The sequence below is a fragment of the Pyrus communis genome, chromosome 6 (genome assembly GCF_041283825.1).
Source record: "Pyrus communis isolate YQ-2024b chromosome 6, ASM4128382v1, whole genome shotgun sequence".
In the NCBI taxonomy this organism is placed as follows: domain Eukaryota; kingdom Viridiplantae; phylum Streptophyta; class Magnoliopsida; order Rosales; family Rosaceae; genus Pyrus; species Pyrus communis.
The window spans coordinates 14,795,694-14,867,782 of NC_142570.1; the positions used below are offsets into that span (position 1 = coordinate 14,795,694).

The following is a 72,089-nucleotide window of genomic DNA, read 5'->3' on the forward strand; positions in this document are numbered from 1 at the left end:
TATGGGAATCAAAACCAACCAAGGAACGATCCATATTCTAACACATATAATCCAGGTTGGAGAGACCATCCAAACTTCAAATGGAGGGAGCCACAACAAGCTGCCCAACAAGGAGGATTTAGGCCAAACCCCCCTGGTTTTTATTCCAAGCCGTATGCATCCCAACAATCCCAACAACCTTCGGCATCATCTCATTCAGGTACGTCTTTGGAAAGTAATCAAGCTATGCAATTACTAACCTCTATTTCGCAGGGGTTGCAAAATCAAAACAACCGGATAGAAAATAACGAGAAGGAGATGATGGATATGAAGAAACAAATAGGGCAGATTTCTGAGTTCCTTGGACAAATTAGAGAGCAAGGAAAGCTTCCTAGCTCAACCACAGTCAATCCAAAGGGAGGATTCGAATCCGCCAAGGCCATCACCCTAAGGGGTGGAAAAGAAGTTGGGACCGAGCCAAACAATCCCAAATCTGCCCAGAAAGTAGATGAAGATACGACACAACCTGAGGAAGTATCTAGCTCACCCACGGTAAGGGTGAAAAACCCAATGCCGCAAGCCCCCAATCACCCTAACTCGGCCAAATCAGGTAATTTAAGTTCAAATTCATGTACTTCAAGTTCTAATCTGCCCAATGTACCTTTTCCTCGCAGGTTCATGCAAGAAAAAAAGGAAGAAAGCGAGAAGGACATTCTTGAAACGTTCCGGAAGGTGCAAGTGAACATACCGCTTCTCGATGCAATCAAACAGATTCCAAAGTATGCTAAATTCCTCAAGGACCTATGCAATACAAGGAGAAGAAGGGCAAACAAAGAGGTAGTGAAGGTAAGCGAGAATGTGTCCGCTGTTTTGCAACGTAAACTGCCTACCAAGTGCAAAGACCCCGGTAGTTTCACGATTCCTTGTGTGATTGGACATAATCGTTTTGAACATGCCATGCTTGATTTAGGTGCATCCATAAATGTCATGCCTTATTCTATTTATGCATCTATGAATTTGGGTGAATTAAAACAAGATGGTGTAATTATACAATTGGCCGACCGTTCTAACGCGTATCCAAAAGGAGTTTTGGAAGATGTGCTTGTGCAGGTGAACCATTTAATTTTTCCGGCTGATTTCTACATCCTAGACATGGAGGATTCAGCCCATTCTACATCTTTGCCGATTCTCCTTGGTAGGCCATTCATGAAGACGGCCCGAACGAAGATTGATGTATACAAAGGCACCTTGACAATGGAATTCGATGGGGAAGTGATTGATTTTAATATTTCTGAAACTATGAGATATCCCGTGGATGACCATTCTTGTTTTTCCATTGATGTTATCGATTCTTTGGCGCAGGTATACCTTGAAGAATTGAACGAGGACGCCCTAGAAACAACCATCACTAAGGCCATAGAGCGCAAAAATGAAGGATTTGGGCCAATGCAAGGCCACGGCAAGGAGGAGGAAGTCTTTGCAATGGGTTCTAGAGAAGAAATAATTGAGGTTGTGGCAGCTCTTGAGTCATTGCCACAACAATATGGTAAGGTTCCACTCTCACTTTCAAATTCAGTTTCCACTAAGATGCTACCTTCTGTTGTTCAGGCACCTTCGCTTGAACTTAAGCCGTTGCCGGACCATTTGAAGTATGTGTTTTTGGGGGAAGGCGAAACATTGCCCGTCATCATTTCATCAAGTCTCACGGCAATGGAGGAGGAGAAGCTTGTGAGGGTCCTGCGAGAGCACAAAACGGCCATCGGGTGGACTTTGGCCGACATTAAAGGAATAAGCCCTACCACATGCATGCACCGTATACTTCTTGAGGAGGGGACTAAGCCATCCCGAGAGGCTCAACGCCGTCTCAACCCTCCGATGATGGAAGTGGTGAAGAAGGAAATAATCAAGCTTTTGGATTGCGGAGTGATCTACCCTATCTCCGATAGCCGTTGGGTCTCTCCAGTTCAAGTCGTTCCCAAGAAGTCCGGAGTAACTGTTATTAAGAATGATGAGAATGAGCTCGTGCCTACACGCATTCAGACTGGATGGCGAGTATGTATCGATTACCGGAAGCTAAATGCCATGACTAGGAAAGATCACTTTCCTTTGCCATTCATCGACCAGATGCTCGAAAGGTTAGCCGGTCATGCTTTTTACTGTTTTCTTGATGGATACTCTGGATATAACCAAATTGTGATAGCCCCGGATGATCAAGAGAAGACCACATTCACATGTCCCTTTGGAACATTTGCTTATCGTCGTATGTCATTTGGCTTATGCAACGCACCGGCCACTTTCCAAAGGTGTATGGTAAGTATATTTTCCGATTTTGTTGAAAAGATCATTGAGGTTTTCATGGATGATTTCAGTGTATTTGGGAGTTCATTTGATAATTGCTTGGATAATCTGATCTTAATTTTGAAACGATGTGTTGAAACTAACCTTGTCTTGAATTGGGAGAAATGTCACTTTATGGTGAAACAAGGTATAGTTTTAGGACATATTGTTTCAGAAAAAGGAATTGAAGTAGATAAATCAAAAATAGACCTTGTACGTCACTTACCCTCTCCTACTTCGGTTAGAGAGGTACGTTCGTTTCTTGGCCATGCAGGGTTCTATAGGCGTTTTATCAAGGACTTCTCCAAGATGTCCAACCCTCTTTGCCGATTGCTTCAAAAAGATGTGCCATTTAAGTTTGATGAAGAGTGTAATTCGGCATTTAACCAACTCAAGGAGAAGCTAGTCTCAGCCCCCATTATTGTACCTCCAGATTGGAGCCTTCCGTTCGAGCTCATGTGCGATGCATCCGACTATGCATTAGGAGCTGTTCTAGGACAAAGAAGAGACAAGCGGCCGCATGTCATATACTATGCCTCTCGGACTCTCAATGATGCCCAATTGAACTACTCCACGACGGAAAAAGAACTTCTAGCTGTGGTTTTTGCTTTAGATAAATTCCGTTCATATTTAATTGGTACTAAAGTAATCGTTTATTCTGATCATGCAGCTTTGAGGTACTTGCTCACGAAAAAGGAAGCAAAGCCGAGGCTTATCCGTTGGATTCTTCTTCTTCAAGAATTTGATATTGAAATCCGGGATAAGAAAGGAAGCGAGAATGTAGTGGCTGACCATTTAAGCCGAATGATCCACGAGGAGCATGAACATGCCGTACCTATCCCTGAAACTTTTCCCGATGAGCAGCTGCTTTCCATTGAGGTAAGTGAACCATGGTATGCAGATTTAGTGAATTACTTGGTGGCTAAACAAATTCCAAATGAACTAAACAAGCACCAACGTGATAAGCTTAAAAATGATGCACGTTTCTATGTTTGGGATGACCCTTATTTGTGGAAGTATTGCTCAGATCAAATTATACGTAGATGTGTGCATGATTCTGAATTTCACTCAATTCTAAGCTTTTGTCACACATATGCATGTGGTGGTCATTTTGGCACACAACGCACTGCCCTCAAGGTTTTAGAGTGTGGTTTTTATTGGCCGACTATATTTAGGGATGCTAGAACCTTTTGTATGTCTTGTGATCGTTGCCAACGAATGGGTAACATAGGTACCAAGGACCAAATGCCGCAAACCCCTGTCTTTAATATTGAAATTTTTGATGTTTGGGGCATTGATTTCATGGGCCCTTTCCCTCCATCTTATGGTTTCACTTATATCTTGCTAGCCGTTGATTATGTTTCTAAATGGGTGGAAGCAAAAGCCACCCGTACTAACGATTCTAAGGTGGTTGCAGATTTCGTGAAAACTAACATTTTTGCTAGGTTTGGAATGCCGAGGGTAATCATAAGTGATGGAGGGTCTCACTTTTGCAATCGGACCATTGAGGCGTTGCTAAGAAAGTACCATGTCAACCATAAGGTCTCCACACCTTACCATCCTCAAACAAATGGCCAAGCCGAGGTGTCTAACCGAGAAATCAAACAAATTTTGGAGAAGACCGTTGGACCAACAAGGAGGGATTGGAGCTTACGTTTAGATGATGCACTGTGGGCATATCGTACGGCATACAAAACACCCATTGGGATGTCACCTTTTCGGCTCGTCTATGGTAAGCCATGTCATTTGCCCGTAGAGTTAGAGCACAAGGCACATTGGGCCGTGAAGATTTTCAACATGGACATAGATGCAGCGGGAGTTCATAGGAAGCTCCAATTGAATGAACTTGAGGAGATTCGGAATGAAGCCTATGAGAATGCCCGGATGTACAAAGCCAAGACCAAAGCATTCCATGATAAAATGATTCGAACCAAGACCTTCACAGTTGGGCAGAAAGTGTTACTTTTCAACTCTCGCCTACGTTTGTTTCCTGGTAAGTTGCGTTCTAAATGGATTGGGCCGTTTGTTGTTACTAATGTTTTCCCTCATGGTGCAGTGCAAATCAAAAGTTCAAGGACGCAGCAAGAATTCAAAGTGAATGGGCATCGATTGAAGCCCTATTACGAGATGTTTGAGGAGCATGTCGTGGAAGAAGTACCCCTCCATGCCGTGGAACCTAGTCAAGCTTAAACGGAGGTACCGTCCGGCTGCAAGACGTAAAAGAAAGCGCTTCGTGGGAGGCAACCCATGCATCCGAATAGAGAAGAACTTGGAAACCCCTTTAAGAGACTTATTTTTATTCCTTTCTTTTTCTTTACTGCCTTTACTTTGCTTTCTTTCTCGTATTTGTTTATTTGCTTGCTCTGTTGTGACTTTCTGCTTAAAACATTGAGGACAAAGTTTGATTTAAGTGTGGGGGGGGGTAAACAATTTGTATTTGCATGAATTTCGTGGGATTTATTCACCTTTCACTTAGAATGTTGTTTCTTGCTGTTTTAAGCATTTTTAGAGTGTTTTAGTGTGTTTTATAGTGTCTTGGTATAAAACTCCGAAAATTAAAAAAAAAAAAAAAAAAAAAAAAAAAAAAAAAAAAATTCTTTTGAAAAAACCCAAAAATATGTGTTTTTAGAGTCATTTGAGTTATTTTGTTGCTATTTCATTTCTGCCTTGTTAGGTTGTTTAGTTGTTATTGTTTGTTTGTTTATTAATTGTGTGAGTTTATGATTGTAACATTGAGAAAATGTTTGATTTATTGATAGGCACTGCTAAACAAAGAAAGATGGTGCTTCACAAAGGTTGTTTGCTTGAGGCCCCACTACGTGGCTTTACTCTTGAAGCGGAAGGCGTAGGAACAGAAGGCGTCGGAGCGGAAGGCGTCGGAACAGAAGGCGTCGGAGCGGAAGGCGTCGGAGCGGAAGGCATCGGAGCGGGAGCATTCCAGGCCCCAATACTTGGCCAAACGCTGGACGAGCCAGGAAAAATGTGCCTCTGGAAGTAAGCCGAAAGCCTTTGACGGTCACTTTGACGGTCACTTTGCATTCGAACATTGGATTCTTGCAACTCATCAAGCTTCCTCTTCATGCCCGTCGAATAGTTGTTTGCAAGCACATGCAAACTTCTATTCTCATACTTCAGCTGCTTGATCTCTTGCTTGAGACTTTCCACCTCTGCCATCAATGATTCCACCTGACGGGAGCGGGCAAGCAGGCGTTGGCCCATATTGGACACAGAGCTCGCACACTGAACACTAAGTGCGAGGGACTCTTGAACGGCCAACTCATCGGACCGTCCTGACAGCAGCCTACTATCTTTTGGAGTGAGGAGGTTCTTAGCTACTATTGTAGCTGTTGTGGCGTCCTGCATCACGGAGTCTTCACCTGTGAGAGGACCGTTAGAAGAAAAAAAAGAAGGGCGCCATACGTTACCTTGACGCGGCGCGCCCGCATCACTGCTAAGGCTCAATTCCAAGCTAAGGTTCGATGAGTTTGCCATTTTTCAAAAGTGTTCAAGGGGTGGATGGAATTAATTCTCAAAGGGCCGGAGTCGATTTTTTCAAGAATGGGATTTCTTCAGAGTGTATTTGTTGGGGTGACCGATAGCTCCATAAAAAGCCATGGCGACGCGTCCACCGATTCAGAGATCCGGATTTTCCTCCGCAAATTTCGACGACGCATTCGCGGCTTTTCAGAAAACGCGCTCAGCTTTGTCAAAAGATATCTGACAAAGCTGATAACACGTGGAGGCCATCATCTCAATTACACGTCTTTAGCCGACAAGCGCAAAGTTCGGCGACGCTTTCTCTGCTTTTCAGAAAACGCGTGCAGCTTTGTCAAAAGAGCCGCACCCGTGACTACTTTTGCCATGCAGAAATCGAAGAGCCGTTCGTTCAGAAATCGAAGAGACGTCTGTCGACAAAGGGTAAAAGAGCAGTACCACCACTTTCTATTCAGAAAATCCCTATATTTGTCGACCTTCATCTCTTATGGCAAGGCAGACTTGAAGAAAATGCCCACCAACTCTCTCTCACCTCTGAGGGCGCACTCCCAGCAAAGCCTTTTGAATTACTCAAAATTTTCTTCTTCCCCAAAGATGATACCAGACGCCTGGAGTAAAGATGACCCAGGAGGAAATGCACGTGCTGATTCATGCACCGCTTCTTCAAAAGCAAAGGTATCTCATATCATAAAGGTCAAAAGCAAAAGTATCTCATATCATGCTCTTTCCCTGTCTTTTTCTTTGTCCTTGTTCTTACTCGCATGGCAAAGTGAAAGAAGCAATCAGCCGGCACTTGGAGTCAGTCTTCCGATCTGGAGCCAACTGCCTGGAACCTATTCCTGATTGCTTACCTAGCGTTGCTCTCGAGTAGTCATCTTCAACGGTTGATACACTTCCAGAGAAGGGACCACTCTTGCAAAGATTGAACAAAGAAACAGATAAAGGGGGAAAGCTCAGACCTTCGGGGAAGACCAAAAGAACCATCATGCTGCCCAGTTCAAGAAGTAGCACAAAGGAAAATCAACGATGGGCAGAAACCAGTTCAAGAGTAAGCATGTGGAATCACAAAGATCAAAAGCCTCAATGCAATTACCAAGGAGAAGATGGAATTTACACTCTATAACCAGATTTGCGTCTCTAAACTCTTCTCTTTGTTAATTACATTCTGCCATGTTTAGTATGTTTAAGTGTTTTTTTTGTGTATTTACTTATGTTTTGTGTGAATCTATGCTTAAAACATTGAGGACAATGTTTGATTTAAGTGTGGGGGGGTAACTAATGTTGTTAATGCAAATTCGTGGGATTTTATCACCCATAACTTCAAATATTGTTCCTTGCTGTTTTAAGGTGTTTTTAAGTTGTTTTAGAGTGTTTTAGTATGTTTTGTTTTTATAACTCCGAAAAGCACATAAAAATTTGAAAAATTGTTTTGAAAAACCTAAAAAGAGTGTTTTGAGTCGTTTTTGTTTGAGTTTGTGTCTTAGGGTACCTTCCAACACAATGATAAGGATTTGGTTTGTAATTGCATGACGGTTAAAAAGAGTTATTAACATAGAGAAAAGTTTGATTTACTCTTGGTATATGCTTGGTTATGGTTATAATGTATGACTTCACATGCAATCATAAAAGAAAAATTCGTTTTTGTAACATGCTTGAAGGAAGGAATTCAAACAAACGCTACAACCCTGTGAGACTCGAGCCATTACCTTCTTTGGAGAGTTATTTTCTGTGATTCTGTGTTTTCTTAAGTTGTTGCATGATCTCATTATTCCTTGCTTGGTTGCTACTTAGGATGCAATTGTATCATGATAGAACTAAATGCCAGAACTTATATCCGTTTCATTCAAAGCATGACATTGAATTGCATAACATATATCAAGATGAAGTTGTGTAGTTGCCACCATAACCAAATAGCCTTACTTCCCATATTTCATATTTGTTGTAAGTTTTAACCCCGTTGAGCCGCGTTTAGCCTATTTTCTTTGCTAACCACATCACCCCTTACCTAGCCTAGAGTAGGACCATCCGTACCCTTTGTTCTTGAAAGATAGTGAGCATGACTTAATTGAATTCCTTTTTATTAATATGTTGCAGAAAATAAGTGTGGGGGAAGGGATTTTTGTGTGTATGTATGTGCCTAAGTCTTAAAGGAGGCACGGAAAAAAAAAAAAAAAAAAAAAAAAAAAAAAAAAAAAAAAGAAAAAAAAAAAAAAAGTGAAAATAAGTGAGAATGGACTCACAAGTGTGATTGTTGATGAAAGGGCCCAAAAAGTTTGAATATGGCCCTAAGTTTTGTGACTTCCCCTTGGGTGTTCAAAGTTAACTTCTGCGTTCTAAAGGGAATTCTAAGTGCCTAATTCAATACTTTGCTCACTATTGCTTTAAGAACGTTTGTGTACTCTACCTTTCTTTGTTAAACCATTACCCTTAGCCCCGTTACATCCCTCAACTTCTATCTTGAGTGTTATGTGTTTCAATTTGCGGAGTTTGAAATTGATATGAGCTTATGGAATCACTGGTTCTCATTCTAAGTAGTAGCATTCCATTCATGAGATCATATTCATGTCATTATCGTAAATCCAGAAAATGCTTTCTTTGTTATAACATATGTGAGATACTAGTCTTTCATGTTTACATCAATCTTCTCACATATACCTAGTGTAGGGAGTGTAGTCAGAAAATCTGTGTGAAAAACGAGTGCATATCTTGTAAGGATTTGAGCAAATTCTCTAAGGCATGTTACTACATTCAAAACATGGTTTTAAATGCTTAATTGTGAAATAGTATGTGGTGACTATGATTAAGAATGTACTTAAGTGTGAAGATGACTAAAATCTGTGAGAATGATGATTTTTAACATGTCATGTGCATTGGAAATCCCTAAGACGGTTGTTGGAAGGTTTAGGTTGTGTTTTACGTGTTTAGTGTCGTTTTGTTTATTTGTTTTTATTCTATTTTGCTCGAGGACTAGCAAAAGCTAAGTGTGGGGGTATTTGATAGGAGCATATTCATGCGACTTAAATGGCTTGTTCTCGTGCATTTACGTTATGTTTCTCTCGTTATTTTAGTCCTTTATGTTTCTTTTGTGTGTTTTCAGGTTCTAAGGGCCTAGGGAGCAAGAAAGTGCATTTTGAGGCCATTTGGAGCATTTTTGGGCATGGATTGGATAGCTTATCCATGGAGCCAAGAAGATGGACGAATTTGAAGGCCTTGTATGCACTTGAAGACACAAAACAATGGCCCTAACCCAATTACATTCACCTTGCCTTGGGCTTAACACATTATGCCATACAAACCAACCTATTTTAGGCCCATTCTATGTACTTAAACCCTAGCCCTTTAAACTAGTTCATTTATCACTTATCAAACCATTCACTTATCACTCACCACATATCATTCACTTATCACTTAACATATCATTCATTTATCACTTAACATATCATTCATTTATTTCACTTCCATACTCCTCTTAATTCCACATGCATTCTCACACATGCACATCATTCACTCACATTTCCACCATTGATTCTTTATTCCTTTCCAAACATCTCACATGCATTTCTTCATTATTTCCTAACCCTACATGCATTATTTATTGCATCTTCACATGCATTCACACACCATCTTCCCTTTTATTTGATTTCATGCCGTGCCTTCCCTTCACAATTTCAGTTTTCCTCCTTTTAATTCCACATGCATTCACTTCATCATTACACCACCACTCATTCCTTAAATCCACATGCACATTCAATCATTCATTCAAGCCCCCTTGTGCCATGTTTCACCCTTTGTTCCCACCTATCACATGCATCATCATCAAACAAACTCCAATTGCCGTGGGTTCCCTTTGCTCCCCTTGTGCAATTCCAGTTTTCACATGTGTCCTAGCTGTTTTTCCATCATTCCTCCACACAAATGCTTAAACAAACAACCATATGTTCCCTCCACTACCCCTATAAATACCCTAGCATTCATTCATTCACTCCCCATTCAATTCATATCTCATATTTCCATTCACAACACTTCACACAACACAAATACCATTCCATTGCCGTGAGTCCCATTCCATTTTCTGTGCAGTTTTTCTCCTTCATTGCAGCCACTATCCAACCACTTCCCATCCCTCCAAAACACTTCACATAATCCCCAAAGCTCACTTAGACCTTGTGCTACAACAACGAGGAAGAAAAGAGTGCCTAAACGTTCATACAATTCAAGTTTGAGTTGTTGGAATTTTTAGGTGTTTCTTTGATTTCAAAGTTTAAATTTAATTCTCTTTGTTTTGTACGTATGAGAATGGAAGAGAAGAGTGCCTAAACGTTCATACAATTCAAGTTTGAGTTGTTGGAATGTTTAGGGGTTTCTTTGATTTCAAAGTTATGAGGAACTAAACCCCCTTTAGCTAGGGGGTGATTCGAAACTATGTTTATATTTGCAATATGAATTGATTACTTTTGGTTGGTATTTCATAAGTTGTGGATTCAATTCGTTTAACTGTTTGATTGATAAATTATTTATGTATGTTCATTAAGATTGCAAGCTTAATTTTCATGCATGAATATGACGCTAGAATATAAGTGAGTTTCACCTAATCGTTATGAACTTATATTCACAAGTAGTGGAGGTTGCTTATAAACAATCGCGTTAAACGAATTCTTGGCATAAGTTTCATGCGTATTCCATAGTAACGAATGCCTCGTCGATGTTTATGATTTCCGTTGAACTTAATGATCTTTGTTGAATGTCTCTATCATGCGTATTCCATAGTTAGGGACTTTGATTAAGAATAATTTGGTTGTAATGCGTATTCCATTCAATCCAATGAATCTAGGGAAATCTGAAAGTTAATTTAAGTGAACCTAATTAACTTGGAGCATTGAGTTTCATAATTTATCGAAAGACCAACCGAAAATCAATCTTGTATTGCAAGTGTAACATGTGTGGAGAAGAACCCCTTGGCTATTCCATCATCCATATTTTCATCACATTCATATTTACGTTTATTTGTTTTACAATTTGCTTAGTTTATTAACTTGTTTTGTTATTTCAATTTTCGTCAAATCAAACTTCCCCCCTATTTTGTTAAGTCTTAATCATTTGATTTGTCTTATTTTATGTTTTTAAAGTATTTGGAGTCTTTTGAACTTGTTTTGAGTCTTTTAAGTTTGTCTTAGTGTTTTAAAAGTTAGTTTTATTTATTTAAGTCAAGTGTTTAGCATCCCTAGTTAATCCCCGGTTAGAACGATCCCTACTTACATCATTACTACAATTGTCACAAATAGGGTTTAATTTGTATGCGTATAATGCTCGCATCAAAGATGACTACTCGAGAGCAACGCTAGGTAAGCAATCAGGAATAGGTTCCAGGCAGTTGGCTCCAGATCGGAAGACTGACTCCAAGTGCCGGCTGATTGCTTCTTTCACTTTGCCATGCGAGTAAGAACAAGGACAAAGAAAAAGACAGGGAAAGAGCATGATATGAGATACTTTTGCTTTTGACCTTTATGATATGAGATACCTTTGCTTTTGAAGAAGCGGTGCATGAATGAGCACATGCATTTCCTCCTGGGTCATCTTTACTCCAGGCGTCTGGTATCATCTTTGGGGAAGAAGAAAATTTTGAGTAATTCAAAAGGCTTTGCTGGGAGTGCGCCCTCAGAGGTGAGAGAGAGTTGGTGGGCATTTTCTTCAAGTCTGCCTTGCCATAAGAGATGAAGGTCGACAAATATAGGGATTTTCTGAATAGAAAGTGGTGGTACTGCTCTTTTACCCTTTGTCGACAGACGTCTCTTCGATTTCTGAACGAACGGCTCTTCGATTTCTGCATGGCAAAAGTAGTCACGGGTGCGGCTCTTTTGACAAAGCTGCACGCGTTTTCTGAAAAGCAGAGAAAGCGTCGCCGAACTTTGCGCTTGTCGGCTAAAGACGTGTAATTGAGATGATGGCCTCCACGTGTTATCAGCTTTGTCAGATATCTTTTGACAAAGCTGAGCGCGTTTTCTGAAAAGTCGCGAAAGCGTCGTCGAAATTTGCGGAGGAAAATCCGGATCTCTGAATCGGTGGACGCGTCGCCATGGCTTTTTATGGAGCTATCGATCACCCCAACAAATACACTCTGAAGAAATCCCATTCTTGAAAAATCGACTCCGGCCCTTTGAGAATCAATTCCATCCACCCCTTGAACACTTTTGAAAAATGGCAAACTCATCGAACCTTAGCTTGGAATTAAACCTTAGCAGTGATGCGGGCGCGCCGCGTCAAGGTAACGTATGGCGCCCTTCTTTCTTTTCTTCTAACGGTCCTCTCACAGGTGAAGACTCCGTGATGCAGGACGCCACAACAGCTACAATAGTAGCTAGGAACCTCCTCACTCCGAAAGATAGTAGGCTGCTGTCAGGACGGTCCGATGAGTTGGCCGTTCAAGAGTCCCTCGCACTTAGTGTTCAGTGTGCGAGTTCTGTGTCCAACATGGGCCAACGCCTGCTTGCCCGCTCCCGTCAGGTGGAATCATTGATGGCAGAGGTGGAAAGTCTCAAGCAGGAGATCCAGCAGCTGAAGTATGAGAATAGAAGTTTGCACGTGCTTGCAAACAACTATTCGACGGGCATGAAGAGGAAGCTTGATGAGCTGCAAGAGTCTGAAGGTCGGATTCACAGTGACCGTCAATTGGAGCCAAAATTTGATGCGTGATTTATACGCACACAAATTAAACCCTCTTTTTATCAATTGTAGTATATGTATAAGTAGGGATCGTTCTGGACCGGGGATTAGGAGGGATTGTTAATCACTTGGATTTGACTCAAAAACGTAAAATAAAGTTTAAAACACTATACTAGACTCAAAGAATGCAAAACTAAACTTTAAATCACTAAGACAAACCAAAGACTGAAAATGCTTTAAAACATAAACTAAATTGAACAATAAGGAAAAAGGGGGGAAGAGTTTTGATTTGACGAAAATTGAAATAACAAAACAAGTTAATAAACTAAGCAGAATGTAAATGTGAATATGGATGATGGAATAAATGGAATGAAGGCTAGCTAAGGGGTTCTTCTCCACACATGTTATACTTGCATACAAGATTGATTCTCAGTTGGTCTTTCGATAAATTATGAAACTCAATGCTCCAAGTTAATTAGGTCCGCTTAAATTAACTTTCAGATTTCCCTAAATTCATTGGTTGTAATGCGTATTCCATTCAATCCAATGAATCTAGGGAAATCTGAAAGTTAATTTAAGCGAACCTAATTAACTTGGAGCATTGAGTTTCATAATTTATCGAAAGACCAACCGAAAATCAATCTTGTATTGCAAGTGTAACATGTGTGGAGAAGAACCCCTTGGCTATTCCATCATCCATATTTTCATCACATTCATATTTACGTTTATTCGTTTTACAATTTGCTTAGTTTATTAACTTGTTTTGTTATTTCAATTTTCGTCAAATCAAACATCCCCCCCTATTTTGTTAAGTCTTAATCATTTGATTTGTCTTATTTTATGTTTTTAAAGTATTTGGAGTCTTTTGAACTTGTTTTGAGTCTTTTAAGTTTGTCTTAGTGTTTTAAAAGTTAGTTTTATTTATTTAAGTCAAGTGTTTAGCATCCCTAGTTAATCCCCGGTTAGAACGATCCCTACTTACATCATTACTACAATTGTCACAAATAGGGTTTAATTTGTATGCGTATAATGCTCGCATCAAATTTTGGCGCCGTTGCCGGGGATTAGCAACTTTGCTAATCCCTTGGTTCTTTTCTTTTTTTTTGGTTTAGTTGTTTTCGTTTTAGTTTCTAACTTAATGTTGTTTTCTTTGTTTGTTGTTACTTTTGATATTTGATTTAGTTCTCTTTCTTTGATTTTAGGTACTAGAGAAGTAAGATATGGATTTTGCTAGCATTCAAGCTCAATTGGCAAATCTTACTTCTAAATTGTCGCCGTATGCCGAAAGGACCACAATGCAGAGTGTCCCTACATTTGGTGCTTCATATAGGCAAGGATTTCAAGCCAATCAATGTCCACAAAGAGATTGGAGGGATCATTCAAACTCTATATGGTGGGAAGATCAACAAGTTCAACGTGAAGCATATTGGCAACCATATGAGGAGTTCTATTCAAGACCTATGCAGCCACCACAACTTCATATGCAATATGCTCAATTAAATTCAAGTTCGCCAATAGATTATAATCAAATTCTTAATGAAATAAATTCTTTGGCGCAGGGGTCACAAAATCAAGCCAAGGAGGCTCAACAAGAAGCATATTGGCAACCATATGAGGAGTTCAATACAACACCTATGCAGCCACCACAACCTCCCCCACAACAATTCCAATCAAGTTCAAGTATGTCCATGGATAATGATAAAAATTTTCAATTACTAACCTCTTTGGCGCAGGGGTCACAAAATCAAGCCAAGGAGTTGGGTAAATTGGACGAGCAATTTGGGCAGATTATGGAGTTCATGAAACAAATTCAAGAGCAAAGTGAACTCTCCAACTCAACTATTGAAAACTCGAAGGAAGATTTTGAAATCCATAATGCTATCACTTTGGGAAGTGCTATGGAGGTTGGAGCTGACCTAAAAATGTCCAAACATAGCCTAGAAGTGGATGAAGAGCTGCTAATTGAGGAGGAGGAAGAAGACATGCACACGGCAAGGGTAGAACAACCCTTGCCGCAGCCCCCTAAGCCCTCTAAACCACCCACCACCAGTAAGGACGTCCCAATTCCATGTTATTCTGATGTTATTCCACCCAATGTCCCTTTTCCTAGCAGGTTTTTGATTCCCAACCAAGAAGAGAGTAAAAAGGACATCGTGGAAGCCTTCCCAAAGGTGCAAAATGCTATTCAAATTCTTGGTGCAACACAGCAAGTTTTAGATGGTGTTGAATTCTTCAAAGGACTTTGTACACCAAGAAGAATGATTCAAGAGAAGGTAGTGGCTGGAGAAGATGTAGAAGGCATCAAAGAGGACATATTTGAAACCACAATTCCCAAGGAAGTTGGATTTTATGACACGGGACAAGTCATAACTTTCGAAGGGGTGTTTATTCTGGAGTTCATTTTGGAGCACACAGGTAAGCCGCCTCCCCGAATTTCAATTTTCTTTTATACTAACATGTGGTTAATGATCCAGGCACCCACTTTAGAATTTGAACCAATGCCGGTTCACTTCAAGTATCACCTTCCATTCAAGGACCAATTCCATGCCGTTTGATTTTATTTATAAAAAAAAAAAAAAAAAAAAAAAAAAAAAAAGCAAAACAGAATAAAAACAAATAAACAAAACGACACTAAATGCCAGAACACCTTCCATTCAAGGACCAATTCCATGCCGTTTGATTTTATTTATAAAAAAAAAAAAAAAAAAAAAAAAAAAAAAAAAAAAAAAAAAAAAAAAAAAAAAATCCTAAAACTAAAGAGAACAAGGTTCCAACACTTTGGCTCCAATTAGGTCTTCAATTTCGTCCAACACTTTGGCTTCAAGCATAAGCTATCCGTCCTTAGCCCAAAAGTGCTCCAAAAGTCTCCAAAATGCATCTTTTTGCTCCTTTAGCCCTTTGGACCTACAAACACACGAAAATAGCTTAAAGTACTAAAATAACTAAAGAAACATAACGTAAATGTACGAGAACAAGCCATTTAAGTCGCATAAATATGCTCCTATCAAATACCCCCACACTTAGCTTTTGCTAGTCCTCGAGCAAAACAGAAAAACAAAACAAAAAGAACAAAACACAACCTACACCTTCCAACAATCGTATCAGGGACTTCCAATGCACATGACAAGTTAAAAATCATTATTCTCACAGATTTGAGCCATCTTTACACTTAAGTACATTCTTAATCATAGTCACCACATACTAGTTCACAATTAAGCAATTAAAACACATTTCAAATGTAGTAACATGCCTTTAGAGAATTCCCTCAATTTCTTACTAGATGTACTCTCGTTTTTCACACAGATTTTCTGACTACACACCCTACACTAGGTATATGTGAGAAGATTGATGTAAACATGTAGACGAACACTCACATATGTTATAATAAGGAAAGCATTTTCTGGAGTTAATAAGCATGTTTAGATATGATCTCATGAATGGAATGCTACTACTTAGACGCGAGAACCAGTGACACCATAAGCTCATACCAAGTTCAAACTCCACAATTGAAATACATAACACTCAATATAGAAGTCAAAGGGTAGTAACGGGGCTAGGGTATTGGCTAACAATGAAAGGTGAAGGATAAACAAACATTCTTAAAGCAATAGTGAGCAAAGTATTGAATTAGACACTTAGAATTCCCTTAAGAACGCAGAAGTCAACTTTGAACACCCAAGGGAAAATCACACAAAACTTAGGGCCATATTCAACTTTTTGGACCCTTTCTTCAACCATCAACGCTCGTGAGTTCATTCTTACTTATTTTCACTCCTTTTTTTTTTTTTTTTTTTTTTCTTTTCTTCTTTTTCTTTTGAATCTCAAAACATACATATAAACGTAAGAACAAACTTTTACTCCCCCACACTCATTTTCTTGCATAATGTAACTCAAAAGGAATTCATTTAAGTCATGCTCACTAAACTTTAAGAACAAGGGTATAGGAAAGTCCTACTCTAAGCTAGGTAAGGGGTGATGTGGGTAAACAAGGAATAAAGGCAAAACGAGGCTCAACGGGGTTAAAACTTACAACATATACGAAGTATGGGAAGTAAGGCTATTTGGCTATGGTGGTGGTCACTACACAACTTCTTCTTGAATATGTGTTATGCAAATCAATAACATGCTTTGAATGAAATGGGCATGAGTTCTAGCATTTGGAACTATATGATGAAACGCCTTCTAAGTAGTAACCAAGCAAAGAATAATGAGATCATGCAACGACTTTAGAAAACAAGAAATCACAGATTATACTCTCCAAAGAACGTTATAGGCTCAAGTCTCTCAGGGTTGTAGCGTTTGTTTGAGTTCCTTCCTTCAAGCATGTTACAAAAACGAATTTTTTTCTTTTATGATTGCATGTGAAGTCATACATTATAACCATAACCAAGCATATACCAAGAGTAAATCAAACTTTTCTCTATGTTTATAACTCTTTCTAACCGTCATGCAATTATAAACCAAATCCTTATCATTGTGTTGGAAGGTACCCTAAGACACAAACACACAAAAACGACTCAAAACACTCTTTTTAGGTTTTTCAAAACAATTTTTCAAATTTTTATGTGCTTTTCGGAGTTATAAAAACAAAACATACTAAAACACTCTAAAACAACTTAAAAACACCTTAAAACAGCAAGGAACAATATTTGAAGTTATGGGTGATAAAATCCCACGAATTTGCATTAACAACATTAGTTACCCCCCCACACTTAAATCAAACATTGTCCTCAATGTTTTAAGCATAGATTCACACAAAACATAAGTAAATACACAAAAAAAAAAAAAAACATTTAAACATACTAAACATGGCAGAATGTAATTAACAAAGAGAAGAGATTAGAGACGCAAATCTGGTTATAGAGTGTAAATTCCATCTTCTCCTTGGTAATTGCATTGAGGCTTTTGATCTTTGTGATTCCACATGCTTACTCTTGAACTGGTTTCTGCCCATCGTTGATTTTCCTTTGTGCTACTTCTTGAACTGGGCAGCATGATGGTTCTTTTGGTCTTCCCCGAAGGTCTGAGCTTTCCCCCTTTATCTGTTTCTTTGTTCAATCTTTGCAGGAGTGGTCCCTTCTCTGGAAGTGTATCAACCGTTGAAGATGACTACTCGAGAGCAACGCTAGGTAAGCAATCAGGAATAGGTTCCAGGCAGTTGGCTCCAGATCGGAAGACTGACTCCAAGTGCCGGCTGATTGCTTCTTTCACTTTGCCATGCGAGTAAGAACAAGGACAAAGAAAAAGACAGGGAAAGAGCATGATATGAGATACTTTTGCTTTTGACCTTTATGATATGAGATACCTTTGCTTTTGAAGAAGCGGTGCATGAATCAGCACATGCATTTCCTCCTGGGTCATCTTTACTCCAGGCGTCTGGTATCATCTTTGGGGAAGAAGAAAATTTTGAGTAATTCAAAAGGCTTTGCTGGGAGTGCGCCCTCAGAGGTGAGAGAGAGTTGGTGGGCATTTTCTTCAAGTCTGCCTTGCCATAAGAGATGAAGGTCGACAAATATAGGGATTTTCTGAATAGAAAGTGGTGGTACTGCTCTTTTACCCTTTGTCGACAGACGTCTCTTCGATTTCTGAACGAACGGCTCTTCGATTTCTGCATGGCAAAAGTAGTCACGGGTGCGGCTCTTTTGACAAAGCTGCACGCGTTTTCTGAAAAGCAGAGAAAGCGTCGCCGAACATTGCGCTTGTCGGCTAAAGACGTGTAATTGAGATGATGGCCTCCACGTGTTATCAGCTTTGTCAGATATCTTTTGACAAAGCTGAGCGCGTTTTCTGAAAAGCCGCGAAAGCGTCGTCGAAATTTGCGGAGGAAAATCCGGATCTCTGAATCGGTGGACGCGTCGCCATGGCTTTTTATGGAGCTATCGATCACCCCAACAAATACACTCTGAAGAAATCCCATTCTTGAAAAATCGACTCCGGCCCTTTGAGAATCAATTCCATACACCCCTTGAACACTTTTGAAAAATGGCAAACTCATCGAACCTTAGCTTGGAATTAAACCTTAGCAGTGATGCGGGCGCGCCGCGTCAAGGTAACGTATGGCGCCCTTCTTTCTTTTCTTCTAACGGTCCTCTCACAGGTGAAGACTCCGTGATGCAGGACGCCACAACAGCTACAATAGTAGCTAGGAACCTCCTCACTCCGAAAGATAGTAGGCTGCTGTCAGGACGGTCCGATGAGTTGGCCGTTCAAGAGTCCCTCGCACTTAGTGTTCAGTGTGCGAGTTCTGTGTCCAACATGGGCCAACGCCTGCTTGCCCGCTCCCGTCAGGTGGAATCATTGATGGCAGAGGTGGAAAGTCTCAAGCAGGAGATCCAGCAGCTGAAGTATGAGAATAGAAGTTTGCACGTGCTTGCAAACAACTATTCGACGGGCATGAAGAGGAAGCTTGATGAGCTGCAAGAGTCTGAAGGTCGGATTCACAGTGACCGTCAAAGGTTCTCGTCTTTCCTCCAGAGGCACCTTTTTCCTGGCTCATCCAGCGCTTGGCCAAGTATTGAGGCCTGGAATGCTCTATCTTCGATGCCTCCCGCTCCGATGCCTTCTGTTCCTACGCCTTCCGCTCCGATGCCTTCTGTTCCTACGCCTTCCGCTTCAAGAGTAAAGCCACGTAGTGGGGCCTCAAGCAAACAACCTTTGTGAAGCACCATCTTTCTTTGTTTAGCAGTGCCTATCAATAAATCAAACATTTTCTCAATGTTACAATCATAAACTCACACAATTAATAAACAAACAAACAATAACAACTAAACAACCTAACAAGGCAGAAACGAAATAGCAACAAAATGACTCAAATGACTCTAAAAACACATATTTTTGGGTTTTTTCAAAAGAATTTTTTTTTTTTTTTTTTTTTTTTTTTTTTTTTTAAATTTTCGGAGTTTTATACCAAGACACTATAAAACACACTAAAACACTCTAAAAATGCTTAAAACAGCAAGAAACAACATTCTAAGTGAAAGGTGAATAAATCCCACGAAATTCATGCAAATACAAATTGTTTACCCCCCCACACTTAAATCAAACTTTGTCCTCAATGTTTTAAGCAGAAAGTCACAACAGAGCAAGCAAATAAACAAATACGAGAAAGAAAGCAAAGTAAAGGCAGTAAAGAAAAAGAAAGGAATAAAAATAAGTCTCTTAAAGGGGTTTCCAAGTTCTTCTCTATTCGGATGCATGGGTTGCCTCCCACGAAGCGCTTTCTTTTACGTCTTGCAGCCGGACGGTACCTCCGTTTAAGCTTGACTAGGTTCCACGGCATGGAAGGGTACCTCCTCCACGACATGCTCCTCAAACATCTCGTAGTAGGGCTTCAATCGATGCCCATTCACTTTGAATTCTTGCTGCGTCCTTGAACTTTTGATTTGCACTGCACCATGAGGGAAAATATTAGTAACAACAAACGGGCCAATCCATTTAGAACGCAACTTACCAGGAAACAAACGTAGGCGAGAGTTAAAAAGTAACACTTTCTGCCCAACTGTGAAGGTCTTGGTTCGAATCATTTTATCATGGAATGCTTTGGTCTTGGCTTTGTACATCCGGGCATTCTCATAGGCTTCATTCCGAATCTCCTCAAGTTCATTCAATTGGAGCTTCCTATGAACTCCCGCTGCATCTATGTCCATGTTGAAAATCTTCACGGCCCAATGTGCCTTGTGCTCTAACTCTACGGGCAAATGACATGGCTTACCATAGACGAGCCGAAAAGGTGACATCCCAATGGGTGTTTTGTATGCCGTACGATATGCCCACAGTGTTAGAGCACAAGGCACATTGGGCCGTGAAGATTTTCAACATGGACATAGATGCAGCGGGAGTTCATAGGAAGCTCCAATTGAATGAACTTGAGGAGATTCGGAATGAAGCCTATGAGAATGCCCGGATGTACAAAGCCAAGACCAAAGCATTCCATGATAAAATGATTCGAACCAAGACCTTCATAGTTGGGCAGAAAGTGTTACTTTTTAACTCTCGCCTACGTTTGTTTCCTGGTAAGTTGCGTTCTAAATGGATTGGCCCGTTTGTTGTTACTAATATTTTCCCTCATGGTGCAGTGCAAATCAAAAGTTCAAGGACGCAGCAAGAATTCAAAGTGAATGGGCATCGATTGAAGCCCTACTACGAGATGTTTGAGGAGCATGTCGTGGAGGAGGTACCCTTCCATGCCGTGGAACCTAGTCAAGCTTAAACGGAGGTACCGTCCGGCTGCAAGACGTAAAAGAAAGCGCTTCGTGGGAGGCAACCCATGCATCCGAATAGAGAAGAACTTGGAAACCCCTTTAAGAGACTTATTTTTATTCCTTTCTTTTTCTTTACTGCCTTTACTTTGCTTTCTTTCTCGTATTTGTTTATTTGCTTGCTCTGTTGTGACTTTCTGCTTAAAACATTGAGGACAAAGTTTGATTTAAGTGTGGGGGGGTAAACAATTTGTATTTGCATGAATTTCGTGGGATTTATTCACCTTTCACTTAGAATGTTGTTTCTTGCTGTTTTAAGCATTTTTAGAGTGTTTTAGTGTGTTTTATAGTGTCTTGGTATAAAACTCCGAAAATTTAAAAAAAAAAAAAATCCTAAAACTAAAGAGAACAAGGTTCCAACACTTTGGCTCCAATTAGGTCTTCAATTTCGTCCAACACTTTGGCTTCAAGCATAAGCTATCCGTCCTTAGCCCAAAAGTGCTCCAAAAGTCTCCAAAATGCATCTTTTTGCTCCTTTAGCCCTTTGGACCTACAAACACACGAAAATAGCTTAAAGTACTAAAATAACTAAAGAAACATAACGTAAATGTACGAGAACAAGCCATTTAAGTCGCATAAATATGCTCCTATCACATGCATGCACTGTATACTTCTTGAGGAGGGGACTAAGCCATCCCGAGAGGCTCAACGCCGTCTCAACCCTCCGATGATGGAAGTGGTGAAGAAGGAAATAATCAAGCTTTTGGATTGCGGAGTGATCTACCCTATCTCCGATAGCCGTTGGGTCTCTCCAGTTCAAGTCGTTCCCAAGAAGTCCGGAGTAACTGTTATCAAGAATGATGAGAATGAGCTCGTGCCTACACGCATTCAGACTGGATGGCGGGTATGTATCGATTACCGGAAGCTAAATGCCATGACTAGGAAAGATCACTTTCCTTTGCCATTCATCGACCAGATGCTCGAAAGGTTAGCCGGTCATGCTTTTTACTGTTTTCTTGATGGATACTCTGGATATAACCAAATTGTGATAGCCCCGGATGATCAAGAGAAGACCACATTCACATGTCCCTTTGGAACATTTGCTTATCGTCGCATGCCATTTGGCTTATGCAACGCACCGGCCACTTTCCAAAGGTGTATGGTAAGTATATTTTCCGATTTTGTTGAAAAGATCATTGAGGTTTTCATGGATGATTTCAGTGTATTTGGGAGTTCATTTGATAATTGCTTGGATAATCTGACCTTAATTTTGAAACGATGTGTTGAAACTAACCTTGTCTTGAATTGGGAGAAATGTCATTTTATGGTGAAACAAGGTATAGTTTTAGGACATATTGTTTCAGAAAAAGGAATTGAAGTAGATAAATCAAAAATAGACCTTGTACGTCACTTACCCTCTCCTACTTCGGTTAGAGAGGTACGTTCGTTTCTTGGCCATGCAGGGTTCTATAGGCGTTTTATCAAGGACTTCTCCAAGATGTCCAACCCTCTTTGCCGATTGCTTCAAAAAGATGTGCCATTCAAGTTTGATGAAGAGTGTAATTCGGCATTTAACCAACTCAAGGAGAAGCTAGTCTCGGCCCCCATTATTGTACCTCCAGATTGGAGCCTTCCGTTCGAGCTCATGTGCGATGCATCCGACTATGCATTAGGAGCTGTTCTAGGACAAAGAAGAGACAAGCGGCCGCATGTCATATACTATGCCTCTCGGACTCTCAATGATGCCCAATTGAACTACTCCACGACGGAAAAAGAACTTCTAGCTGTGGTTTTTGCTTTAGATAAATTCCGTTCATATTTAATTGGTACTAAAGTAATCGTTTATTCTGATCATGCAGCTTTGAGGTACTTGCTCACGAAAAAGGAAGCAAAGCCGAGGCTTATCCGTTGGATTCTTCTTCTTCAAGAATTTGATATTGAAATCCGGGATAAGAAAGGAAGCGAGAATGTAGTGGTTGACCATTTAAGCCGAATGGTCCACGAGGAGCATGAACATGCCGTACCTATCCCTGAAACTTTCCCCGATGAGCAGCTGCTATCCATTGAGGTAAGTGAACCATGGTATGCAGATTTAGTGAATTACTTGGTGGCTAAACAATTTCCAAATGAACTAAATAAGCACCAACGTGATAAGCTTAAAAATGATGCACGTTTCTATGTTTGGGATGACCCTTATTTGTGGAAGTATTGCTCAGATCAAATTGTACGTAGATGTGTGCATGATTCTGAATTTCACTCAATTCTAAGCTTTTGTCACACATATGCATGTGGTGGTCATTTTGGCACACAACGCACTGCCCTCAAGGTTCTAGAGTGTGGTTTTTATTGGCCGACTATATTTAAGGATGCTAGAACCTTTTGTATGTCTTGTGATCGTTGCCAACGAATGGGTAACATAGGTACCAAGGACCAAATGCCGCAAACCCCTGTCTTTAATGTTGAAATTTTTGATGTTTGGGGCATTGATTTCATGGGCCCTTTCCCTCCATCTTATGGTTTCACTTATATCTTGCTAGCCGTTGATTATGTTTCTAAACGGGTGGAAGCAAAAGCCACCCGTACTAACGATTCTAAGGTGGTTGCAGATTTCGTGAAAACTAACATTTTTGCTAGGTTTGGAGTGCCGAGGGTAATCATAAGTGATGGAGGGTCTCACTTTTGCAATCGGACCATTGAGGCGTTGCTAAGAAAGTACCATGTCAACCATAAGGTCTCCACACCTTACCATCCTCAAACAAATGGCCAAGCCGAGGTGTCTAACCGAGAAATCAAACAAATTTTGGAGAAGACTGTTGGACCAACAAGGAGGGATTGGAGCTTACGTTTAGATGATGCACTGTGGGCATATCGTACGGCATACAAAACACCCATTGGGATGTCACCTTTTCGGCTCGTCTATGGTAAGCCATGTCATTTGCCCGTAGAGTTAGAACACAAGGCACATTGGGCCGTGAAGACTTTCAACAGGGACATAGATGCAGCGGGAGTTCATAGGAAGCTCCAATTGAATGAACTTGAGGAGATTCGGAATGAAGCCTATGAGAATGCCCGGGTGTACAAAGCCAAGACCAAAGCATTCCATGATAAAATGATTCGAACCAAGACCTTCACAGTTGGGCAGAAAGTGTTACTTTTCAACTCTCGCCTACGTTTGTTTCCTGGTAAGTTGCGTTCTAAATGGATTGGCCCGTTTGTTGTTACTAACGTTTTACCTTATGGTGCAGTACAAATCAAAAGTTCAAGGACGCAGCAAGAATTCAAAGTGAATGGGCATCGATTGAAGCCCTATTACGAGACGTTTGAGGAGCATGTAGTGGAGGAGGTACCCCTCCATGCCGTGGAACCTAGTCAAGCTTAAACGGAGGTACCGTCCGGCTGCAAGACGTAAAAGAAAGCGCTACTTGGGAGGCAACCCATGCATTCAACAAAGGAAGACTTAGAAAGCACTCCAATTCCAGATTCCTAAAAACTCTTCTCTTTGTTGATATTTCGTTTCTGCCTTGTTAGGTTGTTTAGTTGTTATTGTTTGTTTGTTTATTAATTGTGTGAGTCTATGATTATAACATTAAGAAAATGTTTTGTTTATTGATAGGCACTGCTAAACAAAGAAAGATGGAGCCTTCACAAAGGGCGTTTACTTGAAGCCCCACTACTGGGAAAAACTCTCGGAGCGGAAGGCATCGGAGCGGAAGGCGTCGGAGCGGAAGGCATCGGAGCGGAAGGCATCGGAGCGGGAGCATTCCAGGCCCCAATACTTGGCCAAACGCTGGACGAGCCAGGAAAAATGTGCCTCTGGAAGTAAGCCGAAAGCCTTTGACGGTCACTTTGACGGTCACTTTGCATTCGAACATTGGATTCTTGCAGCTCATCAAGCTTCCTCTTCATGCCCGTCGAATAGTTGTTTGCAAGCACATGCAAACTTCTATTCTCATACTTCAGCTGCTTGATCTCTTGCTTGAGACTTTCCACCTCAGCCATCAATGATTCCACCTGACGGGAGCGGGCAAGCAGGCGTTGGCCCATATTGGACACAGAGCTCGCACACTGAACACTAAGTGCGAGGGACTCTTGAACGGCCAACTCATCGGACCGTCCTGACAGCAGTCTACTATCTTTTGGAGTGAGGAGGTTCTTAGCTACTATTGTAGCTGTTGTGGCGTCCTGCATCACGGAGTCTTCACCTGTGAGAGGACCGTTAGAAGAAAAGAAAGAAGGGCGCCATACGTTACCTTGACGCGGCGCGCCCGTATCACTGCTAAGGCTCAATTCCAAGCTAAGGTTCGATGAGTTTGCCATTTTTCAAAAGTGTTCAAAGAGAAGGGATGGAGTTAAATTTCAAAGGGTCGGAGTCGATTTTCAAGAATGGGAAGTCTTCAGAGTGTGTTTGTTGTGGTGATCGATAGCTCTATAAAAAGCCAAGGCGACGCGTCCATCGATTCAAGAAGCCGGAATTTCCGGCGTAATTTAGGCGTTGCTTTCTCGGCTTTTCAGAAGACGCACGTGGAGGCCATCATCGCAACTACACCTCTTTAGCCGACAAGCGCAAAGTTCGGCGACGCTTTCTCTGCTTTTCAGAAAACGCGTGCAGCTTTGTAAAAATGAGCCGCATCTGCACTACCACGTGTCTTTCAGAAAGCGAAGGGGCGTCGTTCAGAAATCGAAGGGGCGCCTGCTCAGAAATCGAAGAGGCGTATTCAAAGATCGAAGAGGCGCCACTATTTCAAAAAGACGGATTTGCGGGATCAAAACGTTTGTCGACAAGGGTAAAAAGTACCACCACTTGCTATTATCTCTATATATGTCGACCTTCATTTTGTTTTTGGCAAAGTAAAACCTGAAGAAAATGCCCAACTCTTCCTCACCTCTGAGGGAGCACTCCCAGCAAAGCCTTTCGAAATACTCAATTCTTTCTTCTTCCCCAAAGATGATACCAGATGCCTGGAGTACAGATGACCCAGGAGGAAACGGCGGATTGAAATACGCTGATTCATTCACCGCTTCTTCAAAAGCAAAGGTATCTCATATCATCAAGGTCAAAAGCAAAAGTATCTCATATCATGCTCTTTCCCTGTCCTTTTCTTTGTCCTTGTTCTTACTCGTATGGCAAAGTGAAAGAAGCAATCAGCCGGCACTTGGAGTCAGTCTTCCGATCTGGAGCCAACTGCCTGGAATCTATTCCTGATTGCTTACCTAGCGTTGCTCTCGAGTAGTCATCTTCAACGGTTGATACACTTCCAGAGAAGGGACCACTCCTGCACAGATTGAACAAAGAAACAGATAAAAGGGATAAGCTCAGACCTTCGGGGGAGACCAAAAGAACCATCCTGCTGCCCAGTTCAAGAAGTAGCACAAAGGAAAATCAACGATGGGCAGAAACCAGTTCAAGAGTAAGCCTGTGGAATCACCAAGATAAAGCCTCAATGCAATTATCAAGGAGAAGATGGAATTTACACTCTATAACCAGATTTGCGTCTCTAAACTTTTCTCTTTGTTAATTACATTCTGCCATGTTTAGTATGTTTAAGTGCTTTTTGTGTATTTACTTATGCTTTGTGTGAATCTATGCTTAAAACATTGAGGACAATGTTTGATTTAAGTGTGGGGGGGTAACTAAGTATGTTGATGCAAATTCGTTGAATTTTATCACCCATAACTTCAAGTGTTGTTCCTTGTTGTTTTAAATATTTTTAAGGTGTTTTTAAACTGTTTTAGCGTGTTTTGTTTTATAACTCCGAAAATCACATAAAAATTTGAAAAACTTTTTTTTGAAAAGCCTAAAAAGAGTGTTTTGAGTTGTTTTTGTGTCTTAGGGTACCTTCCAACACAATGATAAGGATTTGGTTTGTAATTGCATGACTGTTAAAGAGAGTTATTAACATGGAGAAAAGTTTGATTTACTCTTGGTATATGCTTGGTTATGGTTATAATGTATGACTTCACATGCAATCATAAAAGAAAAATTCGTTTTTGTAACATGCTTGAAGGAAGGAACTCAAATAAACGCTACAACCCTGAGAGACTTGAGCCTATAACGTTCTTTGGAGAGTATAATCTGTGATTTCTTGTTTTCTAAAGTCATTGCATGATCTCATTATTCTTTGCTTGGTTACTACTTAGAAGGCGTTTCATCATATAGTTCCAAATGCTAGAACTTATATCCGTTTCATTCAAAGCATGGCATTGAATTGCATAATATATATCAAGATGAAGTTGTGTAGTTGCCACCAGAACCAAATAGCCTTACTACCCATATTTCGTATATATTAGTTTTAACCCCATTGAGCCTCGTTTAGCCTATTTTCTTTGCTAACCACATCACCCCTTACCTAGCCTAGAGTAGGACTTTCCTATACCCTTGTTCTTGAAGTATAGGGAGCATGACTTAAATGAATTCCTTTTGATTAATATGTTGCAGAAAATAAGTGTGGGGGGAGGGATTTTTGTGTGTATGTATGTCCCTAAGTCTTAAAGGAGGCACGGGAAAAAGAAAAAAAAAAAAAAAAAAAAAATGTGAGAAAAAGAAGAAGAAAAGAAAGAAAAAGAGTGAAAATAAGTGAGAATGGACTCACAAGTGTGATTGTTGAAGAAAGGGCCCAAAAAGTTTGAATATGGCCCTATGTTTTGTGTGACTTCCCCTTGGGTGTTCAAAGTTGACTTCTGCGTTCTAAAGGGAATTCTAAGTGCCTAATTCAATACTTCGCTTCCTATTACTTTAAGAACCTTTGTTTTACTTTACCTTTCTTTGTTAAACCATTACCCTTAGCCCCGTTACAACCCTCAACTTCTATCTTGATGTTATGTGTTCAATTTGTGGAGTTTGAATTTGGTATGAGCTTATGGTGTCCCTGGTTCTCACATCTAATTAGTAGCATTCCTTTCATGAGATCATATTCATATACATTCCAGAAAATGCTTTCTTTGATATAACATATGTGAGTGTTAGAATTCATATTTACATCAATCTTCTCACATATAACTAGTGTAGGGTGTGTAGTCAGAAAATCTGTGTGAAAAACGAGTGCATATCTTGTAAGGATTTGAGCAAATTCTCTAAGGCATGTTACTACATTCAAATCATGGTTTTAAATGCTTAATTGTGAACTAGTATGTGGTTACTATGATTAAGAATGTACTCAAGTGTGAAGATGGCTAAAATCTGTGGGAATAATGAATTTTAACTTGTCATGTGCTTTGGAAATCCCTGAGACGTTTGTTGGAAGGTTTAGGTTGTGTTTTACGTGTTTAGTGTCGTTTTGTTTATTTGTTTTTATTCTGTTTTGCTCGAGGACTAGCAAAAGCTAAGTGTGGGGGTATTTGATAGGAGCATATTCATGCGACTTAAATGGCTTGTTCTCGTGCATTTACGTTATGTTTCTCTCGTTATTTTAGTCCTTTATGCTTCTTTTGTGTGTTTTCAGGTTCTAAGGGCCTAGGGAGCAAGAAAGTGCATTTTGAGGCCATTTGGAGCATTTTTGGGCATGGATTGGATAGCTTATCCATGGAGCCAAGAGGATGGACGAATTTGAAGGCCTTGTATGCACTTGAAGACACAAAACAATGGCCCTAGCCCAATCACATAACACATTATGCCATACAAACCAACCTATTTTAGGCCCATTCTATGTACTTAAACCCTAGCCCTTTAAACTAGTTCATTTATCACTTATCAAACCATTCACTTATCACTCACCACATATCATTCACTTATCACTTAACATATCATTCACTCACATTTCCACCATTCATTCTTTATTCCTTTCCAAACATCTCACATGCATTTCCACCTTCCTACTTCATCATTTCACCACATTCTCCCTCTTTAACTCACATGCATTCATCATAATTCACAACACAAAACAACTTCATTGCCGTGGGTTCCCATTTCCTATATGCCATTTTCAGATTTCCACCCACTAACCTAGTCATCAACACATGCACTTCCACCTTTCATCCACAATGATTCATGATTCATTCACTTTGCATCCTTTAATTCAAACACATACTTTCCCATTGTATAATACATCCACATGCATCTTTAACCAACAAACATTACAACCACATGCACAACCTCTCATTGCCGTGGCTTTCACATGCAAAAGCCATGCATTCACATGAATTTTCAGCAAGGAAACATCATTGCCGTGGCTTTCACATGCAAAAGCCATGCATTCACATGCATTTTTCAGCAAGGAAACATCATTGCCGTGGCTTTCACATGCAAAAGCCATGCATTCACATGCATTTTTCAGCAAGAAAGCATTCTTGCCGTGGCTTTCACATGCAATTCCATTTTCACATGCTTCCCTTGTTGTTTTTCATCATTAACCATCCACATGCATGCTTAAACAAATACTAATTCACACCTCCATTCCTCCTATAAAAACCCTTGCATTCTCATTCATAAACACACCTCAATTCATTCTCATTCACTCCCCATTACATATCTCTCCATTTCTCACACCACAACACAAACACACACCATCTTTACATCCTGAAATTCCAAGCCTTGCCGTGGGTTTCTTTCCATTTTCTATCTTTCCTCATCCATTTCCATAATTCCCCAATCCATTCAACACACCAACAACATCCCTTAGACCTTGTGCCATAATAACGAAGAAGAAGAGTGCCTAAACGTTCATACAATTCAAGTTTGAGTTGTTGGAATGTTTAGGTGTTTCTTTGATTTCAAAGTTTAAATTCAATTTTCTTTGTTTTGTAATGGAAGAGAAGAGTGCCTAAACGTTCATACAATTCAAGTTTGAGTTGTTGGAATGTTTAGTTGTCTCTTTGATTTCAAGGTTATGAGGAACTAAACCCCCTTTAGCTAGGGGGTGATTCGAAACTATGTTTATATTTGCAATATGAATTGATTACTTTTGGTTGGAATTTCATAAGTTGTGGATTCAATTCGTTTAACTGTTTGATTGATAACGTATTTATGTATGTTCATTGAGATTGCAAGCTTAATTTTCATGCATGAATATGACGCTTATAAACAATCGCGTTAAACGAATTCTTGGCATAAGTTTCATGCGTATTCCATAGTAACGAATGCCTCGTCAATGTTTATGATTTCCGTTGGACTTAATGATCTTTGTTGAATGTCTCTATCATGCGTATTCCATAGTTAGGGACTTTGATTAAGAATAATTTGGTTGTAATGCGTATTCCATTCAATCCAATGAATCTAGGGAAATCTGAAAGTTAATTTAAGCGAACCTAATTAACTTGGAGCATTGAGTTTCATAATTTATCGAAAGACCAACCGAAAATCAATCTTGTATTGCAAGTGTAACATGTGTGGAGAAGAACCCCTTGGCTATTCCATCATCCATATTTTCATCACATTCATATTTACGTTTATTCGTTTTACAATTTGCTTAGTTTATTAACTTGTTTTGTTATTTCAATTTTCGTCAAATCAAACTTCCCCCCCCTTATTTTGTTAAGTCTTAATCATTTGATTTGTCTTATTTTATGTTTTTAAAGTATTTGGAGTCTTTTGAACTTGTTTTGAGTCTTTTAAGTTTGTCTTAGTGTTTTAAAAGTTAGTTTTATTTATTTAAATCAAGTGTTTAGCATCCCTAGTTAATCCCCGGTTAGAACGATCCCTACTTACATCATTACTACAATTGTCACAAATAGGGTTTAATTTGTATGCGTATAATGCTCGTATCAGCTAGTCCTCGAGCAAAACAAAACAACAAAAGAACACGAAACTAGACAAAACGAACAAAACACAACCTACACCTTCCAACAATCGTCTCACGGATTTCCAATGCACATGACAAGTTAAAAATCATTATTCCCACAGATTTTAGCCATCTTTACACTTAAGTAAATTCTTAATCATAGTCACCACATACTAGTTCACAATTAAGCATTTAAAACACATTTCAAATGTAGTAACATGCCTTAGAGAATTTCCTCAATTCCTTACTAGAATGCACTCTATTTTCACACAGATTTTCTGACTACACACCCTACACTAGTTATATGTGAGAGATTGATGTAAACATGAAAGACTAGTATCTCACATATGTTATAACAAAGAAAGCATTTTCTGGATTTACGACAATGACATGAATATGATCTCATGAATGGAAAGCTACTACTTAGAACGAGAACCAGTGATTCCATATGCTCATACCAAATTCAAACTCCACATATTGAATACATAACATCAAGATAGAAGTTGAGGGTTGTAACGGGGCTAAGGGTAATGGCTAACAAGGAAAAGCAAAGGACAAACAAAGGTTCTTAAAGCAATAGGAAGCAAAGTAATGAAATTGACACTTAAACTCACTTTTAATGGCAGAAATCAACTTTTAAACACAAGGGAAGATTCATGCACAATTAGGATCAAATTCACTCTTTTGGACCCTTCCTTCAATAACCAATGCTTATGAGATCATTCTCACTTATTTTTCAACTTTTTTTTTTTTTTTCTTTATTTCATTCTTTGGCCGTGCCCTATTATCTTCCCCCACACTTATTTTCTGCAATATATTGATCAAAAGGAGTTCATTCTAAGTCATGCTTCACTATTCTTTCAACCAAGACCGCAGACACCATTTCAGCCTCAACAACAACAAGCTCCAAGTAAATCTCTTGAGGATTTAATTGCTTCTTTAGCTAACTCTACTCAATCTCATCAACAGAAAACAGACAAAGCAATTGAAAACCTTGAGCGCCAAATGAGTCAGTTAGCAAGTTTGATGGGGCAACAACACCAACCAAGAAGGTTGCCTAGCCAAACCGTGGTGAATCCAAATGCAGAGCAGATGAATGTTGTGACTTTAAGGAGTGGAAAAGAAGTTTTTGAGCAGCCAAGGATGCAAAAGAGGACTAGAAAAGATACAAATGAGCAAGGGGAGCAACAAACCAAAAATCTTGAGCAAGATGAAGCTTCAACAGAAACTAAAAAGTCTCCTAAAGATACAGAATTGAACAAAAAAGATTCTGATAAGGTAAGTAAAGAAGTTCAAAATTCATTTAACTCATTGATAGGAGCATTTTTATGCGACTTAATTGGCTTGTTCTCATGCATTTATGTTGTTTTTCCTTAGTTAGTTTAGTGTTTAAAGTCATTTTCGTGCAATTTCAGGTTTTAGTGTCAAACTATGCAAAAAGAAGCAATTTGGAGCATTCTAGAGCATTTTTGGGCCAAGATTGGATAGTGCAAGCATGGAGGCATGAGGATGGACGAATTTGAAGGCTTGAATTCAGTTAGGGAGCTGCAAGGGGGCCTAAAAACCTTATTTCTAGAAGGCTTTATCTATTCACACATGGTGCCTAATTTCTGTATTGGAAGAACTAGCCGTCCTAGCTTGTCACTAGCCGTCCTAGCTTGTCTCCTAGCCGTCCTAGCTTGTCACTAGCCGTCCTAGCTTCTCACTAGCCGTCCTAGCTTGTCACTAGCCGTCCTACCTTGTCTCCTAGCCGTCCTAGCTTGTCTCCTAGTCGTCCTACCTTGTCTCCGAGCCGTCCTATCTTGTCTCCTACCTTGTCCAAGCTACACACATATATCCTTTAAGTGTTTCATGTATAGAATTTCTGGTACAAAACCTTTTGGTTTCAACTAAGTTCTAAACCTTTCCTAGCCCTATAAATAAGGCTTTGCAGCAAGGCACTAAGGGGATCACTCATTCATTCAATTTTCGTCCATTCATCTATCCTCCATCCAATTCCATAATCCCTGATCCTAAAACACATCCCAACCATCCCATCCACATTTGTGCCGTAGCAAGGAGAAAGAAGGAAAGACTCTTGGATGCTCAAGCTTCGTCGTTGGTGCATTCTAGGTGTAATTCGTTTTATGATTTCAATGTTTAATTTATTTTCCTTTCATTTTGCTATGAACATGAGTGGCTAAACCCCTATTGGTTAGGGGTGATTTCGAAGCCATAACTATGTGTGCAAGTTGATTTGATAAATTCCAGTTATGAGTTCTTGAATCGTGAATGAAATTGGCTTAACTGTGTGAGTAATAACGTATTTGTGTTTGTTAATTAGGGGTCGACACTTAATTGGCTTGCATGAATATGATGCTAGAATATAAGTTTGTTTCACATAATTGTCACACACTTATATTCACAAGTAGTGAAGGTTGCTAGTCACAATCGCGTTAAGTTCAATTCCTAGCATAAGTGTCATGATGTCATAGTCACAAGTGCTTTGTCAATGCTTATAGTTTTCATTGAACGTAATGATCTTTGATTGTATCTTTATTATGATGTCATGTAAGGAACTTTTGAAGAATGCTTTGGGTTGTCGTATGATGTCATCCAATTCAATAACACAAGGAAAACTTGAGAATTAACTAGTGATGTCACGGTTAATTTGGGGCATTGTCATTCATAATTCTATGAAGGAATAACTGGAAATCAAGTCATTTGCATACTTGTCATGTGTGGAGAAAGAACCCCTAACTAGTCCATCATCCATTAAAAACCCCAAAAACGTTTCAAAATCAGTTTTACTTTGCAATCTGTTTTCTCAACTTTAATTTCGTCCAAATCAAATCCCCCTTTACTTTGAAGTCTCAATTTAGTTAGAAATTGTTTTGGTTCATGTTTTTAAGTGTTTTGAGTCAAGTTTTCAACCAATTTCGTCCAAATTAGTGTAGGTGCTCAAAACTGCCCAGAAAGTGGTTTTTAGGCAATTTTGAGTCTTCTAGTTGCTGTTTTGAGTTTTTGTTTTGTTTTAGTGTTTTAACTTTGGTTTTTCATTCTTTGAGTCCAAATTAGTGTTTTTAACTTTGTTTTGGAGTTCTTAGGTCAGTTTTCAAGAGTTTAGCAATCCCTCCTAATTCCCGGTTTTGAACGATCCCTACTTACATACTTTGCTACAATTGTCAGAAGAGGGTTTAATTTGTGTGCTTAATTTATTTCGCATCACTCATGTGTCCCTATTCCTTTTCCTCGTAGGTTTATGAAGTATAAGAAAGAGCAAACTGATAAGGAAAGCTTGGATACTTTCCGAAAAGTCCAACTGAACTTACCTCTTTTAGATGCCATAAAACAAGTGCTCAAGTATGCAAAGTTCCTTAAAGAGCTTTGTACAAACAAGAGAAGATTCAATGATCAAGAAACTATGGCATTAAGCGAGGAAGTATCAGTTGTTTTGTAGAGAAAGCTACCACCGAAATTGAAGGACGCTGGTAGCTTTACCATTCCATGTGTAATTGGAGGGAAAGAGTTTGCGAGAGCATTGTGTGATCTGGGGGCATCCATCAATTTGATGCCATATTCAGTGTATGAATCACTAAACCTTGGAGACTTGAAGGAAACAAAGGTAGTAATCCAGTTGGTAGATGGTTCAAATAGATATCCCAAAGGCCTATTGGAGGATGTACTTGTGCAAGTGAATGAACTTATTTTTCCCGCTAATTTTTTTGTTCTTGAGATGGAACATGACCCTATGCCTACTGCACTTCCTCTTAATTGGGAAGACCATTCCTTAGAACGGTGCGTACGAAGATTGATGTCTACGATGGTACTTTAACCATGGAAATTGATGGAGAAAGCGTCAAGTTCAAAATCTTCGATGCTATGAGGTACCCTAGTGATTTTGAATCTTGTTTGTCTATTGATGCGTTTGACTATTTTGTGCAGGATTGTTTTAATGAAGGTGTGGGACAAAACTATTTAGAGAAAGCGTTAGTGCATAGCATTACACATGGAAAACTTAATTATTCTGAGCACATTGAAGAAGAATTAATCCAGACAGTGGCAGCCCTTGAGTCTCTTTCACCAATTCGTGGTAAGTCTTCTTCCTATTTTATTTCTCTTCCTACTTCTAACGAAAAAAATCTTCCTTCTGTGATTCAGGCACCCAAACGGGGCTAAGGTATTGGCTAACAAGGAAAGGTAGAGGAAACAAACGTTCTTAAAGCAATAGTAAGCAAAGTAATGAATTAGGCACTTAGAATTCCCTTTAGACTGCAAAAATCAACTTTGAACACCCAAGGGGAATTCACACAAAACTTAGGGCCATATTCAACATTTTGGACCCTTTCTTCAACAATCAACTCTTGTGAGTTCGTTCTCTCTTATTTTCAACTCCTTTTCTTTCTTTCTTCTTCTTTTCTTCTTTTTCACAATTTTTCTTTTCTTTTCTTTTTCTTTTTCTCTTTTTTTTTTTTTTTTCCCGTGCCTCCTTTAAGACTTTGGCACACACATACACACAAAATCCCTTCCCCCACACTTGTTTTCTACAATAATGTCACTCCAAAGGAATTCCTTCTAAGTCATGCTCCACTATACTTCAAGAACAAGGGTATGGAAAGTCCTATTCTAGGCTAGGTGAGGGGGATATGGTTAACAAAGAAAATAGGCTAAATAATGTTGGAAATGTGCCCTAAAACCAATCATATGATGATACTTTATGGACATTTCACATGTTAAACTAATCTAGTTTAATATTAAGGGCAAACATTATTGTTTGAGCCGTCTCATATAAATGTTATATGCTTAAACGATAAGTCCAAGGAATATGTGATTGGAAGAATGCGATCTAAAGAAGTTAGATTCATGAGACCATTCTTTCGTTGACACATCCTAAACGTTCCTGATCATAGGATTGTCAATTGGGCATTGACAGTCCGTTAAGATCAGTACGTGCTATGTCTTCTCTCAGGGAGAGTGACTAGTCTCGAGTCATTGGTGTGTGTGACATCAAGACAAGTACGTAGGTGCTCAATAGAGAATGAGTTCACTGAACACGATCAACGAAGAGTTCTCATATTCATGTCACATGAGAACTCATGGTTGGGATAATGCAAATTAGTCTTTTAACCTGAGGCATCACAGTTGTCTTGTGGTTAGGTCCTTAATCTTTGATTATGTCAAAGTCACTCCATCAGGAGGGTGTCCACGGCATCGTTGGGGTTAAGCCACTTAGCCATGGAGGCAAGTGAATGCGCAACAAGGGATCTCTAACCTTCAAACTGTTTGAGGGAGAATACTATATGATATGATTAAGAATCTTTGGCCAAAGTATGAATGAGATTTAGGAATGTGTTCCAAATCACATTCAAGGTAATCATATAAGCACAAGACTCACATTGGATAGTAGACATGAATAAACTATCAAACCAAACAACGTGGTCAAGAGTATTGTAATCCTAAAACTGAATAGGTTCTCCACCTCTTCTGATTAGCTTGGGTAACTGATGCGTGATTTAAATGCACACAAATTAAACCCTCTTTTTGTCAAATTGTAGTAAGTATGTAAGTAGGGATCGTTCTGGACCGGGGATTAGGAGGGATTGTTAATCTCTTAGAAACTGACTTAAAAACGTAAAAACAATATAAAACACAAAACTAGACTCAAAGAATGTAAAACTAAACACTTAAAACACTAAAACAAACCAAAAGACTCAAAACAGCACCAAAACACTCAAAACTGCCTTAAAAACACAATCTGGGCAGTTTTGAGCACTTTGACTACTTTGGACGAAATTGGGTAATAAATTGATTCAAAACACTTAAAAGCATAAACTAAATTGATTTCTAACTAAATTGAACAATAAAGTAAAGGGGGATTGAGTTTTGGACGAGATTAAACTAAATGCAAAGATTCTAATTAAAACAGAATGTAAATATGAAATTGATGAAATGGAATGAAATGCTAGCTAGAAGGGTTCATCTCCACATATGTTACACTTGCATAATAAAATGATTTCCAATTGCATTTCAATAAACCATGAATTCTCAACACCCCAAGTTAACCGTGATGCACTAATTAACCTTCAAGTCTTCCTAACGTTATTGAATTGGATGGGTTAGCGCATACACAATTCAAAACATTCCCCACAAGTCCTCAACATGAATGCATAGAAGAGATACAAGCAAGAATCATTACGCTCTATGAAAATTATAAGTGTTGACGAGGCATTCGTTACTATGGATTGCATGAAACTTATGCCAATAATTTGTTTAACGCGATTGTTTATAAGCAACCTCCACTACTTGTGAATGTAAGTTCGTAACTATTAGGTGAAACTCACTTATATTCTAGCGTCATATTCATGCATGAAAATTAAGCGTGCACTCTCAATAAACATACATAAATAAGTTATCAATCAAACAGTTAAACAAATTGAATCCACAACTTATGAAACGCAATTAGAAGTAATCAAATCAAAATTCAAGCATAAACATATATTTCGAATCACCCCCTAGCTAAAGGGGGTTTAGTTCCTCATGACTACAAAACAAAGAGAATCAAAGAAACACCTAAACATTCCAACAACTCAAACTTGAATTGTATGAACGTTTAGGCCCTCTTCTCTTCCATTCCTCATTCGTACAAAACAAAGAGTATTGAAATTAAACATTGAAATCAAAGAAACACCTAAACATTCCAACAACTCAAACTTGAATTGTATGAACGTTTAGGCCCTCTTATCTTCCTCTTTGTTGTAGCACAAGGTCTAAGGATAGTTTGATGGTGTGAATGGTTTGGGGAGTGGTGAAAATGGAAGGATGGTGTTTGGATTGTAAGGGAGAGGCACGACAAGGGTGGTTTGATGGTCTACATTCTGAATATGGAAGAATGAATTTCTGGAATGGATTGGGAGGGCACGGCCCCAAGGGAATGGTTGGTGTTTGTGACTGAAATGTGTATGGAAGAGTGTGTTGTGTATGAAAAATGAGATGATTATGGAGTGGGGATGCAAGGGTTTTTATAGGAGGAATGAAGGTGTATATGGCTGTTTTTTTAAGCATGCATGTGGCTGGAATGTGGTGGAAAAACAGCTAGGAAAGCTGGTGGAAAGCTGGAAAGCATGTGAAGGTCACGGCAAGGCTTCTTTGGTGCTGAAATGGGTGATGTTTTGCATGCCAAGGGATGTGTGATGAATGATGAAGTTTTGCATGTGCTTAATGATTAAAGGGTGAGGGGATGCAACTGCAATATGTAAAAGAATGACTAAATAATGTATGTAGGGTGCAGCTAGGTTGCTTGGTGATGAATGCATGTGAGTTAAGGAGTGAAATGTGGCTGCAATGATGAAAAGGGAATGCTGGAAATGCATGTGAAGGTGCTGGAAATGGGAATGAAGGCCACGACAAAGGTGTTTTCTTGCTGGAAATGCATGTGAATGCATGGCATTTGAAGTGATTGTTGTTTGGAAATGAATGTGAAGGCATGTGAAAGCTGGAAATGCATGTGAAGATGCTGGAAATGGGAATGAAGGCCACGGCAAAGGGGGAATGTTGGTGTTTTTGTGTTGGTTTGAGGTTTTGCATGGCTTTAATGGATTGTTTGATTGGGCTAGGCCCTTTGTTTTATGTCCCAAAGAGCATACAAGGCTTCAATTTCATCCATCCTCTTTGCTTCATGATTAAGCTATCTAATCCATGCCCAAAAATGCTCCAAATAGCCTCAAAATGCACTTTCTTGCTCCCTTTGCCATATGAACCTAAAAACACACGAAAATGGCTTAAACTACTAAAACAACTAGGAATTAACAATATAAATGCACGAAAACAAGCTAAGTAAGTCGCCTAAATATGCTCCTATCAAATTCCCCCACACTTATCTTTTGCTAGTCCTCGAGCAAAACAAAACAAAAGAAACCAAAAACAAAATAAAACGAACAAGTAAAACACAACCTAAACCTTCCAACAATCGTCTCAGGAATTTCCAATGCACATGACAAGTTAAAAATCATTATTCCCACAGATTTTAGCCATCTTTATACTTAAATACATTCTTAATCATAGTCACCACATACTAGTTCACAATTAAGCATTTAAAACACATGATTTGAATGTAGTAACATGCCTTAGAGATTTCCCTCAATTCCTTACTAGATGTACTCTCGTTTTTCACATAGATTTTCTGACTACACTCCCTACACTAGGTATATGTGAGAAGATTGATGTAAAGAGAAACACTCACATATGTTATAACAAGGAAAGCATTTTCTGGATTTACGATAATGACTTGAATATGATCTCATGAATGGAATGCTACTACTTAGCATGAGAACCAGTGATTCCATAAGCTCATATCAATTCCAAACTCCACAAATTGAAACACATAACACTCAAGATAGAAGCATAAGGGTTGAAACGGAGCTAAAGGTGTTTGGCTAACAAAGAAAGGTGAAGGATAAACAAACATTCTTAAAGCAATAGTGAGCAAAGTATTGAATTAGGCACTTAGAATTCCCTTAAGAACACAGAAGTCACTTTTGAACACCCAAGGGAAAGTCACACAAAACTTAGGGCCATATTCAACTTTTTGGACCCTTTCTTCAACCATCAACGCTCGTGAGTTCATTCTTACTTATTTTCACTCCTTTTTTTTTTTTTTTTTTTTTTCTTTTCTTCTTCTTTTTCTTTGGAATCTCAAAACATACATATAAACGTAAGAACAAACTTTTACTCCCCCACACTCATTTTCTTGCATAATGTAACTCAAAAGGAATTCATTTAAGTCATGCTCACTATACTTTAAGAACAAGGGTATAGGAAAGTCCTACTCTAGGCTAGGTAAGGGGTGATGTGGTTAGCAAAGAAAATAGGCTAAACGAGGCTCAACGGGGTTAAAACTAATATATACGAAATATGGGAAGTAAGGCTATTTGGCTATGGTGGCAACTACACAACTTCATCTTGATATATGTTATGCAATTCAATATCATGCTTTGAATGAAACGGATATAAGTTCTAGCATTTAGTTCTATCATGATACAATTGCATTCTAAGTAGCAACCAAGCAAGGAATAAAAAATGAGAACATGCAACAACTTTAGAAAACAAAGAATCACAGAAAATAACTCTCCAAAGAAAGTAATGGCTCGAGTCTCACAGGGATGTAGCGTTATTATGAGTTTCTTCCTTCAAGCATGTTACAAAAACGAATTTTTCTTTTATGATTGCATGTGAAGTCATACATTATAACCATAACCAAGCATATACCAAGAGTAAATCAAACTTTTCTCTATGTTTATAACTCTTTTTAACCGTCATGCAATTACAAACCAAATCCTTATCATTATGTTTGGAAGGTACCCTAAGACACAAACACACAAAAACGACTCAAAACACTCTTTTTAGGCTTTTTAAAACATGTTTTTCAAATTTTTATGTGATTTTCGGAGTTATAAAAACAAAACAAACTAACACACTCTAAAACAACTTAAAAACACCTTAAAACAGCAAGGAACAACATTTTAAGTAATGGGTGATAAAATCCCACGAATTTGCATTAAATATACTTAGTTACCCCCCCCCCCACAGAGAAGGGATGGAGTAAAATGCCAAAATTTGATGCGAGATTTATACGCGCACAAATTAAACCCTCTTTTTGTCGATTGTAGTAAGTATGTAAGTAGGGATCGTTCTGGACCGGGGATTAGGAGGGATTGTTAATCACTTGGATTTGACTCAAAAACGTAAAAACAAAGTTAAAAATGTTCACAAAGACTCAAAGGACTCAAAACAAGTTCAAAAGACTCAAAACTGCCTAAAAACACTAACTAGGCAGTTTCTGACCTTAAACCCAATGTTGGACGAATTTAAGATTATGGCTTGATTCAAACGTAAAAACACAATATAAAACACAAAACTAGACTCAAAGAATGTAAAACTAAACACTTAAAACACTAAAACAAACCAAAAGACTCAAAACAGCACCAAAACACTCAAAACTGCCTTAAAAACACAATCTGGGCAGTTTTGAGCACTTTGACTACTTTGGACGAAATTGGGTAATAAATTGATTCAAAACACTTAAAAGCACAAACTAAATTGATTTCTAACTAAATTGAACAATAAAGTAAAGGGGGATTGAGTTTTGGACGAGATTAAACTAAATGCAAAGATTCTAATTAAAACAGAATGTAAATATGAAATTGATGAAATGGAATGAAATGCTAGCTAGAAGGGTTCATCTCCACATATGTTACACTTGCATAATAAAATGATTTCCAATTGCATTTCAATAAACCATGAATTCTCAACACCCCAAGTTAACCGTGATGCACTAATTAACCTTCAAGTCTTCCTAACGTTATTGAATTGGATGGGTTAGCGCATACACAATTCAAAACATTCCCCACAAGTCCTCAACATGAATGCATAGAAGAGATACAAGCAAGAATCATTACGCTCTATGAAAATTATAAGTGTTGACGAGGCATTCGTTACTATGGATTGCATGAAACTTATGCCAATAATTTGTTTAACGCGATTGTTTATAAGCAACCTCCACTACTTGTGAATGTAAGTTCGTAACTATTAGGTGAAACTCACTTATATTCTAGCGTCATATTCATGCATGAAAATTAAGCGTGCACTCTCAATAAACATACATAAATAAGTTATCAATCAAACAGTTAAACAAATTGAATCCACAACTTATGAAACGCAATTAGAAGTAATCCAATCAAAATTCAAGCATAAACATATATTTCGAATCACCCCCTAGCTAAAGGGGGTTTAGTTCCTCATGACTACAAAACAAAGAGAATCAAAGAAACACCTAAACATTCCAACAACTCAAACTTGAATTGTATGAACGTTTAGGCCCTCTTCTCTTCCATTCCTCATTCGTACAAAACAAAGAGTATTGAAATTAAACATTGAAATCAAAGAAACACCTAAACATTCCAACAACTCAAACTTGAATTATATGAACGTTTAGGCCCTCTTATCTTCCTCTTTGTTGTAGCACAAGGTCTAAGGATAGTTTGATGGTGTGAATGGTTTGGGGAGTGGTGAAAATGGAAGGATGGTGTTTGGATTGTAAGGGAGAGGCACGACAAGGGTGGTTTGATGGTCTACATTCTGAATATGGAAGAATGAATTTCTGGAATGGATTGGGAGGGCACGGCCCCAAGGGAATGGTTGGTGTTTGTGACTGAAATGTGTATGGAAGAGTGTGTTGTGTATGAAAAATGAGATGATTATGGAGTGGGGATGCAAGGGTTTTTATAGGAGGAATGAAGGTGTATATGGCTGTTTTTTTAAGCATGCATGTGGCTGGAATGTGGTGGAAAAACAGCTAGGAAAGCTGGTGGAAAGCTGGAAAGCATGTGAAGGTCACGGCAAGGCTTCTTTGGTGCTGAAATGGGTGATGTTTTGCATGCCAAGGGATGTGTGATGAATGATGAAGTTTTGCATGTGCTTAATGATTAAAGGGTGAGGGGATGCAACTGCAATATGTAAAAGAATGACTAAATAATGTATGTAGGGTGCAGCTAGGTTGCTTGGTGATGAATGCATGTGAGTTAAGGAGTGAAATGTGGCTGCAATGATGAAAAGGGAATGCTGGAAATGCATGTGAAGGTGCTGGAAATGGGAATGAAGGCCACGACAAAGGTGTTTTCTTGCTGGAAATGCATGTGAATGCATGGCATTTGAAGTGATTGTTGTTTGGAAATGAATGTGAAGGCATGTGAAAGCTGGAAATGCATGTGAAGATGCTGGAAATGGGAATGAAGGCCACGGCAAAGGGGGAATGTTGGTGTTTTTGTGTTGGTTTGAGGTTTTGCATGGCTTTAATGGATTGTTTGATTGGGCTAGGCCCTTTGTTTTATGTCCCAAAGAGCATACAAGGCTTCAATTTCATCCATCCTCTTTGCTTCATGATTAAGCTATCCAATCCATGCCCAAAAATGCTCCAAATAGCCTCAAAATGAACTTTCTTGCTCCCTTTGCCATATGAACCTAAAAACACACGAAAATGGCTTAATAGTCTAAAACAACTAGGAATTAACAATATAAATGCACGAAAACAAGCTAAGTAAGTCGCCTAAATATGCTCCTATCAGTAACCATGACATGCTGCTAGGTATCAACCATGGTTTGTGGAAGCCCTAAAAGTGTATTATCACTAACGGGAGAATTGAAAGTAAGTTTCAATTCACAATCGATTTGAAAGAGTTTGAATCGCCCACTGCCTCGCTAAAAGGAACCTAATGGATCGTACACCGTGTAAGGTAGAGATTGAAGATTCAACGAAGATGAGTAAGAATAATTAAATGGTTTAATTATTTATGGCAAGGATTAATTAATATGATTATTAATCAAACGAATAAGTTCGTTAAAAGACCTCGGGATAGTTTTGGACCTTAAGGCCCAATGGGCTTCGAACGTCAAGTCCATTGACTTAAGTTGTGTGACAACTTAATGAATAATGATTCACAAAGGCCCAAATAGCCCAATGAATACCCTAAGGCCGGCCATTTAGAGAAAGAGTGGGTTTTGGACTTATTTACAAGTTTGCCACTCAAATGAATTAAGGTATAAGTGTGACTTTATTGCAAAAATTCATTGAGGGTTGTTTTTGGGGAAATTGGAAAAACACAAACTCTCCTTTCTCTCTAGAAATGGCCGGCCACCCTTGAGGAAAATATCTAGCAATCTTACTTCCTCTAGGTCACTCATTTCTTCTACAATATGCCTTGGTGTGGAGACTTAGAGGTTCTCAATTTTGGGAACTTGGAGAAACCTTTTCATCCATCCAAATCCATGGATCTAAGATGCAAGGAATGAAGGCCCTCTCTTTGGGTGATTAGCCTTTGCTTATGCAAAGAGGAATCTACAAAGGTATTGATTTCTCAACTCACTTTGTTTTGAGTTGAGTCTTGGTTCACCTATCTACTCGGCTTTGAAGTTCATGGGTTAAGTTTTGTTTTTGAGTGCATATAAACATGATTCCGCCTTTTAATTGTTAATTGCATGTTGTTGATGTTGCTCAAATGAACTTGTTTTTCACAAATCTTCCTTCAAGTGGTATCAAGAGCCTAAGTCTAGTAGTTGGTGAATCCTTTTAGGTTTTGTAGTTCATAGTTTGTGATTTGAATGTTGTAATTGTTACAAGCTTTATTCTTGCTTCTTTGAATGTAAATTTTGTTAGAAAATTTGCCATCTCAAATGTTGTAGATGTAGTTCATTTGAGCATGAATTTTGGAGCTAAATTTTGGTGCCATGTTTTTGGGGAAATTCGGCCAAAACCAAAGGGTGGATTTTTGGGTTCTTGTTTGACTTGTTAAAAATGTTTTAAAGTGATTTTTGGAACCCCTATATACCCTAGTATGGTTGTATGTTATTTCCCTTAAGTTTGAGTGGTTTTGGGATGTTTTTGGGTGAAGAATGTTCATGGAGCTCTTATGGGTTTTTCATGAATGTTCTTCATTGTTCTTGATATGTTCTTGCCAAGAACAAAAGGTTTGGTGTTTTGATTCAAAGTTTTGATTTATTTCATAAAGTTTTGTTTTGAAATATTTCTTATGTTTAAATATATTAGATATTTATTTTGAAAAATTAAAGAAATTTTAGTGGGTAGGTGTGTAATGATTTATTCCATTTCACACACCCCACTTACAAAACTTCGAAATTTTTTTATATACTTTGCTTCAATGGCCGGCCACCCTACTCAATTAGGGTCCTTGTGGGGCTTTTATGCAATTACATAAAGTTTTGATACTTTTGTGTATTTGTACTTTGACCCAAAAGTTTACGTTTTCACGTAAAGGTCCAAAATCACTAAAAGGACAAATTGTTTTTCTCCTTTAATGAAGTTTTAGCTTTTGTGGAAATTTTTGGGTTCTAGTTGTAATTACATGAAGTAGTGGACTTTTGTGTTTTTACAAAGTGACCCCAAAAGTTTAAGTTTTTGCAAAATGGCCCAAATTAGGTAGAGAATAAAATTGTTTTGTCTCTTTAAATGAGAATTGGATTTTCATTTCATTTAGCTCCATTTAAATCAATTCTATGGATACAAAAACCAAATGAAAATGTTGCATTCAAGTTTAATTAGTTAAAGCGTTAATTAATTAAAGAAAGGGTGATTATGAACCTAAGCCTACTATAATTGAGCTATGTGAAAGGCCGTTTCAAATTTGTTTGAACCATGGGAATGTGTAGATTAAATTTTGGTTGTAATTTGATATGATCAATTGTTGTAAAAGAGCATAAGCTCTTCTTTACTTTAAAGTAATTTGATTTGATCAATTGTTGTAAAAGAGCATAAGCTCTTATTTACTTTGAAGTACTCCTTTCTTGTTTTATTCGACATGCATGAAATTGGAGTAGTTGGGTCCAACGCCCAATAAGACAACACGCCTAACGCGTAACTAAAATCAATCACCATCCCTAGACCGAGATTCAACACTAGGCTCGTGTTGAATCGAATCAAAGGTTCATAGTCATCCTAAGGCCCTAAGGCAACTATATAGTCCATCAATGAATGCAAACCTTATGTTAGTAGTACCATATAGTCTTGCTTTAAAAACCGTTTTAAAAGCATAGTGGGAGTATTATATACTACTAAATCAATCATATGGACCAATAGTTGTAATAGGACCAAAATGTTTTAATTGGATTAAAATGTATATTTATGTGATGAGACCTAAAACCCTCAACCAAACCATTATTAAGTTGATAAGCGAGAGATACTTTGAACATTTCTTCGTAGGCCTTCCACCGTGGTGGGCTCCAATCGTTTGTGACTTGTACACCGGCTTCACCCTATAATGGGGAAGTTCAAAGTATGTGCTTACATCCAGGAGGAGTCCATAAACATATGATGAGGTGAGTGTAGACAACGAGTATGACCAACATGATATAATTCTGAGGTTATGCTTGAACCTCTACATAAACTAAGCATGGTGGGAATAACTTAACTAAGTGCAATGGTGCCAACATGATATAATTCTGAGGCATTCATTCTCTAGAGGCCAAACTAGATGGGTAATTACAAGAGTTGTAAATGACTAAAGTGTTATTCTCTCATCATTATTTTTGCTAACCAACATGATATAATTCTGAGGTGGGCTTGGTAATGGTGAGTCTCCCATGCCCCGCTAAGAGTTCAATATAACTCTCGAATTCCGATGAGGGATATGGAATTTGCCAAAAATAGTCGGTGGTGCTATTTGATTTAAAGACCCGAATCAAATGGCTTAAAATCAATCAATTTATATTCGTTATGTATTTGTTTACCAATATATTTGCAAACGCTATCCAAAACTTGACAAAGAAAAGCCGAATGCTTTAATTTCCGGACTTAGTTCTACAATCCCATAGATTGTCTTTAATGGCTTGTAGATGTAACTAAGTAGTCTCATCCTCACAATCTTCCTATTGATAATGTATCATTGGAAGAATATGTTAGATAAATCTAACATGAGAAGGACAACACTTTTAATGTCATAATTCTTCAAATACAAATTGTTGTATGAAGAAATGAGAGTTGCCTTGAACAACTCTTGAAAGTTTGTAATTATGTTTAGAACATAATGGTTGGTTGACAAAAATAGTCCATCAACATGGACTTATGATGATTTTGAATCATTGAGTGTTGAAGTGTTAAACCACTTAACGAGACGGAAATTAGGCAAGGACTTCACTTTTGTGTCCCTATCCTAATGGTTCACTAAGTTTATTGTAAACTATATAGTGAACAATAACCACACACTCTCCAAATTGTTTGATGTGTATAACACAATTGAAATAAGTTTCAAGAGAGATAGTGGGAGTTTAGGGACCATGACTATTGTAGTCAAAGGAGAAGTCAAATGAAGAAGGCAAAATAACTCCAAGGGAACAAACTTTCTTTATGAAAGGATGGACATTGGAAGGGGTATTTGCAAGAAATGTCTTGCAAGTGTCAAGAACACACCTTTCGAAGGTGTTGTAATATGTTCTTGAAATAGTTCAAAACAGTTGGTTCTTCTACTTGAATGCTTGATTCCGTATTAGTAACTATGTTTTACAATTGTTGTAAAAATGTGCTAATAAAAAGTAGAAGATTAATGAGAGAAGAGAAAGTACTTCACATTCGGAAAGTGAATAAAATATAGATCTCTGCGAAAGCGGATTGTACTTACTTCCTCATATGAACTACCAAAGAAATTGGAAAATACTAAAGATTGTCTTTACATTCCAATTTTAAGGAACTTAAATCCGTCACTATAGTAGAGATGGATAAATGTTTTGTTTGACAAAACATTGTTCTTTATTAATCAATAATTAGATTATTGTAATTTAAATTGGTTGTCTCTATAGTAGAGATGATGTGGTAGTTTAACTGTTTAGAATACGATGATGCTTAAAACCCAAAAGGTTGCAAGGTAGTGACTAATCCCAACTGAGTTGTGATACCTCTAAAACATAAGTTACGAGTTGGTCATAGATGGATGCTTTGGATCGTTAGATCCGGATCCAATACCTTCTTGTTAAAATTGTATAGAGGCGAAATGTTCGAATCTTTATTCTTTTGTAAAGAAGAAAGAATCACAAAGTTGTTGAGGTTAATTCACTTAGATGTTAGTGGCACTTGTCCACAACATAATACTACTCATGTTGTATGACATTCACCAAAGATCACTCTCGGTTGAACTATAGTTTATTTTGAATAAACACAAGTCCGAATACTTTGCAAAAGGTTTCAAAGAATTCAAGAAATGTAAGTAGATGAGTAAGACGTCTAAAGTATTTACCTCCTTAGATTTGATCCAAGGAAAAAGTAACACTTTAGATTAATTTCCTTGAAAAATATCAAGGAAAGTAGCATCGTAAGATAATGAATTTCTCCATTAGGAGAAGAATGAACATGAATAAGATTTAGTTCGTTGGACATTATCAATTACCCATATATATATGATATATACTTCTAAGACAACCTAGTTCCTATACCACAAGCTCCAAGGTAGTCCAGAAGGATTTATAAACCGTCTCAGTTGAATGGTTTGAACTTTATGACTATGTCATAGAGTTGCACCTCTTAATTCGAAAGAAATAAGAATGAAAATCCTTATGACTACATTGAGTGTATATACGATATATACTCAAGGAAATGGTAAAGTACCATTTGACCCGAAATAATGAAACCTTCACAGCTAATTGGTAACTTAAGGTGACTACACTCAAAGAGAATGGTTGACTTTGAAGAAGTCATCTTTGACGTAGTCTTGGTTTCAATTAATTCGAAGATTGCTAGCTACAACTAAATGGTGATTTAATGTTTGGACATAATATGGGTTTCCGAAACCATTATTAAGATAGTCTTGATAATATATGTCTAAAACTATAAATCACAAGACAGGTTAGTTGTAGAGATCCATCCATCATGGATCTTAGCAAGCTAGTGGGAGCTATAAGCGTCTTATGAGAAAAGATCAATTGTTTGATTTCTCATAAAGATGTAAATGAATCTTTTGTTTACTAGGTTTACAAAAGATTAGTGGGAGTTAATCATATTCCTAAATTTAAATATATATATATATATGATATATTAATTTTTGGAAATGAAAAGAGTACTTCTTCGTTAAAGTTATTCTATAACGATAGAATGTATATGGGAGATATAGTCTATATAATGGAATGGAAATCTATAATGATATATTTCAAGATATAATTGGATTATATCAATTCCTAAAATAGACAAGAGATGCTAGGAAGTTTCTCATTTGATGATAAACTTCAATTAGAATGACAATTCTAGTGAGACTAGGAAGTTGTTCTTCTCAAAGGGAATGTACCCTTTGACTCCCAAAGAAATAATGCGTAAATAGAATCCTTTATGCATAAGCAGAAAGGTGATTTATGTATTTCATATTGTATGAAAACATTGATATAAGTTGTACCTAGAACGGTACAAGATGATATCAGTGCAAGCCCAGGATCAGAACCATGACAACTGTCAAGTGAATCCTTAGGTATTTAAGAAATACTAAGGATGGATTCCTTAAGAATGAGGAAGAATTAGAGTAACGTAATGGAAGCGTAAATGTATTAGATTATGAATCTAATCCATCATAGAATATCTCTTCATTATGAATGAAGTGATAATGAGATATCTCTTTATTATGACTAAAGAGATATTTGGGTGGAAATGTTAAAAGTAATGACTTTAATGTGTTCCATCATGTATGCAAAATACATTGCCATATAGAAGCTTACAACATTGTTGTTTGGATGGGAAAGTTCATTTATGAACTCTCCATTCGGTTCCAACCAGAAAGTGTATGACACTAATGGGGCGATAGCTCAAGCCAGGGAATCAAGGTCTCATCAAGGTCCGAACTCAAATGAGAGATTGAACCACATGATTGAGAATCATGTATAATGGTGACGTCGTTATTCTCAAGGTTGCTTCTATGGATAACATATAGATATCCATTGTCTAGGCCTACTACTCAGCCATTTATGAAATGACTACAGAAGAGGTATCATCACTGATGACTAAGCTGATTGGCTCTAGTGCAAGTGGGAGATTGTTGGAAATGTGCCCTAAAACCAATCATATGATGATACTTTATGGACATTTCACATGTTAAACTAATCTAGTTTAATATTAAGGGCAAACATTATTGTTTGAGTCGTCTCATATAAATGTTATATGCTTAAACGATAAGTCCAAGGAATATGTGATTGGAAGAATGCGATCTAAAGAAGTTAGATTCATGAGACCATTCTTTCGTTGACACATCCTAAACGTTCCTGATCATAGGATTGTCAATTGGGCATTGACAGTCCGTTAAGATCAGTACGTGCTATGTCTTCTCTCAGGGAGAGTGACTAGTCTCGAGTCATTGGTGTGTGTGACATCAAGACAAGTACATAGGTGCTCATTAGAGAATGAGTTCACTGAACACGATCAACGAAGAGTTCTCATATTCATGTCACATGAGAACTCATGGTTGGGATAATGCAAATTAGTCTTTTGACCTGAGGCATCACAGTTGTCTTGTGGTTAGGCCCTTAATCTTTGATTATGTCAAAGTCACTCCATCAGGAGGGTGTCCACGGCATCGTTGGGGTTAAGCCACTTAGCCATGGAGGCAAGTGAATGCGCAACAAGGGATCTCTAACCTTCAAACTGTTTGAGGGAGAATACTCTATGATATGATTAAGAATCTTTGGCCAAAGTATGAATGAGATTTAGGAATGTGTTCCAAATCACATTCAAGGTAATCATATAAGCACAAGACTCACATTGGATAGTAGACATGAATAAACTATCAAACCAAACAATGTGGTCAAGAGTATTGTATTAGAGAAAGACCGTATTGCATTTGTAATCCTAAAACTGAATAGGTTCTCCACCTCTTCTGATTAGCTTGGGTAACCATGACATGCTGCTAGGCGTCAACCATGGTTTGTGGAAGCCCTAAAAGTGTATTATCACTAATGGGAGAATTGAAAGTAAGTTTCAATTCACAATCGATTTGAAAGAGTTTGAATCGCCCACTGCCTCGCTAAAAGGAACCTAATTGATCGTACACCGTGTAAGGTAGAGATTGAAGATTCAACGGAGATGAGTAAGAATAATTAAATGGTTTAATTATTTATGGCAAGGATTAATTAATATGATTATTAATCAAACGAATAAGTTCGTTAAAAGACCTCGGGATAGTTTTGGACCTTAAGGCCCAATGGGCTTCGAACGTCAAGTCCATTGACTTAAGTTGTGTGACAACTTAATGAATAATGATTCACAAAGGCCCAAATAGCCCAATGAATACCCTAAGGCCGGCCATTTAGAGAAAGAGTGGGTTTTGGACTTATTTACAAGTTTGCCACTCAAATGAATTAAGGTATAAGTGTGACTTTATAGCCAAAATTCATTGAGGGTTGTTTTTGGGGAAATTGGAAAGACACAAACTCTCCTTTCTCTCTAGAAATGGCCGGCCACCCTTGAGGAAAATATCTAGCAATCTTACTTCCTCTAGGTCACTCATTTCTTCTACAATATGCCTTGGTGTGGAGACTTAGAGGTTCTCAATTTTGGGAACTTGGAGAAACCTTTTCATCCATCCAAATCCATGGATCTAAGATGCAAGGAATGAAGGCCCTCTCTTTGGGTGATTAGCCTTTGCTTATGCAAAGAGGAATCTACAAAGGTATTGATTTCTCAACTCACTTTGTTTTGAGTTGAGTCTTGGTTCACCTATCTACTAGCTTTGAAGTTCATGGGTTAAGTTTTGTTTTTGAGTGCATATAAACATGATTCCGCCTTTTAATTGTTAATTGCATGTTGTTGATGTTGCTCAAATTAACTTGTTTTTCACAAATCTTCCTTCAAATAAGGCTCAAAGGGGTTTAATCCTACAATACAAATGACAAGGGTGGATTCGGCTATTTGGCTATGGTGGTGACTACAAAACAACTTCATCGTGTTATTTGTTATGCTAATCAATTTCATGCTTTGAATGAAACGGGTATGAGTTCTAGTATTTGGAACTATAGTGATGAAACGCATTCTAAGTAGCAACCAAGCAAAGAATGATGAGATCATGCAACAACTTTAGAAAACAAGAAATCAAGATTAATAACTCTCCAAAGAACGTTTAAGCACAAGTCTCTTAGGGTTGTAGTGTTTGTTTGAGTTTCTTCCTTCAAGCATGTTACAAACATTGATTTTTTCTTTTGTGATTACATGTGAATTCATAAATGTCAACTACAACTAAGCATAAACCAAAGAGTAAATCAAACTTCCATCCATGTTTGTAACTTTCTTTAATAGTCATGCAATTAAAAACCAAATCCTCATCATTGTGTTGGAAGGTACCCTAAGACACAAACAACATAAAAAACAAAAACGACTCTAAAATCAACTCTTTTTGGGTTTTTCAAACACTTTTTTGATTTTTTTTTTTTTTTCGAATTTTCGGATTTTCTGATTAAGACACATAAAAACACTTCAAAACACACTAAAAACACTTAAAAACAGTGAAAAACAACTTTAGAAGTATAGGTGATAAAATCCAACGAATTTTCATGCAAAAACAACTTGTTTACCCCCCCCCCCCCCCACACTTAAACCAAACATTGTCCTCAATGTTTTAAGCATAGACTCACAAGCAAACAAACCAAACATTGTCCTCAATGTTTTAAGCATAGACTCACAAGCAAACAAACAAATAACGCAACTAACAACATGACAAGCATGGCAAAGTAAAAGCAATAAAGAGTAGGGTTTAGGAACGCAAATCTGGTTATGGAGCTAGAGTTCCATCATCTCCTCGTTTGAACACAGGGGTTGCCTCCCACGAAGCGCTTATTTAACGTCTTCCAGCCGAACCATACCTCCTTTTAATCTTCACTAGGGCTCATGGCATGGAGGGGTATGTCCTCCACGGTATGCTCCTTGAAATAGTCGTAGTGGGGCTTCAAATGGTGTCCATTCACTTTAAATTCATGTCCCATCTTCAAACTTTGAATTTGGACTGCACCATGAGGAAAGACATTAGTAATAACAAAAGGACCTATCCATTTAGAACGTAACTTACCGGGAAACACGCGAAGGCGAGAATTGAAGAGTAACACTTTCTGCCCTATTGAGAATGCCTTGCTCCGAATCATCCTATCATGGTAAGCCTTTGTTTTCTCTTTGTAAATGTGCGCGTTCTCATAAGCCTCATTCCTTATCTCCTCAAGCTCATTCAATTGAAGCTTCCTATGAACTCCAGCGACATCTATGTCCATATTGAATGTCTTTACGGCCCAATGTGCTTTATGCTCCAATTCAACGGGAAGATGGCATGGTTTCCCATAAATGAGTGGAAATGGAGACATCCCAATTGGTGTTTTGTAGGCGGTACGATATGCCCACAATGCGTCATTCAAACGAAAGCTCCAATCCTTCCGAGTTGGCCTAACGGTCTTCTCTAAAATCTACTTGATTTCTCAATTAGAAACCTCGGCTTGCCCACTTGTTTGAGGATGATAAAGTGTTGCCACCTTATGTGTGACATTGTACTTCTTGAGCAACGCCTCTATGGTCCGATTATAAAAGTGAGAGCCTCCATCACTTATAAGAACCCTTGGCATTCCAAATCTTGCAAATATGTTAGTTTTCACAAATTCTTCAACCACTTTGAAATCATTAGTCCGGGTGGGTTTTGCTTCCACCCATTTCGAAACATAATCAACCGCAAGTAAAATATAAACACAACCATAAGATGAAGGAAAATGACCCATAAAATCAATCCCCCAAACATCAAAGATTTCGACAGAAAAGATGGGATGTTGCGGCATTTGGTCTTTGGCACCTATATTGCCCGTTCTTTGGCAACGATCACAAGTCACACAAAAAGTTCTAGCATCCTTAAATATAGTAGGCCAATAAAATCCACATTCTAAAACTTTATGTGTTGTTCTTTGAGTGCCAAAATGACCCCCACATACATAAGGGTGACAGAAAGTTAAAATTGAATTAAACTCCGTTTCATGCACACACCTACGTAAAATCTGATCAGGGCAATATTTCCACAAATATGAGTCATCCCACACATAAAAACGTGCATCCTTTTTAAGTTTATCACTTTGGTGCTTGTTTAGGGTGCTTGGAACTTGTTTAGACACTAAATAGTTCACTAAATCGGCATACCATGGTGCACTTACCTCGATGGACATCAACTGCTCATCTGGGAATGTCTCTGGGATAGGCACGACATCCTCCTCATGCACCATACGGCTTAAGTGGTCAGCCACCACGTTTTCACTTCCTTTCTTGTCCCGGATTTCGATATCGAACTCTTGAAGTAGGAGCATCCAACGAATAAGCCTTGGTTTGGCCTCTTTCTTCGTAAGTAAGTACTTCAACGCTACATGATCAGAATAGATTATAACTTTAGTACCATGTAAATAAGAACAAAACTTATCTAAAGCAAAAACAACAGCAAGAAGTTCTTTTTCCGTTGTGGAGTAGTTCAATTGAGCATCATTTAGGGTCCGGGATGCATAGTATATGACATGCGGCTGCTTGTTCTTCCTTTAGCCTAAAACAGCTCCTAATGCATAATATGAGGCATCACACATAAGCTTAAAAGGAAGGCTCCAATCTGGTGGAACTATGATAGGGGCCGAAGTAAACATCTCCTTTAGGTGCTTGAAGGCCTTCTCACATTCCTCTTCGAACTTGAATGGTACATCATTTTGGAGAAGTTGGCAGAGGCGTTGGGAAATCTTAGAAAAGTCTTTGATGAATCGCCTATAGAATCCTGCATGTCCAAGAAAAGAACGAACCTCTCTAACAGAAGTAGGAGAGGGTAAGTAGTGTACAAGATCTATTTTTGATTTATCCACTTCAATACCCTTGGTCGAAACTATATGTCCTAGAACTATTCCTTGTTTTACCATAAAATGACATTGTTCCCAATTTAAAACAAGGTTAGTTTCAATGCATCGTTTCAAGATTAATGTGAGATTATCTAAACAATCATCAAACGAATCACCAAACACGCTAAAATCATCCATGAAAATTTCAATAATCTTTTCTACAAAATCTGAAAAGATACTTACCATGCATGTTTCGAATGTGGCTGGTGCATTACATAAACCAAATGGCATTCGACGATAAGCAAAAGTACCAAATGGACAAGTAAAAGTAGTATTTTCTTGATTATCTGGAGCTATAACAATTTGATTGTATCCCGAATAACCATCAAGAAAACAATAAAAAGAATGACCGGCTAACCTTTCAAGCATTTGATCAATGAATGGCAAAGGGAAGTGATATTTCCTTGTGGTGGCGTTGAGCTTCCTATAGTCAATGCACACTCTCCAACCTGTTTGGATACGGGTTGGCATAAGCTCATTCTCGGCATTCTTCACCACAGTTACTCTGGATTTCTTTGGCACAACTTGAACCGGTGAAACCCAACGGCTATCCAAGATAGGATAGATCACTCCACAATCAAGAAGCTTGATAATCTCCTTTTTCACAACTTCCATCATTGGAGGGTTGAGTCGGCGTTGAGCCTCTCTAGTTGGTTTAGCCCCCTCCTCTAGAAGTATGCGATGCATGCAAGTTGTAGGACTAATACCCTTGATGTCGACCAAGGTCCATCCTATGGCCGTTTTGTGATCTTTCAACACCCGAATCAATTTATCCTCCTCCATTGCCTTGAGGGATGAGGAAACTATAATGGGCAACGTCTCATTTTCTCCCAAATAGACATACTTCAAATGATCTGGCAATGGTTTAAGCTCAAGAATGGGTGCATGAATCACTGAAGGTAACAACTTGTTAGTAGAAACAGGAATTGGAATTGTGTTTGGAGGCTTACCAAAGTGTTGTGGCAATGACTCAAGGGCAGCAACCATCTCGGCCTCATCTTCACATATAGGCACGGCATGGAATTCCACATGCATGTTGTGGGTTTTATCCTCTTCTGCCCCTTCGTTTTTAAGTCTCATTCCTTTAGTAATGGTCGTTTCAAGGGGGTCCCTCTCCAAGGAGTCAAGATAATCCTGCGCCAATGAATCAAATATATCAACAGAAAAACAAGAATGATCATCTTTAGGATATTTTATAGTTTCAGAAAGATTGAAATTAATAACTTCCCCATCAAATTCCATTGTTAATGTCCCCTTGAACACGTCTATCTTGGTGCGGGCCGTTTTCATGAAATGTCTCCCAAGGAGGATCGACATTGGGGTAGAATGGGCTGAATCTTCCATGTCAAGCACATAAAAGTCTGCTGGGAAAATCAAATTGTTAACCTGCACCAAAACATCCTCCAAAACTCCTTTTGGATATGCATTAGAACGATCGGCGAATTGAATAATCACACCATCATTTTTAAGCTCTCCTAAGTTCATAGATGCGTAAATTGAGTAAGGCATGACATTAATTGAAGCTCCTAAGTCTAACATAGCATGTTCAAACTTAGTATTTCCAATAACATAAGGAATTGTAAAACTACCCGGATCTTTGCATTTAGGTAGTAGTTTTCTTTGTAGCACTGCAGACACATTCTCACTTACCTGGACCACCTCCTTGTTTGAAATCCTTTTCCTCGTTGTGCAAAACTCTTTTAAGAACTTGGCATACTTAGCAACTTGCTTGATTGCATCAAGGAGCGGAATGTTGACTTGAACTTTCCTAAAGGTTTCCAAAATGTCATTTTCACTTTCCTTCTTCTTTGATTGCCTAAACCTGCTAGGAAAGGGCACGTTTAGTGGAATAGAACTTGGCAAAGTCAAATTTGGACTTACCTTAGTGGTGTGGGACGGTTTTCGGACAATAGGGGGCTGCGGCAAGGTTTGTTCCACCCTTGCGGTGGCTTTGTCCAATGCCTCCTCTTTAAGCAGCAGCTATTCGTCCTCTTTGTGGCTTGATTTGGTTGGTTCGGGGTTAGTTCCAACTTCCTTTCCACTTCTCAAGGTGTTAGCCTTAGCGGTTTCAAAACCTCCTTTTGGATTGACGATGGTTGAGCTATGTAGTTTGCCTTGGTCTCGGAATTGTCCTACAAACTCTACTATCTGCCCAATTTGTTTCTCCAACTAGTCCACCTTTTTGTCTTGATTTTGCATCGCTTTGTTTTGATTCTCTTGCCCGTGAGACAAATTGGTAAGTAACTTAATAATTGTATCATTGTCTAAAGACGAACCTTGGTTGTTTTGGGTAGGTTGGGATTGGTTTGGATTGGAGCCGTGTGGCTTGGTGTAGAACCCCGGGGGTTGTTGCCTAAAGCCTCCTTGTTGTTGAGGTTGTTGAGGCTCCCTCCACTTGAAGTTTGGATGGTCTCTCCAACCCAGATTGTATGTGTTGGAATATGGATCATTCCTTGGCTGATTGTGGCTTGGAAATCCAATGGCATTTGCACTCTCCCATCCCCCATTCTCAATCAATTGAGGGCACCTTTCCGAAGGGTGTCCTTAGATAAAACATACACCACATACAATTGGTCCTTGTATCTTCATTCCTTCGGCCATCTGAGACACAATAGAAGTAAGATTAGCTAATTGAGATTGAACATCGGATTGAGAACTTACCTCATGCAATTGTTGCCGTGGGGGGGTCCCTTTGCCCAAGTCCTTCATATTGTTGAGCATTTAGAGCACGGTTTGCAATGAAGGTCTTGGCTGCCATAGGAGTTTTGTCCACCAATGCACCTCCCGCCGAAGCATCGAGCATTTGCCTTTCAATGGGAAAAAGGCCTTCATAGAAGTATTGAAGTAGAAGCTCCTCCTTCATTTGATGTTGAGGGCATGATGCAACAAGGGCTTTAAAACGCTCATAGTACGCCGGAAAAGATTCTCCTTGACTTTGTTGGATTCCGCTAATTTTCTTCCTCAAGAGAATGACTCTTAAAGTAGGGAATAACTCCTCCAAGAACGCTATCTTCATGCTTTCCCAAGAAGTAACGGTCCCGAGTGCCAATTCATAAAGCCAATCCTTAGCCTTTTCCACAAAAGAGAATGGAAAAGCTTTCATCTTCAAAATATTCCCATCAACGTTAATGGGTGTCATGCTTATGCATCCAACTTCAAACTCCTTCAAATGCTTGTTTGGATCTTCCATGGACAGCCCATGGTACTTGGGAATATGATGCAGCAAGCTTGACTTCAATTTGAACTCATCGGTCTTGCCTTGGGCCTGATGTGATAAATAATAGCACTCAAATTAAACCCTCTTTTTGACAATTGTAGTATAGATATAAGTAGGGATCGTTTTTGGCCGGGGATTAGGAGGGATTGCTAATCTAATGAAAATCGACTCAAAGATGTAAGAATATGCTTTAAAACACTTAAATAACTCAAAGGACTCTTAACTAAACTTGTATGACTCAAAACAAAGTTCAAAGACTCAAAACTACTCAAAACAATCAAAAAGACTCAATTTAGACTCTAGGACTCAATTTGGACGAAAATACAATTAGTTTTGACTCAAAAGACTCAAAAAGACACTTTTGGACAGATTTGGAACAAGTAAGTAAAGGGGATTTGATTTTGGACGAATTTAAAAGAAAAACAAGTAAATTAAAACTTTAAAACAGATTTTGACGAAATTAAGAAAAACCAATGGATGATGGGATAGCCAAGGGATACTTCTCCACACATGATACATTCAAACATAAATTGATTTCCAGTTGCTTGTCCGATAAACCATGAACCTCAACACCCTAGATTAACCGTGACATCACTAATTAATCCTTAGATTTCCCTTAAGTTAGTGGATTGGATGACATCATATGACAACCCAAAGCATTCTTCAAAAGTCCCTTACATGACATCATAATAGAGATACAATCAAAGATCATTACATTCAATGGAAATCATAAGTATTGACAAAGCACTTGTAACTATGACATCATGATACTCATGCTAGGAATTTACTTAACATAATTGTGAAAACAACCTTAACTACTTGTGAATATAAGATTGTAACGATTATGTGAAACTCCCTTATATTCTAGCACCAAATTCAAGCATGCAAATTAAGTAGGCCTCCCTAATCAACATACAAGAATAAGTTATCCATCAAACGGTTAAGTAAATTGCATTCACAATTTATGAAATCACAACTGGAATTTATCAATTCATATTATAAACGTAATCATGGTTTCAAAGCATCATTAGGCTAAAACGAGTTTAGCCTCTCATGTTCATAACAAAACAAAGGAAAATAGAATTAAACATTGGAAACAAAAGATAGATTACACCTAAAAACGTTCCAACACTCCAACTCGAATGCATAAACGTCCAAGGCTTCGTCTTCCTTCTCTTCTTCCTTGCAAAGTCACGGCACAAGAGTCTAGGGTGGTTTTGTGGATGATTTTCTGGGTTTTGGATGGATTTAGGAAGGTAGGGTGGTTCGGCAAGGGTTGATGGTGGTGTATGGAGGTTTGGATGAAGGTTTGGAAGTAGGGGAATGGTGGAAAGTTGGATGGAATGCTACGGCAAAGATGAGTTTTCTGAATGAATGAAGATAGGTTGTATGGAAAGGTGATTAGGTTCAATAAGGGTGCGGCATAGGGGTTTTTATAAGGAAGAAAGAATCCTAAGGCTTTATTACTTAGTTTAGGAAAGGAATTAACTCCAAATCCTTAAAGAAAAGGAAACACAAAGTCAGAAATTGAAGGAAAAGGGAACGAAACCTGCGGCATTCAATTGTGAGAAGGGGAATGTCATTTATTTATGAAATTAGGCAAGGACTTTGGAATAAAAAAGGGTATGTGAGTTATGGCTCAGTTTGATATGAAAAAGGAATGTGTTTTAATGCTTTAGAATAGGAAAGAAGGCCTTCCCTTGCACGGCAATGAAGGGAAACACTAAGGGGATACACGATAAGGAATTTATGTTGCAAGGAAACTTTGTTTTGTGTCATAGAATAGATAGAAGTCCTTAATGTTGCTGAAACATGGAGTCTTTAAGGATTAGGAAAGGTTAAACCAAAATAGGAAACCTTGGCTTAACTTTCCTACTTCAAGTAGGAAACCTTCTTTGACTAGGATTCCTCATTTGATTAGGAATCCTCACTCTTTTAGGTCTTCAATTTCGTCCATTCCTTTTGCTCCAAGCATAAGCTATCCATTCCAAGTCCAATTTTTCTCCAAAATGCACCTTTTTGCTTCCTTAGCCATGGGAACCTAAAAACACACGAAAATGGCTTAAACTACTAAAACAACTATGAACTAACAACATAAATGCACGAAAACAAGCCAACTAAGTCGCCTAAATATTCTCCTATCAGGGCCGCCCTAGGGTATTGAATGCATAATGGCATGGCATTATCTAATCCCAAGGCAGAAAGCTCCTTGATTGTTCGATTATCCATGGCTTGTTCTTCTTCCTCCACTTCTTCTTCTTCAGATTCGGCCTCAGAACTAGAACTAGGTGGATTAGGTTCTGGTTGCTTCCTTTTTCTTCTCAAAGTTCGTTCAAAATCGTCGTCAAACTCCAAGATATTCTCACGAACGGGATGAGAACTACGAGTCATACACTTGTAGCTAGAACAATGAAACAAAAGAATTCAGCAACTCTCTTATAAACACGGCAAACACAAAAATAAAAAGAAAGAACAAATAAACACATGACACTCTTGACCTTAAGACACACTTTGACACAACACAAACACAAGGGATTAGCAAGTTTGCTAATCCCCGGCAACGGCGCCAAAATTTGATGTGAAAATTATATTGACACACAAATTAAACCCTATTTGTGACAATTGTAGTATAAATGCAAGTAGGGATCGTTCTAACCAGGGATTAACTAGGGATGCTAATCTACTCTAAACTGACTTAAAAACACAAAATTAAACTCTAAAACACTTACCTAGACCTATATGACTCAAAACAACTTAAGAAGACTCAAAACAGCCCAAAACACTCAAATAGACTCAAACTAGACTCTAAAGGATGATTTGGACGAAATTTAACTAACTTACACTCAAGACACTAATTTGGATAGATTCAAACACTTTTCTAACTAATCTAATGATAGGAGCATTTTCATGCGACTTAAATGGCTTGTTCTCGTGCATTTACGTTATGTTTCTTTAGTTATTTTAGTACTTTAAGCTATTTTCGTGTGTTTGTAGGTCGAAAGGGCTAAAGGAGCAAAAAGATGCATTTTGGAGACTTTTGGAGCACTTTTGGGCTAAGGACGGATAGCTTATGCTTGAAGCCAAAGTGTTGGACGAAATTGAAGACCTAATTGGAGCCAAAGTGTTGGAACCTTGTTCTCTTTAGTTTTAGGACATTTAAACCTTTCCTAATCCCAATCATGCCATGCATAACACACATCCATTCTAACACATTGTCATTGCACATGCATTTCCTTCATTAGTTAACCCACATGCACTTATCACTTATCATCACCACATATCATATCACTTAATCACTTATCACTTATCATCACCACTTAACCACTTATCATATCATAACCACATATCATATCACTTATCACTTATCACTTAACATATCATCCACCTACTTCACCTACAACATCCACCTACTTCACCTACAACATCCACTTCACCTACAACATCCACCTACTTCACCTACAACATCCACCTACTTCACCTACAAATGACATAGCCATATGTTCCCTCCACTACTCCTATAAATACCCTTGCATTCATTCATTCATGGACATCTCATTTTTCATACACAACACACCACAAACACTTCCATCTTCTCCCTAGCCGTGAGTCTCTCCATTTTCTGCACCATTCCCTTCCCTTTCTCCTCCATTTCTTCCATTTCCATAATCCCCCAATCCATTCAACACACCAACAACATCCCTTAGTCCTTGTGCTACAACGAAGACGAAGAGAAGAAGGCCTAAACGTTCATACAATTCACGTTTGAGTTGTTGGAATGTTTACGCGTTTCTTTGATTTCAATGTTTAAATTCAATTCTCTTTGTTTTGTAATGGAAGAGAAGAGTGCCTAAACGTTCATACAATTCAAGTTTGAGTTGTTGGAATGTTTAGGTGTTTCTTTGATTTCAAAGTTATGAGGAACTAAACCCTTTTTGGCTAGAGGTGATTTCAATACCATGTTTATTTATGTGATATGAATTGATGAATTCCGGTTATGAACTCTTGATTCGTGAATGCAATTGGCTTAACTATTTGATGATTAACTTATTTGTGTTTGTTGATTGAGGGTCGACACTTAATTAGCATGCATGAATATGTGGCTAAAGTTTAAGAAGGTTTCACATAATCGTTACTAACTTATACTTGAAAGTAGTGAAGGTCGCTTGTCACGATCGCGTTAAGTTTAATTCTTAGCATGAGTAACATGATGTCATAGTTACAAATGCTTTGTCAATGCTTATGGTTTTCATTATTCTTAATGATCTTCGATTGTATCTCTATTATGATGACATGTAGGGAACTTTTGAGAATGTTTTGGGTTGTCGAATGATGCCATCCAATCCAATAATATAAGGAAAATCTAAGGGTTAACTAGTGATGTCACGGTTAATTTGGGGCATTGTCGTTCATAATTCAATGAAGGAATAACTGGAAATTGATTCATATGCATAAATATCATGTGTAGAGAAAGAACCCTTAGCTAGCTTCCCATCCATTCATTTCCGTCAAATCCATATTTACAATTTGTTTTGTTTCCAAGTATTCATTTTAGTTTAAATTCGTCCAAATCCAATTCCCCCCCCCCTATTTCGTTGAAGTCTTAGTCTTAATCTTTCTTATTTTTAGTTTTGCTTTCTTCGAGCATTAAATAGTGTTTTATATTGTGTTTTTATGTTTTTAAGTCAATTTAGAAGGTTTTAGCAAGCCCTCCTAATCCCCGGTCTAGAACGATCCCTCACTTATCCATTCTACTACAATTGTCAAACGAGGGTTTAATTTGAGTGTCAAGTAATTCTCGCATCATCTAACACACTTAATAAAATGGGGAATTGATTTGGACGAAATTAATTAAAATGGACATATTGTAAGCTAAACAGATTAGGCACTAAATTAGGTGAATTGAATGGGAAAAAGGCTAGTTAGAGGGTCCTTCTCCACACATGCACATATGCAACACAAATTGATTTCCTGATTTTATCCCTTTAAACCATGAATGACAATGCCCCAAATTAATTGTGAAAAGCACAAATTAACTTTCAGATTTTCCTAGTTTCATTGAATTGGATGGAATACGCATCGACAATCAAATTATTCTTATCAAATTCCCTACATGAACTGCATAATAGAGATAAAATCAAAGATCATTAAGCTTTTTGAAAACCCTAAGCATTGACTAGGTATTCGTAACTATGAATTGCATGATACTCTTGCCTAGAATTTACTTAATACAATCACGACTAGTGATTTCCACTACTTATGAATATAAAGTCATAACAATTAGGTGAAATTCCTTTATATCCTAGCATCAAATTCATGTATGAAAATTAAGTATGCATCCTAAATCAACACACAAGAACAAGTTCTCAATAAATCAATTAAGTAAATCACATCCACAATTCAAGAAACAAAATCTGGAGGAAATCAATTCATATAAAACATATGTCCATGGCTTTGAATTCACCTCTAACTAAGGAAAACTTAGTTACACATGTTCATAACAATTGAAAAGCAAATTAAAATAAACATGGAAACGAAACAAGGGAAGAAAGAACTCTGAAAGTCTCCAATGGATGCAGATTTCTTGCTGCACAAGATGGTGTTTCTCCTATGGAAGCCACGACACTCCTTCTTCTCCTTAAGAATTGCGGCACAAAGGTCTATTTCTGAATGGATGGTGTGTGGGTTGAATGAATGAATGATTTGAATGATTAATGGATGCCTTGGGTGTCTCAGGGGGTGCGTCACAATAATAGGCATATATATATAGCACGGCCAAAAACCCTAGGAGTCAGAATTAGGGTTAAACCTAGCTAATATAAGTGTTTAGGGCCCCTAGGTTGCGGCAAGGGTTTGGGAATTAAGTCCTAGCCTAATTAATCTCAGATATAGACTTATACAATCCAAATCCAAGAGAAAAAAGGCCAAATAAAATCAGAATCCAATCAGAAGAAGGTTTAAGAATTTTGGTCCAAAATTGGGCCTTCTAGAAACTAAGTGTCTTATGGCTGATTTTGGGTGTTCTAGAAGGCATAAAAGGGGGAGAGGTGCGGCACCCTTTTAGGGTCAGATAGGGCTTCTAGAAATTAGGTTTTTAGGTCCACTTGCAGCTAGGATTAAGGTGGAACAAGATTAGGTTAGGATAAGATAGGATAAGGTTTGGATAAGATAAGGTTGGATAAGGTTTTGGATAATGGTTCCTCTTTTCTTGCACTTTCCTTGTCTTCTTTATCATGAACTTTCCTTTTCTGATTTGTAGCATGTTCCTAGCCTCTTTTGACTCCAAATTCGTCCATCACCTTGCTCCATATACAAGCTATCCATAATAAGCCCAAAACTGCTCTAAAAGGCTCAAAATTGCCTTTTCTTGCCTTGTTTGTCATTAGGACCTACAAACAAACGAAAATAGCTCAAAACACTATAATAAGTAGTGATTAGCTCACTAAATGTAAGGAAATAACATAACTAAGTAGCATAAATATGCTCCTATCAAACATTTGATATGAATGAAGAGTGTGTGGTAGCAATCAACAAACTTAAGGAGTTGTTATCCACGGCTCTTGTGATCATGCCACCAGATTGGAGTTTACCTTTTGAGTTAATGTGTGATGCTTCAGATTATGTTGTAGGTGCAGTTCTAGGACAACGTGTCAACAAAGTGCCACATGTCATCTATTATGCATCACGAACACTTAATGATGCACAGTTGAATTATTCAACAACAGAGAAGGAGCTTCTAACTGTTGTATTTGCTTTAGAAAAATTTAAATCTTATCTGATTAGAACTAAAGTTATTGTGTTTTCTGACCATGCAGCTTTGAAGTATTTACTCACAAAAAAAGATGCAAAACCGCGACTCATTCGATGGATACTTCTGCTTCAAGAGTTTGACTTGGAGATCAAGGATAAGAAAGGGAGTGAAAATGTTGTAGCAGATCATCTTAGCAGACTTGTGCACTCAGAAGATTTCATCCCTTTACATGAAAGTTTTCCAGATGAGCAATTGTTTTCATTAAAGGTTACTGACCCTTGGTATGCAAATATTATCAATTACAAGGTCACCAAAAAGATTCCGGATGATTTTACACGTGCTCAGAAAGATAAGCTTGTCAAAACCGCCAAATACTACGAGTGGGATGATCCTTATTTGTGGAAATATTGCCCTGATCAATTGATTAGAAGGTGTGTCCCTGAATCTGAGTTTAAATCTATTCTAACTTTTTGTCATTCTTATGCATGTGGCGGCCATTTTGGAGCAAAGAAGACAACCCTTAAGGTGTTAGAGAGTGGTTTTTATTGGCCTAGTTTGTTTAAAGATGCGTATGAGTTTTGTGCAACATGTGATCGTTGTCAACGAACAGGTAACTTGGGCCCAAGAAATCAAATGCCACAAACCTCTATTTTGATTGTTGAGATCTTTGATGTGTGGGGCATTGATTTCATGGGACCTTTTCCATCTTCAAATGGTTTTCTTTACATTTTATTGGCTTTGGATTATGTTTCTAAATGGGTGGAAGCGAAAGCCACCAAAACTAATGATTCAAAAATTGTTTCAGATTTTATTAAGACTAACATCTTTGCAAGATTTGGGACACCTAGAGCAATTAATAGCGATAGAGGGAGTCACTGTTGCAATAGAACATTTGAAGCGTTGCTTAGGAAGTACAATGTCACACATAAGGTGTCTACACCTTGTCATCCGCAAACTAGTAGTCCAGCAGAAGTATCAAACCGTGAGGTAAAACAAATTTTGGAGAAAACTGTGAGTCCTAGTAGGAAGGATTGGAGCATGCGCTTGAACGATGCATTGTGGGCTTATAGGACTGCTTATAAGACTCCTAGTGGAATGTCCCCATTTCGATTAGTTTATGGGAAACCATGTCGTCTTCTAGTAGAATTAGAACACAAAGCTTATTGGGCGATCAAAGCCTACAACATGGACATGAGTGTTGCCGGACACCAGAGGAAGCTTCAATTGAATGAGTTAGATGAAATTCAGAATGATGCATACGAGTCTAGTCGAATATACAAGGAGAAATCAAAGGCATTTCATGACAAGATGATATCAAGGAAGAGCTTTGCCATTGGACAAAAAGTTCTTCTATTTAATTCTCGCCTTCGGTTATGGCCAGGTAAGCTTCGTTCTCGATGGGTTGGTCCGTTTGTTATAACTAATATTTTTCCTCATGGTGCAGTGGAAATCCGAAGTGCAAAGACCATAAACGTGTTCAAAGTGAATGGACATAGACTCAAACCATATTACGAGTCTTTTGCGGAGCATGATGTGGAGGTTGTACCTCTCCAAGAACCAGCTTCCCTTGAATGATTACTCTTGGTACCGTCCGGCTGCGGACGTAAAAGCAAGCGCTTATTGGGAGGCAACCCAATATTTCTATTCATTGTCTTTATATGTCATTTTCAATTTTTCGTTTGTTTTTTTTCTGAGTTTTCTTGCGTGCTAAGCTGAATTATTTCTTTTCTTTGTAGGAATCTTTGGTTATGTCCACCCTTGGAGTTGATTGCAGAATTGAAGTTTGGGGGTCATGACTTGATTTTATTGCAAATTGGGAAGTTTTCAGTCCAAATGCTTTATTTTGCTTCTTACTATTTTATTTTATTTTTATTTTATGCATTATTGTGTTTTATGACATTGGGGACAATGTCCAGTTTAAGTTTGGGGGTAAGGATTGAAAAAATGACCAAATTGAAAATTTTTGTCCCTTTGACTAAGAATTGGTTTCATTTGTTTCCTTGTTGTTGTTTTTTTTTTTTTGTTTTCTTAATTAGTTTTGTTGACTCCAAAAAAATAAAAAATAAAAAATAAAAAGAGTGAAAATTCTAAAAATGAAAAATTCAAAAATAGTCTTATTTTCTTTATTGTTTTGAATTAGATTTTTGTTAGTTTCCTGACCCAATGATATAACTGGATTGAATTTGGTGATCAAGAACTTAGTAAGCATGTATTGTGTGAAATTCCTTATTCTCTTGTTAGCTTTGTACATGTTTAATCATCTTTGAAAAACCAAGAGCACATAGCCTTGTTGATGTGAAACTAAAGCATGATTTAAAGCTTTATATGTGAACATAGTGACCATATACAACCTATGTGAGTTTTTGAGCCTATTGAAAGTGTGTGCATTTTTCATACACTCCTATTCTTTCATGTGTGATGAACTTATGTGACTTGCAGCTCTAGAACTTGCGTAACGATCTTTTGAAATGTTTGTCATTGATTGCATGAACTTGAAAAGGATAGAGGCATTAGGTTTATCACCATGGCCCAAATAAGCATGTTTCCTAAAGAAAAATGATATCATTAGATTGCCAATTTGAGCCGTATATGTTAAGCCTTTTATTTCTTATCACCAGATATGTCTGCCCTTATACCTTAAACATTTTTCCTTACCCTTTCCAAGCTAGCTAGTGAGCAGTGTGAGATTGTCTTATGAGAAATGTTTGTGAAGTACTTTGAAGGAGTTTGGCAAAAGAATAAGTGTGGGGGTATTTCATGTTTGTATTTAGTTATGTGCGAAAATTGGTTTATAAAAAAATAAAAAACTAAAAAATAAAAAATAAAAAAAGAAGAAGAAGAAGAAGAAGAAAAAAAGAAAAATTGTATACAAAGCACATAAAAAGTTTAGGGGTGTGATTGGAGGTATTAGTAGAGTGGTTGGAGAGCTTGAGTTCTTATAAATCTCAACAAGAGAATTGCTTGCAATGTAGCTTGGAACTTGTGTTTACCTATCCTTTCATTTCTATAACCTTCTCCCTAAGCCTCATGATGCGAGATTTATACGCACACAAATTAAACCCTCTTTTTGTCAATTGTAGTAAGTATGTAAGTAGGGATCGTTCTGGACCGGGGATTAGGAGGGATTGTTAATCACTTGGATTTGACTCAAAAACGTAAAAACACAATATAAAACACTATACTAGACTCAAAGAATGCAAAACTAAACTTTAAAACACTAAGACAAACCAAAAGACTCAAAACAACACAAACATACTCAAATCTGCCTAAAAACCACTTTCTGGGCAGATTTGAGCACAACACACAAATTTGGACGAAATTAAGTTGTAACTTGACTCAAGACTCTTAAAAACACAAACTAAATGTATTTCTAACTAATCTAACACTTTAAAATAAATGGGGGATTGGTTTTGACGAATTTAAAATAACGAAACAAGTTAATAAACTAGACAGAATGTAAATATGAAATTGATGAAATGGAACGATGAGAAACTAGTTAGAGGGTTCCTTATCCACACATGAACATATGCATATAATTTGATTCCCAGTTATGACTTCAACAAACGATGAATGACAATGCTCCAAGTTAATTAGGTCCGCTTAAATTAACTTTCAGATTTCCCTAGATTCATTGGATTGAATGGAATACGCATTACAACCAAATTATTCCTAATCAAAGTCCCTAACTATGGAATACGCATGATAGAGACATTCAACAAAGATCATTAAGTTCAACGGAAATTATAAACATCGACTAGGCATTCATAACTATGGAATACGCATGTTAATCCAGCCTAGGGTTTACTAAACACAATCGTGACTAGCGATTTTTACTACTCATGAATATAAGTTCATAACAATTAGGTGAAATTCCCTTATATCCTAGCATCAAGTTTAGGCATGCAAATTAAGTGTCGACCCTCAACCCACATACATAAACAAGTTCTTAATCAAAACAGAAAAGTAAACCACATCTAAAGTTCATGAATTCATAACTGGAGTAAATCAAATCATAACCAACATATGTCCATGGCTTCAAATTCGCCTCTAACTAAAAAGAAATTAGTTCCACATGTTTAACATAATTGAACAACAAGTTAAATTAAACATGAAAACAGAAACAAAAGAAGAAAGAACTCCAAAAGTTAAAGATGAAATTGATGGAATTGAATGGAATGAAGGCTAGCTAAGGGGTTCATCTCCACACATGTTATACTTGCATAATAAAACGATTTCCAATTGCATTTCAATAAACCATGAATTCTCAACACCCCAAGTTAACCGTGATGCACTAATTAACCTTCAAGTCTTCCTAACGTTATTGAATTGGATGGGTTAGCGCATACACAATTCAAAACATTCCCCACAAGTCCCCTACATGATTGCATAATAGAGATACAAGCAAGAATCATTACGCTCTATGAAAATTATAAGTGTTGACGAGGCATTCGTTACTATGATTGCATGAAACTTATGCCAAGAATTCGTTTAACGCGATTGTTTATAAGCAACCTCCACTACTTGTGAATATAAGTTCGTAACTATTAGGTGAAACTCACTTATATTCTAGCGTCATATTCATGCATGAAAATTAAGCGTGCACTCTCAATAAACATACATAAATAAGTTATCAATCAAACAGTTAAACAAATTGAATCCACAACTTATGAAACGCAATTAGAAGTAATCAAATCAAAATGCAAGCATAAACATATATTTCGAATCACCCCCTAGCAAAGGGCGGTTTAGTTCCTCATGACTACAAAACAAAGAGAATCAAAGAAACACCTAAACATTCCAACAACTCAAACTTGAATTGTATGAACATTTAGGCCCTCTTCTCTTCCATTCCTCATTCGTACAAAACAAAGAGTATTGAAATTAAACATTGAAATCAAAGAAACACCTAAACATTCCAACAACTCAAACTTGAATTGTATGAACGTTTAGGCCCTCTTCTCTTCCTCTTCGTTGTAGCACAAGGTCTAAGGATAGTTTGATGGTGTGAATGGTTTGGGGAGTGGTGTTTGGATTAATAGGGAAGGCACGGCACAAGGGAAGTTGTGTGTGTTGTGTGTTGTGTTGTGAATGGAATGCACGGCAATAAGGAAATGGTTGGTGTTTGTGACTGAAATGTGTATGGAAGAGTGTGTCAATTGTGGCTGCAATGGATGCTTATTTATAGGTGAAGAAGAGGGAACATGACAGCTAGGAACTTGGTGGAAATCTGGAATGGTGATGGGAGATGCATGTGGCTGATTTATGCATGTGATTAAAGGGTGGGAGTGCATGTGCTTTGACAGAAATGAAAGGGGATGCACGGCATGGTTGATTTCTGGTGGTTGTGAGGTGGAAAGCTAGGTGGAAAGCTGGAATTTCAAAAGGGAATGCATGTGGTTGCAAGGAACTTTGTTTTGTGCATGTGGCTGATTTAATTGAAGATGCATGTGCAATGAAGTGGAATGACAGCTAGGTTATGATGATGAGTGCATGTGAGTTGAAATGAATGTGGAATGGCTGCAATGATGAAAGAATAAAGGGTGCATGTGGGTTAATTAATTAAAGGGAGTGCATGTGCAATGTTTTAAAGGATGGAATGCATGTGAATATGCTGGAAATCTGATGGTGTGCACGGCAATGGTTGGAATGTGCAAGGGAATGTGCTGAAAATGCATGTGAAAGCATGTGAATTAAAGCTAGGGTGAATGTTTTGTGAATGCATGTGGATTAAAGGTTGGAATGAACATGAAATGCACGGCAATGATGGTGTTTAGTGCTGAATGATGAAAGGGGAATATGATAAGTGAATGACATGATAAGTGAATGATATGTTAAGTGAATGATATGATAAGTGAATGATATGATAAGTGAATGATATGTTAAGTGATAAGTGATAAGTGGTGATGATAAGTGTATGATATGTGGTTATGATAAGTGATAAGTGGTGATGATAAGTAATGATATGTGGGAGTGTGGCTGAAATGAAGGAGTGGAATGTTGGAATGTTATGCACGGCTAAGGATATAGGAAAGGTTTAAATGTCCTAAAACTAAAGGGAACAAGGTTCCAACACTTTGGTCTTCAATTAGGTCTTCAATTTCGTCCAACACTTTGGCTCCAAGCATAAGCTATCCATCCTTAACCCAAAAGTGCTCCAAAAGTCTCCAAAATGCATCTTTTTGCTCCTTTAGCCCTTTGGACCTACAAACACACGAAAATAGCTTAAAGTACTAAAATAACTAAAGAAACATAACGTAAATGCACGAGAACAAGCCATTTAAGTCGCATGAATATGCTCCTATCAAATACCCCCACACTTATCTTTTGCTAGTCCTCGAGCAAAACAAAACAACAAAAGAACACGAAACTAGACAAAACGAACAAAACACCACCTACACCTTCCAACAATCGTCTCACGGATTTCCAATGCACATAACAAGTTAAAAATCATTATTCCCACATATTTTAGCCATCTTTACACTTAAGTACATTCTTAGTCATAGTCACCACATACTAGTTCACAATTAAGCATTTAAAACCATGATTTGAATGTAGTAACATGCCTTAGAGAATTTCCTCAATTCCTTACTAGAATGCACTCTATTTTCACACAGATTTTCTGACTACACAACCTACACTAGTTATATGTGAGAGATTGATGTAAACATGAAAGACTAGTATCTCACATATGTTATAACAAAGAAAGCATTTTCTGGATTTACGATAATGACATGAATATGATCTCATGAATGGAATGCTACTACTTAGAATGAGAACCAGTGATTCCATAAGCTCATATCAATTCCAAACTCCACATTTTGAAACACATAACACTCAAGATAGAAGTTAGAAGTTGAGGCCGTTCTAACTCTGAAAGGTTCCCAAGAGGCTGAGCAGTTTGTAACTGACAAGAAAGCATTGAAAGCAATAAATCCCATAAAACTAACAGCCAAAACTGATGCAGCCAAGAACAAGCCAGCTAACACCTATTCAAATATCAGAGGAAATTGATAGGAGCATATTCATGCGACTTAAATAGCTTGTTCTCGTGCATTTACGTTATGTTTCTTTAGTTATTTTAGTACTTTAAGCTATTTTCGTGTGTTTTTAGGTTCATATGGCTAATGAAGCAAAAAGATGCATTTTGGAGCATTTTGGAGCAAAATTGGACTTGGAATGGATAGCTTATGTTTGGTGCAAAAGGAATGGACGAAATTGAAGGATTCCTAATCCATTGCAGCCATATGCACCCATAATCATTCACACCTTGCAGCCACATGCAGTCACTCTTCATAAATCAGCCACATGCACTCATCATCATAACCTAGCTGTCATGTTTCCCCTTTCATCATTCCCTCACATTCTTTAAATCAGCCAACACATGCATCCACCTTTCTCCCATCAGATTTCCAACATTGCACATGCATTCCCCTTACAATTTCAGCCATCCTAGCTGTTTTGCACATGCATTCACTTAACCTAGCTGTCATGTTCCCTCTCCCATCCATTCATCTCCCTATAAAAACCATACACACTTCACACAACATATATTCATTCTCATTCACTCTTCCATATTCCAGAAATTCGTCAAAACCTCTCCACACCCTTGCAGCAGCCACCAAAACACTTTTCTCCTCCATTGCAGCCACTCCAACCACTCCCCAAACCATTCACACCATCAAATTATCCTTAGACCTTGTGCTACAACGAAGAGGAAGATAAGAGGGCCTAAACGTTCATACAATTCAAGTTTGAGTTGTTGGAATGTTTAGGTGTTTCTTTGATTTCAATGTTTAATTTCAATACTCTTTGTTTTGTACCATGAGGAACTAAACCCCCCTTTAGCTAGGGGGTGATTCAAAATATATGTTTATGCTTGCATTTTGATTTGATTACTTCTAATTGCGTTTCATAAGTTGTGGATTCAATTTGTTTAACCGTTTGATTGATAACTTATTTATGTATGTTTATTGAGAATGCGCGCTTAATTTTCATGCATGAATATGACGCTAGAATATAAGTGAGTTTCACCTAATAGTTACGAACTTATATTCACAAGTAGTGGAGGTTGCTTATAAACAATCGCGTTAAACGAATTCTTGGCATAAGTTTCATGCAATCCATAGTAACGAATGCCTCGTCAACACTTATAATTTTCATAGAGCGTAATGATTCTTGCTTGTATCTCTTCTATGCATTCATGTTGAGGACTTGTGGGGAATGTTTTGAATTGTCGCATGCATCATCCAATTCAATAACGTTAGGAAGATTTGAAGGTTAATTAGTGCATCACGGTTAACTTGGGGTGTTGAGAATTCATGGTTTATTGAAATGCAATTGGAAAT

General features: G+C 38.0%; 1 non-coding gene across 1 annotated transcript; it reads left to right on the top strand.

The window, feature by feature from the left end:
- The first annotated feature begins 657 nt into the window (after positions 1-657).
- Positions 658-34,343, top strand: LOC137737310 (uncharacterized). The gene is made up of 6 exons (XR_015963279.1): positions 658-1,491; positions 1,531-2,035; positions 2,498-4,410; positions 31,352-31,660; positions 33,822-34,159; positions 34,307-34,343. It is a non-coding gene; the product is annotated as an uncharacterized LOC137737310 (transcript).
- Positions 34,344-72,089: the final 37,746 nt, after the last annotated feature.